General features: G+C 44.8%; 3 protein-coding genes and 2 long non-coding RNA genes across 9 annotated transcripts; 3 read left to right on the forward strand and 2 right to left on the reverse strand.

Annotated features, from left to right (window-relative positions):
* Positions 1-5,280: 5,280 nt before the first annotated feature.
* Positions 5,281-7,103, reverse strand: LOC138926405 (uncharacterized). 3 transcript variants are annotated; one of them, XR_011442917.1, is made up of 3 exons: positions 6,405-7,068; positions 5,886-6,349; positions 5,281-5,679 (listed from the first exon to the last, which is right to left on the reverse strand). It is a non-coding gene; the product is annotated as an uncharacterized lncRNA (long non-coding RNA). The 3 variants fall into 3 exon arrangements; XR_011442916.1 differs by having other exon boundaries at positions 5,281-6,059; positions 6,155-6,349; positions 6,405-7,067; XR_011442915.1 differs by having other exon boundaries at positions 5,281-6,349; positions 6,405-7,103.
* Positions 7,104-9,316: 2,213 nt separating this feature from the next.
* Positions 9,317-13,231, forward strand: LOC108121750 (IgA FC receptor-like). 2 transcript variants are annotated; one of them, XM_070281309.1, is made up of 4 exons: positions 9,317-9,547; positions 12,013-12,443; positions 12,523-12,927; positions 12,984-13,231. In XM_070281309.1, exons 1-3 carry the CDS (start codon positions 9,490-9,492, stop codon positions 12,808-12,810), a joined length of 777 nt encoding a protein of 258 aa, XP_070137410.1. In that variant the 5' UTR covers positions 9,317-9,489; the 3' UTR covers positions 12,811-12,927; positions 12,984-13,231. The 2 variants fall into 2 exon arrangements, with proteins under 2 accessions (XP_070137410.1, XP_017091530.2); XM_017236041.3 differs by lacking the exon at positions 12,523-12,927.
* A 9,893-nt stretch (positions 13,232-23,124) lies between these two features.
* On the forward strand, positions 23,125-32,179 carry LOC138926370 (uncharacterized). Of its 2 annotated transcripts, none has more exons than XR_011442855.1 (3): positions 23,125-23,152; positions 23,904-24,023; positions 32,050-32,179. It is a non-coding gene; the product is annotated as an uncharacterized lncRNA (long non-coding RNA). The 2 variants fall into 2 exon arrangements; XR_011442856.1 differs by having other exon boundaries at positions 23,131-23,508.
* A 17,114-nt stretch (positions 32,180-49,293) lies between these two features.
* On the forward strand, positions 49,294-50,061 carry LOC108121751 (uncharacterized). The gene is made up of 3 exons (XM_017236042.3): positions 49,294-49,557; positions 49,606-49,741; positions 49,797-50,061. The coding sequence occupies exons 1-3, from the start codon at positions 49,351-49,353 to the stop codon at positions 49,922-49,924; spliced, it is 471 nt and encodes a 156-aa protein (XP_017091531.1). The 5' UTR covers positions 49,294-49,350; the 3' UTR covers positions 49,925-50,061.
* Positions 49,933-50,339, reverse strand: LOC122321036 (WW domain-binding protein 11). Its single transcript, XM_043210020.2, has 2 exons — positions 50,260-50,339; positions 49,933-50,189 (listed from the first exon to the last, which is right to left on the reverse strand). The coding sequence occupies exons 1-2, from the start codon at positions 50,317-50,319 to the stop codon at positions 50,058-50,060; spliced, it is 192 nt and encodes a 63-aa protein (XP_043065955.1). The 5' UTR covers positions 50,320-50,339; the 3' UTR covers positions 49,933-50,057.
* Between the last annotated feature and the right edge of the window lie 20,856 nt (positions 50,340-71,195).

Raw genomic sequence — 71,195 nt, forward strand, 5'->3', positions numbered from 1 at the left:
CGATAATCTTGGCCCGATAAATTATAATGGCCTGGCTGACCGTTTGAACTTCGGTCCGGTTCCTCGTGACTGGTACTGGTCCTGGTACTGGGAATCCCCTGTCCAGATCCTGCTTTGGGCTTATTATTTATGTGGCAATTAGCGGTGGTGCATGCTTTTAGGCGAAGGCGAGCGATTTTAATGACCATTTGAAGCGCATTTCGTTGTTGGCACTTTATTTTTATTTATTTACGTACGAATGCGAATCGAGGACTGTGCTTGGAAGGGGGCTCGGCGGATAGGCCTTATCAAGATGTTTGGTCGCCAGTTCTAATTGATAGGGCGGTAACGCCTCCACCCGCCCCATAGCCCATAGCCCATGGTTCGATACTCGCGTGCTCATAATTTGAGCTCGAAAACGAAAACGATGGAAAGCCATGGAAAATCCACAAACACATTGTGTGCTAAATTACTAAATCAAAGGGTGGTTCGACCTGGGAATTTTTGTATTTGTGGTTTGTACGTTCAGTGGTTGGGGAGACCTGGCGGGTCAGTTCTGGGGGGACTGGTTGGTTGGGGGATTTGCACAATTTCTTGGTACTTGTGGCGTGGCGTGTCGATCGCTCATAATTCGTTTTTGGGCTATATGGCTATGACTCGTGGTGGAGTCGTGGAGCCATGGAGCAAACCGACATGCAAGCAAACAAAATCGAAAATTCAGCACGAACATTATCGATAAAATTGCCATTAAAGCACCGCCTGTACAACCTTATCGATAGTTTGCATCGCCAGCGTCGCCAAAAACAAAAAAAAAAAGGAAGGCCGAACCACCAAAAACGGAAGTCGATTTGGATGATGAATGAGCCTCCGATCAAATGGGGCAGATATCCCCGTCAGAGTTTCTGGTAGACGCCGTCAGAATAAGGGTTAACGCAAATCAGCAAATCAGCGGGAAACTTTTACCCACAAATCAAGCAAATTGTTGTTATTGAAAAACATAAATAATTCAAGAAGAAAGAAAATTCCTCTGGCAATAAATTCGTTCGTTTGATAAGTACATCCAGAAATTGAGATTAAGCTTGGAAGTCAGAGACTAAAGAACTATAATTAAATGAATTTACATGCGCCACGCATAGGCCTTTTGCTAAGCGCCTGAAAGTATGCAGGAATTCTTAAACTGAGAGCTATATAGTTCGGGAAGGGGTGTCTCTGGAATCCAGCAACTATATAAGTTCAATCATCCAAAGTGGCGCGACGAAAAAAAATCGACCGAGGGGGTTGGGGGAAAGCGTGACAAAGTACTGTGCCCGAAAATGAAGTCATTTGCATGCATGGCAATTGTTATTGCATATATATTTCAGTATATAGCGATTCGATACTGGAATCGTAGGAAGCTGCCCCAGACCCAGTACTTAGTTATCAGCATCAATTGAACTACCCTTTTCATTTCCTCGGGCCCTCGGCGACATGCCACATAAAAAACTATAAACGTCTATAAAAAATACACAAAAATGCCAGTGGCTGTTGGGCAATAAAAACGAATTGGCGGCAACGCCGGATATATGAGAATATGCTATCCATATTTATCTATATCTATGCGACAAGAGCCGGGGCATCCCCCGCCGGAAATCGCCCAAAGAGTGAGAGATTTAACAGCATTTTGTGGCTTGTCCGGATCTGGGGTTTTTTTTTTTTTTTTTTTAAAAAAAAGGACATGGAATGGGGAGTCACACATCGGAAGGGTTCTCTTCAGATCGATCTTTTGGGGGTTAGAATGAAGTCATCGCTAAGCTATTGACTAAGCTGAAGGGTTACTACTAGCAGTACTAGGGTATGTAGTTAGGGATGTCCCTCCAATTTCGAGAGCTTCAAAAGGGGGTAATCGTGTATAATAAAGCACACGCCCATAAGGTGCAGTCGATGTCAGTTGGTTTCGCTTTAGCTTTGGCTTTGGCTTTGGCTTTGACATTTGATGAATTACACGCACACTCTCTCATACAAAATCATCAACTACACATCTAATTAGACTGGGGACACACTTTTTTATTGCACACTCATTTGGTCAAGAGGGGGGGGTGGCGGGAGGGGTGGTTCTATTCTCTTTCGAGGTGTGTCTCGACGATTTTTCACACCACTTGCCAGTGGCAAGTTCTACGCTGCCGCCACTAATTAATTAATTAGCTTGATGACAAAACAAACTCGCCACTGATGAGCTGAAAACGAAAAAAAAAAAAAAAAAAACCATGGAAGTGAAAATTGAAAATGCAAATTCATGAATAAATTCCAATTAAATTTTATAGAGCTAGCAAAAATCAATATCCCCGTACAGGAAAACTCAAGGCCGTTTATCATTTGCGGCTCATAACTTTGTGCAATATGCAGAAGGCGGCAGAAGGCAGAAGGCAGTGGGTGGTGGGAGAACCCACCCCTGGGACTGAGACCCATCCAGACCCATCCTCTAGCTCCCCGCTGTGAAAACGCAAAGCTGTCAATGAGTTATGTTTGGCGCTATCATAAAATTTGACAGGCCTCCCATCCACATCGAACTCTACACTCTCGTATGCAAATGTTGCCAGCTGGAAGCCAAGGAAGAGTACATTTTAAAAAAGGTCCTTTTTAAGGATTGCAACTTCCACTCATACAATGTCTGTTCTATTGAACATTAAAGATCTAAAACAAGTTCCCCCAATAGTCCTTTTCCCCAAAATGGGTTGCTGCAATAACATCTAAAGCGGAATAGAAGAGCTCTGGATGTACTCTACATTTTCGCACTTATTTTTGAGTATTATCGGTAAAGTTTTCCCATCATCGAAACGCTCCAGCAATTGGCCAAACAGCGCACGTCTGCGTTTATATTTTGCCAGCCAGATACGTGTCTGACACACATGGCCAAAAACCTTCGGGCTGGCGAATAATTCTGCATAAAATGTTTATTGCCAATTTTGTGGTCATGCTGGAAAGTGTTTTTTGGGAAGAGAGCGCCTAGACGTGATCTGATCTGGCAGTGGGGGGAAAGTTATATTAATTAAAGGGTCTTTTCTTTGTTTGAGGGATAATATTTTTAAAGAAAGTACCCCCTTTTTAAGTTCTTTGTCGGCCCACCTGCCAATCCTGGCCAATCACTCAGCCAACTGTTCACTTTGCAGCTTTCCCCTTTCCACAGAGCTCAGAGGCGGTTTAACGCTTAAATAGCCGAAAAAATAGCCAAACCTCAGCCGGATCAGAGGACGACCCACCCCCGGAAATTGGCCACCCCAAGAATTACCTATGAAAATATTTTAAACATTTTTTCGGCTCTTGACAGCCGCAAAACTTTTGGATGAAAATGGTACAGAATTACCGGAAAAAAATATTCATTTTGCTTTTCCACTTACTGTTTTTTTTTTTTTCGCGCTGCTTTTCTGATAATTTTTTCGCTTTTTTCTCCGGTTTTCTTCTTCTTCGTTTGTTAATTTATAAAAAACGCTTGAGGCTTCCACGGGAGGAGGGGGTGGCAGCGGCAGGGGGCTGTGAGGTGAGGCCAAGTGTCGCCTGGTGGGTGGAAAAATGAAAAGTGGTCGGTGGGGGGGGCGGTGGGTCGGGCGAAGGTGCGAGACTCGATGTTCGGTGGTGGTGTTGGTGGTGGAACGGGAAGAACTTCAAACGAGATAAATACAATTTCCATTAGGCCTCGCGGAAAATCCCTCGAACCACATTCATACTTTTAAGCTGCTTCTTATTCATATATAGATCCACACTGGGAGAAATTTTCCACAAGAGATGGAGATTTTGAAGGACTGTGGTACCAGCTATGGTTTATATTGGAAGAATAGTTCTTACTATATTCCACATTATACTCCATCATATATCAGACTAATACTTCATCATTCTCCATCATACGTCATACTATATCTATCATTCATCATACTATATCATGGGTTACATAGCTCACACTGTAACATACACAATACTATATAACAGATATTTTTATATTAAAATTCACACTATATCCTAGATCATACTATCATCATACATCATACTATATCATACATGATACTATATTGAAAGGTTATATACCTCATATCATACAATACTATATCACAATATATGCTTTAACATGGCTATTCTTTCACAGATCATATATTACTAATCACCCTATATCCTAGATCATCATACATCTCACATCATACTTTATCATACATGATACTTTATTATGGAATACATAGCTCATACTGTACCATAAACAATACTATATCACAGTTGAAGCTATTGGATAAAATTACTATTCATTCATAGATCATACTATATTACAATCCACACTATATCCTAGATCATACTAGATCATACTATCATCATACATCATCATACGTCTTCAGACCACATCAAAGTAACCTTTTAAAATATGACACCTCGCATGAAACAAACTTTGATAACTATAAAACTCCCACTTTCTTGGTCCCCATTTCTCACAGTGGATAATGGGCCGACATTGTCAGTTCCTCAGACCCACGCCCACTCCATTTGAGGTTTTCCTATTGATTTTAGGGCTTTTTCACAGTTTTTTCCACCAATTTCCATTTGTTTTTTGAACCCAACCCTCGCCGGCCGGCCGGCCGCCCTCCTTTGTCTGTTCTACGTTACTTTTTAATTGTGAATATTGCCTACGGTTGAAATTTTTCATCTGGGCTCGCAGTTGTCCTCTCAACCCCCCCACCCCGCCCCGGAAAATTGACCCGCCCCGGGGCTCATAATTTCACTCCTCCCCCCAATCTTTAGACCGCCCCTGCGTTGTTTACATAATTTGTACGTTACAACGCGCACACGACTTTTTGGGCCACTTTTGCCCGAATTTTTTTTTGGCAATAGATTTACGTTCTACATTTTTCGGGCCTCTGTGGTGGACGGGCGGGACGAGGGCCAGAACACGTCCAATTAAAGTTTACACTCGGCAGGGCCCTTCGGCTTTGGAGTCAGTCAGGAGTCTTCAAGGAAGCCCATCAAAGCTCGTCCGATTCCTCCCGATTATTTTTATGTTGATTGCCGTTTTTATTGCCGGCCAGCTAATTGCAAACTATTGGATCGCACACACACGCTAGCAGGCAGGCAGGGGGCTAGGAGGCAGCCAGGCAGGGGGCAGGCAGGCAGGGGGCAGGCAGGCAGGCACCAAATGGGCCACGTTATGATACAATAAAGTAGGGTTGTGGAGCCCTATCTGACGTCTTGGGTTCGGGTATTAGAAATTATGACAGTCTTGCCATTCACTTGGCCCCCATCCCCCCCACACACTCCCCACAAATCCCAGAATTTATAGACATTATGCTGTTAGTGTGTGTGTGTCGTGTATTTCCAAGGATGCTTCAAACGTAAAAGGCTACTAAGTACAAATCAGGAATCCACGTCCAAAGGACAGCCAGAGATTCGACCAGGACATCGATGCTCGGAGGGGGGATGTGGCAGGAAGGCTCCAAGCTCGATGGGTACCTCGCCGGGCACGGGCAGCGGGAGGATCTCCTCCTGATCCCTAGTCAGAGATCGGAGTGTACCAAGATGTTATTGGCACACTTGTCATCCGGCGTGGCCTTCCCCTGAGAGACGGGGCAGGAAGGCTTCGTGCTCGATGGCCACGGACGGTGGTTAGATCCCCCTTGGAGGGGGATGTGGCAGGAAGGCTCCAAGCTCGATGGGTACCTCGCCGGGTATGGGCAGCGGGAGGATCTCCACCTGGTCCCTGGTCAGAGATCCGAGTATACCAAGATATGGCACATTCGTCATCCGGCGTGGCCTTCCCCTGAGAGACCTGGCAGGAAGGCTTCGCTCTCTATGGCCACGAACGGTGGGTAGATCCCCCTCGGAGGGGCATGTGGCAGGAAGGCTCCAAGCTTGATGGGCACCTCGCCGGGTATGGGCAGCGGGAAGATCTCCACCACCTGATCCCTGGTCAGAGATCAGAGTATACCAAGATGTTATTGGCACACTTGTCATCCGGCGAGACCTTCCCCTGGTAGACGTGGCAGGAAGGCTTTGCCCTCGATGGCCACGGACGGTGGGAAGATCCCCCTCGGAGGGACGTGTGGCAGGAAGGCTCCAAGCTTGATCGGCACCTCGCCGGGTATGGGCAGCGCTCGATGGCCACGGACGGTGGGCAGATCCCTCTCGGAGGGACATGTGGCAGGAAGGCTCTAAGCGTGATCGGCACCTCGCCGGGTATGGGCAGCGGGAAGATCTCCACCACCTGATCCCTGGTCAGAGATCAGAGTACACCAATATATTATTGGCACACTTGTCATCCGGCGTGGCCTTCCCCTGGGAGGCAGGAGAAGGAAGGAAGGCTCTGTCCTCGATGGCCACGGACGGTGGGTAGATCTGCTCTGGATCCCCTGGCTCGTCTTGTCTGCAAAGTAAGAGTCTGAGGTCAGAGTGCACCAAGATATTGTTGGCACACCTACTTATCATCCGGTGAGGCCTGTTCCTGTAGTCGGCAGTCCTCTGAAATCGTGGCTATACTTGGGATTCTCTTTTAGTCTTGATACAATTTTTTTCATTCGCCAATGTTTCCAAAAGTTGCACTAAAATTTGATTTGGGTGTGGAGCCGCCATGGTACCCTACAGTCAGGACAGGGGCGATGGCACAACAGACGGCTCCGTGGATGATTTCGTCTAGCGTCTCCTATCGATCAAAGCTCAGCCAGTTTGTCAGAATGCCTAGTAATATCCAGTAATTCCAGTAGCAATACAAGTTCAAAGTTGGGGGTTTGCGGTGTAAGTAAAAGTCTCAACTCTGCAAATCTTTTTGCAGCTTGTGTTATTTTTGTCTCCATGTTGTAGGTAGTGTAGCGTCTATATCATCTATGTTTTGTGTGTAGTATAGTGTAGATGTTTTATCCAAAACCTGGCTACAGGTATGTGTAATTTTTCACTTTATGCTTAATCCTAAAAATAACAAATAACGAAAAAAAAAAAAACTCTGGAGACTGAAAATTTGGAATTCGGATTCTCGAAATTAAATTTTAGTTTTTGAAATTATTTTTTTTTTTGTTTTTTTTTTTTTCTACAAAATTTAGTAGCAAAATATAACACAACCGTCTGATACGGATTGTGGGGAAATACTGATTTGTGTAATGAGCCTGTTGGCCTTATATAGGTTTTACATCTGACGTTTGACGAGTCATGGGTTGCTTGATCTCGGAATGGGATTTAAAGATTTGTAGTATATTTGGTGATAGTCCAAATGAATATTTAGTAAATAAATGTTTTTAATAATATTATTTAAAATTATTTACATAACTAAATATGTTTTTATACCCTTGCAGAGGGTATTATAATTTTGTCCAAAAGTGTGCAACGCAGTGAAGGAGACATCTCCGACCCTATAAAGTATATATATTCTTGATCAGGATCACCTCCTGAGTTGATATGAGCATGTCCGTCTGTCCGTCTGTCCGTCTGTCCGTCTGTCTGTCTGTCTGTCCGTTTCTACGCGAACTAGTCTCTCAGTTTTGAAGCTATCGTCTTGAAACTTTGCACACACCCTTCTTTCCTTTGCACGCAGTATATAAGTCGGAACGGCCGGGATCGGCCGACTATATCCTATAGCTGCCATATAACTGATTGATCGGAAATGGTATAACTTTGGTGTTTTTAGAGTTAGAGAGTTCAAATTTGACATGAGAGCTATTTTTGGCAAAATAATACGACATGCCAAATTTCGTAAGGATCGGCCGACTATATCCTATAGCTGCCATATAACTGAACGATCGGAAATGACCCAACTTTGACCCAACTCGTGTTTTTGAAGATAGAAAGCTGGAACTTGGTACAGATTATATATTTGGTCAGTTGATCCGACCTACCAAATTTCATTAGGATCGGCCGACTATATCCTATAGCTGCCATATAACTGAACGATCGGAAATGGTATTTGGTAGAAATATCAACTTTCGTATTTTTGAAGATAGAAGTTTGGGATTTTTTTTAGATTTTGTATTGTAATAAATTGGATTATATATTCCTATTCCCATAAGGATCGGCCAACTATATCCGATGTTTGCGATATATATCCGGTTTTAACTGCAAGGGTATATAAACTTCGGCTCCGCCCGAAGTTAGCTTTCCTTTCTTGTTATTATAGATACTTGTGGGTACTTTGAACTGGAGTATACTTTGGGATGTTAAGATTAAATCCAGGCCTTTCTCACATCACATTTCTTACTTTACTTTGAAAGCTAAACATAGTCACTAACAGATAGATCGATTTTGGTTATTAAGAGCTATGGTATAGTTACTAAGAGCTAGTCAGACTGACTATGAAGCTTCCCCCCAAAATTCTTGTATTTTATTTCAAAAATAGCTAGGACTGTTTCTTATAATTTCTTCAATATTCCTTCTTCCCTTCTTGAACTTTGCTCAATATTCTCCAATATCGGTAGACATTCAAAGGTCACGACAGTAATTGTGGGTGAAGAGGGGGCAGGGCAGCTATGAAGGGCAAAGGACAAGGGCTGATACGGAGACTAAGGCTAAGACTGTGGCTGTGGCAAGAAAGCAGCATCGTTGTCGCTTTTTGGCTAATGAAAAAGAAATAAAAGTGTCGAGTGCATTATTGCCAGTTTTGCTGAAACCCCGCCCCCCCCTTGCAGACCCCCCTCCCCCGGCAACCGCCACACATATGCTCACACCCACACATAGAGAACATATCATTTTCCTTGGTAATTGTTGAAACATTTTTAGTACTAGTCTGCGTGCTACGTGTCTGCGTGCCACTCCCCTGCTGCCATAGTCATGGCCTGGAAGGTCCAACCTCCCTCGTTCGGCCACCCCCTCGACCGCTGGCTATTATTTTGCACTTACTATAACATGCACATAAATATTGTTGCCGGCCTGGGCCCCCACAGCCCCCACGTGCCAGTGTGTGTGTGTGGCTATTTTATTGATACTACCACACATACGGGCGGATTCCCATAAAGGATATACATACATACATATATAGCACGTGTGGGCCTCTGTGTGGTATGTTTGGTTTTTCCGACTTCTTTTCATTGTCGCCTTGGCGAATCTCTGTCAAAAAGCAATAATCATCAATTCTGATTCCTTTCCTGCATTTCGGCAAGGACATTGTCGTCTGGTGGCCCGGTTTGATTTCAAATTGATTATTATTTATGTCGGGGACTGATGGTTTGTACCACCCCACCACCCACATCCCGCCCTGGCTAATTGCCGGAGGTCCTTTAAGCGCCATCGAGTGTATAAGGAAAAGTATATCGATAGAGTTTCCCAAACAATAGAAATAAGTTAGTCTGGAGATGGGAATTTCAAACAAGTAGGCCTTGAATTATATTATATTTTTTCATATGTCATGGGAGAGGCATAAACCAAACAGTCTGAATCGTATAGTCAAACTAGATTGTTGAAAGCCAGAAAAAAAAATCCAGATAGGATTTATATATTTTTAAAGCTTTCAAAATAATAATAGTTTTTTAATAATTTGGTTGTAGAATATCTAAACTAGAGACCGCAATTGAATCAACTAGAAAGATGTCTTCCTATTTACATAAGAAAATGGGCCACACCAACGAGCCCGAAGGCGATTTTGGTAAGTGACTCTTCTAGTTATACTACCTTGCTTAGGTATTAGCCTATGCTTAACTAGAGAGACTAGTCTACCAGCATTTGCTCTCTCCTACCTTCATATTTAAAAATTATTAGCAAAAGGCATTTAATTCCCGGGCCATTGATCGACCCTTTTTCCAGGCCCCCACAGCTGCCCACAGCTTGTCACACTTAATTAAAGAACATTTTGAGCACTTTAGATGTCAATTTGGAGTCCACTTTTCGCAGTGGCCCCCAATACGATGACAGCTCCGCCTCCACCTCCACCTCCTTCACAGCTCCGTCAGCTCGCGTCAGAAAGAAAGACGGGCAAAAAATTAAAAAATAAGAGCTTGAAACGAAAGCTGAAAGAGGAAGAAACGGTTTAATTAAGTCGAAACCCTTTCGTGCGTGCCAGGACCACCAGTTGGCATCAGATCCTGGCCAGCGTCCTGCTCACCCAGCATCCACCCGCGCTCTCCATTTCTTCGTTTTTCGATCCGGAGTCGAAAGGCAAGTGGCCCAGTCGAGTACTCGGGGCGTGTTAATTTCCAAGGTGTTTGCTATTCCAAGCTGTTTCCGTTCTAATATAAAAAATCAGCGTAATTAAAAATCAAATGATTTTTTCCTTGGTCCTTTGGCTGTCCTTTAAAAAAATACACCAATCCCTCTGCCCGACGACAGTGAATATCTTCATTAATTTTGCTCTTTTGCTGAGGGCCATGGGTCTGAGGGTTGGAGAGGACCTCCATCCTCCTTCAATGCTGCCTCCCAATGCTGCACAATTTTTAACTCATTAATTGGTGTGGGCAACCCTTTTTCTGCAGAGCCCTTTTTCTCCCAAGTTCGGCAATGGGATGTCCTGAAAACTGAGCCAAGTGATTTATTTGTTTAATCCTTTTCGCTTTCAACCGATTTCTTTTTATTTATTTTTCCCTTGCCCTACCCAGAGCCACTTGAAATGTTGCTGATTAGCGAGAAAGACACTGGCAGAGTCCCCAGGCTTTTCTTTGAGAGTCTTTTTTTTTCCTTTCCCATGGCCTAATTGATTCGTTATCGACCCTCTTCAGTGCCCATCAATACGGCTAAGGTGCACACTATATACACACACTCTCCTCCTTCTGTACAAAAATTCAGATCGACAGCCCTGGTTGGATCAACTTGTTCGCTGATTTTAATCCGCATTCGATACGGTAACAATTTTTGCTTCATCACTCTCATCCCGATACCAGCCAGCCAGCCGATACCATCCGACCATATTCTTGGTTAGCTCCAATCAAGTGGCCAATGCGGGGCAGGAGATGAGCTCCTGACACTCGCATAACTTCCGATTTAATCCCAGCGCGTGAACGTCGTTGTCGTCGATCCTCATTATCCACTGAGAGATATAGGGATATAGATATAACTACTATATAATACTCTGTTCATTAATAGGTAGTAGAATTTTTCTCGCAGTGCCTACCCGCCTTTTGCCCCACCATCTGCCAGAGTTATGCGCATCTGTGCGTTGTCGTATTTTGTAAGCTTTTACGCGCCGGCTACCAGCTCCAGTCCGATCCCCTCCAGTCCGGTTGGATAGTCACCGTTGAAGCGATAAAAGATCAATTTAGTTGCGCCAGAGCCGACACTGATTTAAATCCGATCATTGGGCGGCGATTTGATGCGAACTGAAACATGCACATGGAATTCGCAATTATCGGACATCAAAGGGTCTCTCTCTGGTCTGGCGGAGCAGGATAATTAACCACTTAACTGGTGGGGATGGGGATGGGGATGCATCCAAGCCGGCCACTCGACTCGACTCGCAAGACAAATGGGTTCCGGCTAAGCCCGCTGTTTTGAGAAATCAAATAGCAAAGAACTACAAATTGCACGCCAAAATTCACTTCAATACAAAGCTCTTGGGTAAACACCACCGAGGACCGACTTCCAAATTCCTAGACCAGGAGCTGGCAGGTAGACCCACCCACCACCTGTCCTTATCCACCCACCTCTTGACGATGTAAACCTTAAGGTATTTTGCGATAATTGCACTTTGCTTGCTCCTGTTTCCACTTCGTCCTTGCCAAAAAGAGTTGCCAGCAAACTTTTTCCAACACCACCCACCCCGCATTCTCGTGTGTCTGCCCCCAAGATAAACAAAAGACACTACTCCAGGGGGAGGAGGGGTGTGGTGGTGTGTGTGTGTCTACCGTGTGTGGGAGTTGTCTGGCACATGTCTTTGCTTTTTTACTCATCCCAGCCGGCAGGCCTCACTACTTTTCACTTTCCCGGCCTTTTTAATAAGTATATATTGGGGTTTCCATATCAACTCGGTTTACCGTAGCCAGTGACGACTGTACCAGCTACTTAATTAATTCAAATCTAGCTAATTGCATTTTATTTGCCTTTGCGTGGGGATTTCTTCAAGTTTTTAATTGCGGATCTCGAAATCGGATCTTAATAACTATTTTTTTTTTCCGCCCCCAGAGGGATCAATTGGTTTCCTCAACTGGATTGCGCTGAAATTTTACATGGCCAAGGACTACATCTATCCAGCAATTGAATATCAAATCAACGTATCGCCAATGGTGTTATTGCTGGAGATGGGAGCAATCATTTTCACGGTGGTGTTTGTGTACACCATTTATAAACGCGTCAGACGACTCCGGTGCTCCAAAACCATACAAACCCAGACGGAGGACGTGCCTACCGCTCAGGCGAACGACACCCCGATGGAGGGTCAGGTCCCCAAGAACCATACCGAGGATGAGCCCATGGCCGAGGATAAGCCCAAGATCGAGGGTGAGCCCATTGCCGAGGATGAGCCCATGGCCGAGGATGAGCCCAAGGTCGAGGATGAGCCCATGGTCAAGGATGCACCCATGGTCGAGGATGCACCCATGTCTATTGAAGCCGAGGTAAGTCAACCCTTAAGACTGGTCTTCGATTTGGCTTAGAATTAGCTTCATCTTTACTCCTCCTCATCGTCCTCCGCAGACGACGCCTGAGGAGCTGGAAAAAGAAAAGAAAGCTCAAATGTATGATGATCTTCTGCTGGGCGTGGACGATGACGATGACAAGGAGATGACAGCCGCGATTCGTGGGGCTACCGACCCGGAGATTTCTAGCCCTTTGATCAACAGATTCTACAACTTGGGGCGCTTGGGGATAGATGGTTTAGAGTTACCCCCGGTGATTATAGAGATGTTAAAGTTTCAGAAGACTACTCAGACTCGCCCAGTGACGGGTCTATATATTGAGAAACGCCGTCCCAAGCAGGATTAGAATAGGTTTGGGGCTTTAATGACGGTCAGAGAGAGTTGGGTCTTCTGGTGGCCATTTGGCAAGTTATTTTAGTTTGTTGGCTTAAAATCTCTAGTAATAGTTGGGAGAGAACTATAGGTAGGTTTTAATTAAAATACTCCTTTGACTAAATAATCTAATTGGTTCTCCAACAGGTCTAACAGTTGCGGCTAAATTTCAAGTTAATGTTTAAAGTTCATATTGCGATACTCTCGTATCTCCTGTCTGGTTCCCAATTCGAGTCCCTCAAGTCGGTCGCCTCATGGCGTGTCAGAAGAAGGTCATATGGATGGATAGATGCCTAGCCTGGCCAGACCGACTTTGGAATTCAATAAACATCAAGTATTGGAGCAAGAAAACTGACATGGAGTTACGATTGAGATTAAAGTTAAAGTTAAATTTATTATTTCGTCCATGGCTCTATATAGATATGGGATATGGGTAAGGGTGCTACTGCTGCTGAATCTGATGGTTTTTATGCGTTGTTCGTTTTGTAATTAAGCGACGCACTTGGCTGGACTTGGAGATGTGGAGATACATATATATATAAGGGCACTGTACATATTGGAAGCTCGTCTCCGGTCTATGAATATATATTTGGCCCTGCTGGTCATCCGCAAACACTGGCCGTAGTAGTAGTAGTGACCCGGCCATCTAGTTTGCGGTCAAAGTTGGCGTTTGACATTTATGCCGGATGTCAAGGAGTCCCAGGATCAGTGGCATGACCATACCATACCATACCAGACTAGCTTTCGGTTCATTGTCATCATCGGTCGTGACCATTTTGTGCTTGTTATTGTCACTTTTGCCGCCTTTGTGAGCGGTAACAGGAGGAAGAGGATTGGGGCGGGGGATGTATCGATATACCCGGGGTGTGGGTCACAGAGCCAACCTTTTCCGGTCTCCGAAAGACTCTGGCCCAGACTATCACTGCTACTGTTATAGTTTTCTATTCAATCGGGTCGGTCGGTTAGTTTTGTTTGGCTGGCAAATGCACCCCGGAGGGCATTTTCATTTCATTTTAATATTTGTTTTTGTTTTTTGTTGTTGTTTTTGTTTCTGTTTTCATTGCCAGCTTTTTGTGTGTATTTGACATTTGGCTCAAGTGTTGCCGACTTTTCGGTTAGTTCGTCCTCCGCCTTTCTTGGCCCCGTCCAGTGGGCCCTTTCTGTGGCTTTGTTGCCTCATTTTGTTGTCCTCTTAATTAAAGTCTGGTCAACTGTTTAATGCTCAATGAATTGGTCAGTCCAGGGTCCAGTCCACTCCCATCTCCCTTTGGTTTGTTTATTGAAACTCATAGTATGTATAGTTTCTATCTTATCCTGTCGACCTCCATCTCCCACTCCTATAGCCACCCCCCTTTTTTTAAGTACGATCTGTTTTTTTTTTTTACGAGTCCTCTGCCCCAAAAGAGCATCACGTAGCGAATCACTTAACTTGATTCCGTGCCCCGCCTCTCAGTACCATTTGGAAATTTTCCATTTTCCCCCTGATGGCACAATGGGGAATCCCAGGGCTCAGGACGAGAACAATAGAGCGGCATCGAGCGGGGAGCTACTGAGAATAATTCTCAGTTATTTGGGCCAAACACGCAAATGCGTTCAAATCAATTGTCCGATAGAGCCGATTGTTCTGATTGCCAGTTATCCTTCACAGGATGTCCTCCTTCTCCCCCCCAATATCCTCGATGTTGGCCACAAAAAATGCGTTCAAATTGAAATGAAAAGCTCAGCGTGCAACGCATCCCAAATGAGGCAGCTTCTCTTATTTTTTTTCGGCATGGGTGCGTGCCGTGCGGCTTCACTTTCACTTTCACTTGCCTCCGTGCAACTTTCACCCAACAGGCAAGCTGGATGGCAGGGGAGGCGTGGCAAGGGCTGGTCAACCGGCGGCACGTGTCCTGATTTTTTCAAGCTATCTGCTGCTGTTTTTTTTTTTTTTTTCCGGCCTATAAATAATTTGTGGCAGCCGCTCAATGAGTTTGCTTTTTGTGGGGCAGTGTCATTTGTAAATGGCATGTTATCAATTTTCGAGATGATTGAATCAAGTGATTTGTGTGCGTGTCAAACGGGTATGGGGGCGAGTCCTTGGGGGAGGGGCCAGGATGCCAGGATGCCCCACATACGTGCATATAAATGTCAATATTTGGGGAGCTACGACTCCAACTCCCACACGTGTCCGAGAGGACTTTCTTTGAAGTTCTATTTTGTTGGTTTGCCGGCGTCTTTGGCAGCGGATTGTTTGCCTCACGGCTTATTAAGAGATTATCAATTTCTTTGATGGCAGATATAAAAATGGATATAATACAAGAAAATTGAGCCGGGATAACGAGGCTAATGGCAGTCTGGCCATGGTAAGCCGTATCTGGCTGGAGGAGGAGGGAGATGGGAATGGGAGGAAAAAAGAGCTCAGAGCATCCATCATGAAGGTGTCTCATTCCGGCAGTAGTGGGCATCGACCAGCAGATGTTACCTACCCACCCACCAAGTGGCAGTGGCTCATTGGGAATGCACAAAGACAACTTTGTCCGGCAGTGCTTAACCCATCTCCCATCTCCCAGTTTGCCCCTGCATTTGCATGCCCTTTCTGCATTAAGAAATTAAAATCTGTCCTAGAAAAATCTGCACGTACAAGTGTCGAACGAACACACATGTGCTGCCAACTTCGCGAGTCCTGCGAGGTGGGTGTCCTGTGCTCCCCCAACCTCCCAGCTCCTTCTAATGTATTCGACGCTGTTTTCCAAGCGAGTGTTTTGTTATTTTTGCGGAAGTTTTGTAATTGCGGAAACGGCAACTGCTCCAGTCCCACCAGTGCTATCCTCCAGCCTCCATCTTGAATAGGCACTGTGAGTAAAGGCAAAAGGATTCTGTGTCCTCTGCTCCGATTTCAGTGTGTGTGTGTGTGTGCCTATCCTGCTCAAGTGTTCGATATACGGCCGTCGACAACTTGTTCCTTGGGGCGTCTCGGCTCGGTAGGTAAACTTGCGAAACTCGAAGTTATGGACGCGTAAATTGAAAATACACATGAGAACTGAAAACTCTGCCCCCCACCACCCCACCAGTTCACCAGCCCAACAGCCCACTCCAAAAACACCAAAAAACACCAGAAAACAGTGTACGGCGGTTCGTGGAACGCGGTCGCCACATTATTGAAACTATAAATTTCTAAAAGCAATCTTTTGCGGGCAGACAACAACGATGCGGCAGGATCGAGGATGAGGTACAAGGGGCAGGATAAAGGGCGCAGGATGCGCGATGCAGGGTTCGGATTGCAGGAGCAGGGCGCTGCAGTAGTCGCGGCAATGGCAGTGGCAGTGGCAGTGGAAGTGTGTGGGCCGCCGGCTGTTAACGCTTGCCAGCCACCGCGTCGATGTTGTGGTCGAAAAGTTTTCTCATTTTGCATGTGCCGGCACTTGTAGCCTCCTCCTCCACCTCCACCTCCAGACCCAACCTAGCCAGCCCCCCTTAGGCAGCTTCGGTTTTCACCTAGAACTTTGATAGATCCTAACCGTAAAGTTATGCCCTTATTGGCCTTGTTTGAGCCTTCCTCCTGAACCAGGCTCCAGCTTCTAGATTCCAATTTCCAATTTGCAATTAATCAAATCTTGAGTAATTTGGCATCTGGAGTCGGCAGCGATGCTATGCCATCCAAAATCAAATAATGGCAAATTTCCCATTAGTTTTAATGGAGGGGCAACCGCCACGGCCCCGGCCCCGGCCCCAGACCGGGCTATCAAAGTGCTGCAGGTGAAATGTGGCAAGCGCTTCGATAGACAATTTTCCGCGTTTCCATTATCCCAGCCACCCCCGAACATAGCCATCCGGCCCCTTCCGGCGAAATTTTCCCACCCACTATCCAAGAAGAAGATGTCTTCTCTCTGCTGGTCATTTTTATGTTTCGAGCTGCGTTTTTTTTTTTTTTTTTCTCATTTTCCATTTATTTATTTTTTATTATTATAAGGAAAACAGGAAATATCTCTGGCCGTTCATTTCTCGTGTTTTCCTTTCCTTATAAATGACAACGCCTCATCGCGCAATTTGTTTACCTTACATTTGGGTGGAGTCTTCGGTGGGTGGCGGCGAATGGGCGGCGGGGTGGCTGGTGGTGCCTGGTGTCCTGATGGCCTGATGCCGGCAGGACACCCTCACTTTTTTCATTAATTTCAAAATTGCTACATTAGTGTTGCCCACTTAACAAGTTTAAGGGGCGCCGCCGAGCTTTTCCTTTCGGTTTTTCCTTCGTTTTTATTCCACCGCTTTTCCACCGAACCACCGCCCCACTCTGTACACTCGCTCTTCGTATTAGAATTAGTGATTAATTTTTACGCCCGAAATATGCAAATGTATTGCATTGATGAATACATTCAGCGCTGGTCCAGTGCCCAGGCGGTCCATGGTCCATGGTCCACGGTGGGTCCATGGTCCACGGGTGGGCGTGGCCTTACTTCATTTTCTACTTCATTGCCAAAGTTCGACGCCTTGGGACTCGTCCTTCGGGAATTGCACGCCGGGCGCCGCTTCGCTTGTCGATTTTTACTGGCTTCTATATTTTTTTTTCTTTCTTTTTTTTGGTTTTTTAAGGGAACAATTTTTATGTCATATTTTGAGAGTTTCTTTACTGTTTTTTTTCTTTTTTTGTTGAGGGGCCCGCGGCTAAAATTGATTATGGATGAACACAGTTGCCGTGGACTGCGCGCAATTAACATTACTTTTAATTCGCCGAGCGTCGCGTACCGCCCTAATGAAGCATGCAAATGGCCAGAATCGAGAATGAAGAGCATAACCCGGGGGGGGGGGGGGGGGGGGAGGCGGTGATGGGCGAGGGCTCGGATAAGTTGCGATGTCGTCCCTAACTCGATTTGGTCTATTAGAGTCTAATTTTTGATGTATTTTCTTCAGCGGCAATTGATATGCAAATCGCGGGCTTGTTTCAAAAATTCTTGAATCTTGATAGCGCAACCTTTGGGCTCCTTTCAGTGGCCTTTATAGCCAGAGTTCCACCACTATTTAAATGGACATTGATGGCAACTTAATCTAGCATCTGATTGAGGTATCCTTCTCATGCATCACTGAAGAATTGGCTGAGATGGAGCCACCTACCCAAGAGGGTATGGGTATTCAAGAATTTCACACGGGGTCCATGGCAAAAATTGGGGAAAAAATTTAAAAAATATTGGGTATCCATATTTTGATGCAGAATGACGGATAATTGAAAAAGAAAGCTTTTGAGGTATCCCTCTCAAGGATCGGATAAGAATTGGCTGAGATACAGGCACCTTTCGGGCCACCTATAGGCTTTTGGTGTTTTTCAAGGGGGTCCATGGCAAAAATTTGGGAAAAAAATTAAAAAATATTGGGTATCCATATTTTGATGCAGAATGACGGAGAATTGGAAAAGAAAGCTTTTGAGGTACCCCTGGCAAGGATCGGTTGAGAATTGGCTGAGATACAGGCACCTTTCGGGCCACCTATAGGCTTTTGGGGGTTTTTCAAGGGGGTCCATGGCAAAAATTTGGGAAAAAAATTAAAAAATATTGGGTATCCATATTTTGATGCAGAATGACGGAGAATTGAAAAAGAAAGCTTTTGAGGCACCCCTGGCAAGGATCGGATACGAATTGGCTGAGATACAGGCACCTTTCGGGCCACGTATGGGTTTTCGTGGATTTCCAAGGGGGTCCATAGCAAAAATTTGAAAAAAAATTTAAAAAATATTGGGTATCCATATTTTGATGCAGAATGGAGGAGAATTGAAAAAGAAAGCTTTTGAGGTATCCCTCGCAAGGATCGGTTGAGAATTGGCTGAGATACAGGAACCTTTCGGGCCACCTATAGGCTTTTGGGGGTTTTCCAAGGGGGTCCATGGCAAAAAATTGGGAAAAAATTTAAAAATTATTCGGTATCCATATTTTGATGCAGAATGACGGAGAATTGAAAAAGAAAGCTTTTGAGGTATCCCTCTCAAGGATCGGATAAGAATTGGCTGAGATACAGGCACCTTTCCGGCCACCTATGGGTTTTCGTGGATTTCCAAGGGAGTCCATGGCAAAAAATTGGGAAAAAATTTAAAAAATATTTCGTATCCATATTTTGATGCAGAATGACGGAGAATTGAAAAAGAAAGCTTTTGAGGTATCCCTCTCAAGGATCGGATAAGAATTGGCTGAGATACAGGCACCTTTCCGGCCACCTATGGGTTTTCGTGGATTTCCAAGGGAGTCCATGGCAAAAAATTGGGAAAAAATTTAAAAAATATTTCGTATCCATATTTTGATGCAGAATGACGGAGAATTGAAAAAGAAAGCTTTTGAGGTATCCCTCTCAAGAATCGGATAAGAATTGGCTGAGATACAGGCACCTTTCCGGCCACCTATGGGTTTTCGTGGATTTCCAAGGGGGTCCATGGCAAAAATTTTGAAAAAAATTTAAAAAATATTTCGTATCCATATTTTGATGCAGAATGACGGAGAATTGAAAAAGAAAGCTTTTGAGGTATCCCTCTCAAGAATCGGATAAGAATTGGCTGAGATACAGGCACCTTTCCGGCCACCTATGGGTTTTCGTGGATTTCCAAGGGGGTCCATGGCAAAAATTTTGAAAAAAATGCAAAAAATATTTTGTATTCATATTTTGATGCAGAATGACGGAGAATTGAAAAAGAAAGCTTTTGAGGTATCCCTCTCAAGGATCGGATAAGAATTGGCTGAGATACAGGCACCTTTCCGGCCACCTATGGGTTTTCGTGGATTTCCAAGGGGGTCCATGGCAAAAATTTGGAAAAAAATGAAAAAATATTTTGTATCCATATTATGATGCAGAATGACGGAGAATTGAAAAAGAAAGCTTTTGGGGTATCCCTCTCAAGGATCGGATAAGAATTGGCTGAGATACAGGCACCTTTCGGGCCACCTAGGGGTTTTCGTGGATTTCCAAGGGGGTCCATGGCAAAAATTTGGAAAAAAATGCAAAAAATATTTCGTATCCATATTTTGATGCAGAATGACGGAGAATTGAAAAAGAAAGCTTTTGAGGTATCCCTCTCAAGAATCGGATAAGAATTGGCTGAGATACAGGCACCTTTCCGGCCACCTATGGGTTTTCGTGGATTTCCAAGGGGGTCCATGGCAAAAATTTTGAAAAAAATGCAAAAAATATTTTGTATTCATATTTTGATGCAGAATGACGGAGAATTGAAAAAGAAAGCTTTTGAGGTATCCCTCTCAAGGATCGGATAAGAATTGGCTGAGATACAGGCACCTTTCCGGCCACCTATGGGTTTTCGTGGATTTCCAAGGGGGTCCATGGCAAAAATTTGGAAAAAAATGAAAAAATATTTTGTATCCATATTATGATGCAGAATGACGGAGAATTGAAAAAGAAAGCTTTTGGGGTATCCCTCTCAAGGATCGGATAAGAATTGGCTGAGATACAGGCACCTTTCGGGCCACCTAGGGGTTTTCGTGGATTTCCAAGGGGGTCCATGGCAAAAATTTGGAAAAAAATGCAAAAAATATTTCGTATCCATATTTTGATGCAGAATGACGGAGAATTGAAAAAGAAAGCTTTTGAGGTATCCCTCTCAAGAATCGGATAAGAATTGGCTGAGATACAGGCACCTTTCCGGCCACCTATGGGTTTTCGTGGATTTCCAAGGGAGTCCATGGCAAAAAATTGGGAAAAAATTTAAAAAATATTTCGTATCCATATTTTGATGCAGAATGACGGAGAATTGAAAAAGAAAGCTTTTGAGGTATCCCTCTCAAGGATCGGATAAGAATTGGCTGAGATACAGGCACCTTTCGGGCCACCTAGGGGTTTTCGTGGATTTCCAAGGGGGTCCATGGCAAAAATTTGGAAAAAAATGCAAAAAATATTTCGTATCCATATTTTGATGCAGAATGACGGAGAATTGAAAAAGAAAGCTTTTGAGGTATCCCTCTCAAGAATCGGATAAGAATTGGCTGAGATACAGGCACCTTTCCGGCCACCTATGGGTTTTCGTGGATTTCCAAGGGAGTCCATGGCAAAAAATTGGGAAAAAATTTAAAAAATATTTCGTATCCATATTTTGATGCAGAATGACGGAGAATTGAAAAAGAAAGCTTTTGAGGTATCCCTCTCAAGGATCGGATAAGAATTGGCTGAGATACAGGCACCTTTCCGGCCACCTATGGGTTTTCGTGGATTTCCAAGGGGGTCCATGGCAAAAATTTTGAAAAAAATGCAAAAAATATTTTGTATTCATATTTTGATGCAGAATGACGGAGAATTGAAAAAGAAAGCTTTTGAGGTATCCCTCTCAAGGATCGGATAAGAATTGGCTGAGATACAGGCACCTTTCCGGCCACCTATGGGTTTTCGTGGATTTCCAAGGGGGTCCATGGCAAAAATTTGGAAAAAAATGCAAAAAATATTTTGTATCCATATTATGATGCAGAATGACGGAGAATTGAAAAAGAAAGCTTTTGGGGTATCCCTCTCAAGGATCGGATAAGAATTGGCTGAGATACAGGCACCTTTCCGGCCACCTATGGGTTTTCGTGGATTTCCAAGGGAGTCCATGGCAAAAAATTGGGAAAAAATTTAAAAAATATTTCGTATTCATATTTTGATGCAGAATGACGGAGAATTGAAAAAGAAAGCTTTTGAGGTATCCCTCTCAAGGATCGGATAAGAATTGGCTGAGATACAGGCACCTTTCCGGCCACCTATGGGTTTTCGTGGATTTCCAAGGGGGTCCATGGCAAAAATTTGGAAAAAAATGCAAAAAATATTTTGTATCCATATTATGATGCAGAATGACGGAGAATTGAAAAAGAAAGCTTTTGGGGTATCCCTCTCAAGGATCGGATAAGAATTGGCTGAGATACAGGCACTTTTCGGGCCACCTAGGGGTTTTCGTGGATTTCCAAGGGGGTCCATGGCAAAAATTTGGAAAAAAATGCAAAAAATATTTTGTATCCATATTATGATGCAGAATGACGGAGAATTGAAAAAGAAAGCTTTTGAGGTATCCCTCTTAAGGATCGGATAAGAATTGGCTGAGATACAGGCACCTTTCGGGCCACCTAGGGGTTTTCGTGGATTTCCAAGGGAGTCCATGGCAAAAATTTGGGAAAAAATTTAAAAAATATTCGGTATCCATATTTTGATGCAGAATGACGGAGAATTGAAAAAGAAAGCTTTTGAGGTATCCCTCTCAAGAATCGGATAAGAATTGGCTGAGATACAGGCACCTTTCCGGCCACCTATGGGTTTTCGTGGATTTCCAAGGGGGTCCATGGCAAAAATTTTGAAAAAAATGCAAAAAATATTTTGTATTCATATTTTGATGCAGAATGACGGAGAATTGAAAAAGAAAGCTTTTGAGGTATCCCTCTCAAGGATCGGATAAGAATTGGCTGAGATACAGGCACCTTTCGGGCCACCTAGGGGTTTTCGTGGATTTCCAAGGGGGTCCATGGCAAAAATTTGGAAAAAAATGCAAAAAATATTTTGTATCCATATTATGATGCAGAATGACGGAGAATTGAAAAAGAAAGCTTTTGAGGTATCCCTCTTAAGGATCGGATAAGAATTGGCTGAGATACAGGCACCTTTCGGGCCACCTAGGGGTTTTCGTGGATTTCCAAGGGAGTCCATGGCAAAAATTTGGGAAAAAATTTAAAAAATATTCGGTATCCACATTTTGATGCAGATTGACAGAGAATTGAAAAAGAAAGCTTTTGAGGTATCCCTCTCAAGGATCGGATAAGAATTGGCGGAGATACAAAAGATATAAACATTGCATTTATTTTCGAAGATGGGCCACCCTGTTGAACAGTCTCCACCCAATTCAGTAGGGAGCACCCGCTTGCGTTCTCCTTCTTGCGTACTCCCCCCCAACCCCCACTCCCCATTCTTAAGCACACTACGATCAGGTATAAAACAACGGTAAAACATCACCTCTTATCTGTTGTGGCGACTAAATTAAAAAATTATTGAAATGCGCCATTGAATTTAAAATTAAAGTTATTGGGAAGTTATTAAATTATTTGGTTTTTAAATTTAATATTTTAATATTCAAAATGCATATTTGTCAAATTAAAAAAAAAACCCACCCTTAACGTTTGTCCACCCAATTTAGGAGGGAGCGCTCTCTGGCGCTCTCCCTCCCTCGCGCCTCCATCGCTCAATAGCAACACCTCTCGCGATGCTCTTTTTTTCTCCATTTTCTTTTGGGGCTCTTCCATTTGAGAAATTATCAACGTGCAGATCGCCGCGTGGACTGGCACTGCCAGTCATTAATCAGCCTTCGAATCAATCAGTTCAGTTTTAGGAAAAGTGTTAGTGGTCACCTTTTTAATTATATAATTAATGGAAATGTGGAAAACCTTTAGTAACTCGATTCATTTGATTGAATATGACAATATATGGCGATTTCCAAGTTAAATAACCAATTATGTGGCGAAATAAGTGCCGTTTTAGTTTTTTTCATTCGTTGTTGTATGTGTGTGTGGAAGTAGCCGCAAATTGAATGACGCCATTAGTGTTTTTACGCATGCATGGACATGTATGGGTGTGCAGTTTCGCCAAGTCTGAAACTGAAAATTGATAAATGGTGGACCTAACGGTAATCATGTAAATTTTTATGCAAGAAAATTTAAACGGAATATGGAAAAAGTTATGTAAATTTTCATAAGTGAGTTTTATTCCTAAATTTTTATTTTTTAAATAAATTTAGTTAGTATATAAAATTTAAAAATCCGGCAAGTGGTTCACCTTTATGAAGCTGGTCCACCCTGATAAGTTGGGCGCACTCGTTGAAGCTCCTAAGCTCGCGTGCTCCCTTCATCCCTCTCACCCCTAAAGTCGGTGCACTCGGTACAGTTAGGAATAGACATGCTGGAAATTATCATATTACCGCTTACCTTTAAAACTAGAAACTATTGAAATGCGCAATTGAAATTAAATGAAGTTTTGTTAGAAGAGGGTAAAATTCGGCTGTTTATTTTATTAAATCTACTTAATAATTTATCTACTAATATATATAACTATTTTTTGAAAATTAATATTATTAAAATTTTGTGATTTTAGCCCCATTTACACCTGTAAAAATACATAAATGGAGAATAACGGAAATGTTGATGTCAATTACGGAAGCTTGAATGAACGTGAATTGGAATGGAAGACGTCTATCTGCATGAAATTCAATATGTGAGTACCGTTACTTCACCTATAATATTTGATATAAAAAATATGAATTATCTAAAAAAATACAACAAAATTTAAAATTAAAAATTTTTAAAGTTAAAATTTTCAAAAATTACAAAAAGCGTAAAGAAAACTTAAATAATTTAAATGTGAAGAAATAATAGCAAAAAGTTATACGAAAATAATAGTTAAATGATAAAAAAAATGAATTTTTTCTTGAATAACATTGTTTTCTACTTTTTATTAACCTTTTTTTAAATTTTATTTATTATAATATTTTAAATGTACCTGTAATTTAATATTTTAAAATCCGGCCCACCCTTTTGAAGTTTGTCCACTCTAATTAGTTAGGAGCACTCTCTGGCGCTCTAGTTTCCCCTCCCCCATGCCTCTCGCCTTGCTTACTTCGCGCTGCCCTTCTAGCGCTCCTCCAGCCCGAGAGAGCTCCTCCCGCGCTGACCTCCTCATTCATTTTCTTTTGGGGCTCTTTGCCATTTGCCAAAATGTTAATGTGCAGATCGCCGCGTGGACTGGCTACGCCAGTCATAATTTAGACTTCTATTGAAACAGTTCCACCCTGAGCACACACGGGGATTATTGATCAAATCGATCAAAAAATATTTGAGAAATATGATAATGTCTTAAAATATTAACCGAGCTAAAAATTAATACACAAACAGTTTACAAAATTTTGAGAAATTATAAGGGTTATTTTATTTTATTTATAAATTAACTGAGGAAAGTTTCATCGCACATTTTACTAATTTAAAGTATAAATATTAAAAGCACTTATATATTTATTGCCATATTTTATGGTCCCTTAAAATCCAATAAAAATATATTAACTTTGCAGAAAATTTTATAATAATTATTAAATTATAATATTAAATCTAACAAAGTTCACCCTTTTTGGCGACTGTCCACCCTAAATAGTTTTGAAACGTTCTCCGACTCTGGTCCTCTCGCGCTGCTCCTCTTGCGGGACTCCTCTGGTGGTGCTCCTCTCGTTCGCTCCCCTAGAACTTTTCTAGCTTTGGTCCTCTCGCGCCGCTCCACTAAGCACAGCTTTTCTCTCGTTGCTGCTCTCTTTTATTTTCTTCCTCTTGAAAAATTGTCAAGGTGGCGATCGCCGCAGGGACTGGCTTCGCCAGTCATAATTTAGACTTCGATTGAAACAGTTCAGCCCCCGAGAACACGCCGGGACTTAAAAATGACCTGTAATTGTTGAATATTGACATGATCAATCATGATTAAATTTGGCAAACAGTAAGAGCAGAATATTTGAGAATAATTCGAGTAGGAAAGACTCCTTTCCCTTGTGCAGGCGATGTGAATATTCAAATCACACACGCACACAGGAAGGACATGTCTTTCGCAAATAATACACATACCATTATCGCACTGAGCCAGGGATGGTATGGTATGCTGTGTGGATATTTATTATGTTATCGAAATAAATCACAAATAAACATAAATAAACAAACCAGAACCAAACATAGGCAAAGATTTGTCAAAAAAGTAGTCGACGAACGCGCACACACACGCACACTCAGTCAGACGTGCTCGAGATGCGCCGTAAAGTATGCAAAAATGTTACACAAATGAAAATACTTCATGGACCATATCCAGGACCATGCCCAGGAGTTGATGTGCTCGTCCTGACAAGAATTTATGGGCCTGATGTGCCTTCGTCGCCTGCTAGAAGATGTCAATGGCCAGCCCTCCACTCCACTCCTTCTCCTCCTTCGTCTCGGTCACATATCAAAATAAGTCTGATGATCCAATAAAGTGCTTATACCGCAACGGTGGCTTAAGGTCCCCATACCCTCTACCCCACTGTGCCCTGCCTGTCGCATTAGCGTCGCATCGCAGCTCTAACATTTTGCATAGCATACTTTTGCGGGCCTGGGCTTGTAATGAAAATAAATGCGTTACATTTCAATACTTTCGCCCCGATTCCAAGGCCCGATTTATGATTTATGCGTGTGTCTTTTTTTTCCTGTCCTGCGAGTGTGTGTGTGTGTGTGTGACACACGTGGAATATCTCGAGAGCCGGCTGGAAAAGGAACTGTAACTGTAACTACTACTGTGATGATACAACAGTCCAGACCATCTTGTTAGCTACGTTTTTGGGCTAAAAGTTATTCCAGTGGTGAAGAAGTCTTGTCCTGCCCTGGGGTGTACCATCATCCCCACATCGCGCATCTGAAGATGGCAAAAAGGAAAAATGATTTATTTGTGGCATTCCAGGACTTCTGGCAAGGACTCGCAGCTGCTTTTAATACATTTTTCCTCTTTTCGGCATATTTGGGACTCCATGCATGACAAATTGTTAAGAAAGCGCATTGGAAAACCCAGTCCCCCACCTCCTTCCCCCTCCTCCATATGTACTCGAGGAAATTCCACAAATGCCGCGATGCTAGACCCCCCTTCAAGGGTTGAAACTGGGATGGGGAGGGGGGAGGGGGCCGTACATGCATGCATGAGCAGTTCATTGAGTTGACATTGAGTGCTTGTGATTTATGTTGGATTTTTGCCACTTTCTGCTGCCAAGAGCATAGCGGGAGGGGGGTGAGGGTTGCCAAATTGCGGGGGGAGCTTCTTAGAAGGGTTTCAGATCGCCTTCTCGACAATGCTGGGTGTGGGTATGGGTGTATCCTACCTGAGGCGTTGAGTAATAGCCTTTGACATAGTCACCACCCTCCTCCCACCTCCCACCTCCTTCTTCTTCTTCTTCTGGTTTTTAAAACCCGAATTGCGTTTACGTCATCAACAGTCGTCCTCCGGACGAGGCATCTCCTCCATTCCGATGCTGCTCCTCTGCCATATATTCTAACTAAATGTGTCACGTCCAAACAACAAAAATTTCATTTATATTCCTACACACGAGGAGGGCGGGATGAGGGAATGGGCGTGGCTACCCTTTGGTTTATTTTAAATTTGAAGCAATTTGAAGCTCACCCCTCCCTAGTTCTGAGGGGGGGTGGTGCGAAATGGTTACAAATTATGTGCAGCAGCATAAGCTGACGCTGCTGCTTCCTTGCCACTCGCTGGCTTTAAGCGTCCACTTCCTGCACCACCCCCCAGCCACCTATCCCTACCAGCTAGCAGCCACCCATCCCTACCAGCAGCCACAAATCAACGGAAGCGGAAGTGGCAATGGAAATGGAAATGGCGAAAAGGTGTGAAAAGAAAGCAGAGAAGAGGAGGAGAAGAGCAGAAGAAAATAATGCAGGCAGATGAAGATGGACGCAGAGGAAGAAGCATCTACACCGAAGCATCTACACCCTGTACTCCCACTTCTAGAGGCTCTAACTCCCAAACCTCCCAGCTCAGTGATATGCCTTGAGGAAGGGTATTTGAGATAGAGTGCTTGAGAGATACTTCATTCGTGGAACAGGATTCTGGCCGAAATATAGTTTACAGTTGGAATTTTTTTCGAAAAAACCCAAGCTAGTAGCTACCTTGATTTATGCTGATTTGAACAAGTGAAGCACATGATCTGAGCTTTCCGCTTTGGTCCACCACCTCCTCATTCCACTCCTCTTCCAGGAGGACTAGGCTTTCTAGAAACATATCCCCTCCCCCCCAAAGCAGATCTATTGACATCCCAAGGGTCGAGGTATATGTATGCAGATAAGGTCAAGGAGGGCAAATCGGATTTGCTCATATCATTTTCTTGAGCCTGATTTGTTTGCATAACTTGGCCAGCCGAAGGACATGCCATGGCATCATGGCATGGCATGGAATTCCGAAGGACATGCGTGCAAGTCCATCAGGCAGGAAAATTCCCAAAAAAAGGGAAACTCTCTTCAGGCCCCGAGGGGGCGGTAGACTGTTTTCCTTCGGTAGACCGCAGAGTTTGGCCTTAAAGTGTGTCATTTTAAGGGCAGCGCCCGCTCACCACCCACCATACAGCCACCCACTCACCACCCACACACCCACCCACCTCTTACTCTCTGGTCTTCGAACCCGTTGTTGCCTTGCTGGATTCTGTTTTTCTTTTTTTTTGTTTTTTTTTTTTTGGCAAAAATGTAAAATTTTTATTGTTCGTGTTTGGCTTTTATTGCCAGCAGGCGCCGCGCATCTTCCGCCGTTCATGCCACACCTCCCCCCTGCAACACACTCCCACCCCACCCCTCTCCCTGCCCTGCCCTGCCTGCTGGAAAAGGTATCTCCTTTCTTCCATAGTCCCGCTTGATTTTCGATCTGACTTTTCGCCTTTTCCCACATGTCGTATCAGTGGCTATGCCGCGGGAGGACTTTGTCCTGGTCGTAGTCCTGGTCGCGGTCCTGGTCCTGGGCCGTCTCACACCCCCCCTCCACCCTCCCTTGCCTCGTTCTTTGTGCTTTTCCCTTTTTTTTTTCGCTCGCTTTTCGGGCGATTTTTGCAGCGATTTTCAACGCATGGCCCGCAGGGGTTCTTTTGCCACGCCCCCCCTCTCACCCCCCGCGCTCTCTGGGCTACGTATTATTTCGTATTTAAAAATAGATTTGCATTTGTGTGTTTGCCTTGGGTTTGTCTGTATGTGTGTCCAATTGATTTATGGTTTTTTGTAAAAAAAAAAAAAGAAAAACCTTTCAAAGGTTGCGCCACGGGGCGGTGGGTGGTGGGTGGATGGTGGGAGAAAGGGGCAGCAAAAGGGTAAAGTTGAATATACTAGTAATGTAAGCTCTCCGCTGCGGCGTTTGTTTACTTTTGCGGTTATTTTGTGGTCTCGCTTTTCGGCGCTAGACCTCCCCCCCCCCCCTCTCTATTGACTTTTCAACTGATCCTTTGGGTGTAATTGTTGTTATTGTTTGCATCCTTAATTCAAGGATGGCAAGGATCTAGCTCCTTGGCAAGTGACGATCCTATTGGAGCTCTCACAAAACACAATTAAGTGGCTTTTGCCAGCAAGGCCTCCTCCTTCCCCACTCCCCTCCCCTCCTCAGGACAACATTGTCACCAAAAAAGAAATGAAAAACCAGAGGGTGGTCCTGAGGGCGGGCCCGGGGGGTAGTAAACACAACAATACGCAAATAAATTGATGTCATTTTCGTTTTCGTTACGTCTCAAATGGAATTAGTGGCATCCTTACCCAAAAAAAAAAAACGAATAAACGAAGGAGAAATATCCTTCGCATCCTTCGTATCCTTGGCATCTCCACAGCAAGGACAAATCCAAACAAAGCTCTGACGACTAAGGGGGGGAAGCAACTCAGATAAACATATTCGCGAATTTGTTATTATCAGAAAAATATTGCCCAAGTAAGCCCCCACGGGAGGAGGAGGAGGGGTGCTGGTCTGGAATTCCCCAGTGACTGCATGTGACGTGGCGTTTTGCATGCGGTTTGAACGCGTTTTCCAAGCGATTGGCACACACGAGCGAGGGCCACACACTAGGGGTGGGTGGTGCGTGGTGGGGTGGTGGGGTGGTGTTGCAAATTAGTTAAAAAGCCAAGTCAGACAATCAAAGATTCAAACTTTTTGAAAGGCAATACCGTTTTTAAAGGATGGGCATGTGTGTGTGTGGCATGTGTGTGTGGCATGTGTGGCATGTGCGTCTTGATACCTCCCTCTTCACCAGCAGGAATCCTCAACTATCTCATCACAACGGATAACCATTAGGGATAATCCCAATCCGATCCGATCTATCTCTACCATCCTGTCCTATTACCTTCCACTTAAGGAAACCAGAGAGTAGCCTTTTTCCACTCGAATATGCTACCACCCCCCCACCACCTCGTGCATCCTCCCCCCCGATATGCAAAATGGCGATTATTCATAAATCATTAAACACCATTTGGCATTCGTAGGCTTGTGGGGGGGCTGGACTCTTGTAGTAGTCGTCTGCCTTAAAATTTTTATCGCTTTTCCAACAAAAAAAAATTGAGCCCTAATGAGCCAAGGGCCCCTCCCAACAACAAAAAAAAAATAACATAAAAATTTTTCCGTAAAAAAAGTTAAAAAAGTTCGGAAAAAATCAAAGGACGCGTTGGCTAGCCAAGAGGGCTGGAGGGGGGAAAAGGGGGTGGCTTCTGGGAGAAGACACCAAACGAGACTCGGACGAAGACATTAAAAATTTTGTTTGATACTTTGGTCGCGCCCCCACCATCATACACTGACAAACAATTTAGATACCCAAGATTAACATTCAAAATTATAACAATATATTTAAACATTTATTTATAATAATATTTTAATATTTTTTCATTTTTTTATATCTAGACATATTTTTTTCCTGTGTATTTTCCTCGCGATTGCCGCTGCTTATACATCACTTCAAATTCAAGTTTCGCTTCGGCCGCTGTTCTGGTCGTTTGATTTCCGCTTCCGTTTGCCGTTGAGATTAAAAACATTTTCGTGCGTTTTTCCCTTATTTCCCAATGCTTTCCATTGCTCTTTCCATCTTCGTCCTACGTCCTACGTCCGTATCTTTTGCGTTTCGCGGACCAGCGACCACGGATACGGATATAGCTTTGGCCACGGCTGCGTCTCGTCTCTTCTATCTGCGAAGCACATTAAATTAAAAATTCATCTTTAATCAAAAATTATTGTTGCTATGTCTAGGTAAAATTAAGCACTACAGCACTACCAGGGAGGAATAATATCGCTAGAGGTTAGAGTACAGGATTTTGCCTCTTTTTAGGTCCGATATATAATACCTGTTTTCTAATATAAGCTTTATTGAAACTCCCAATACTCCCAATACCCCCACAAAACACGGGAGCCTCACTAAACAGCCACCAAACAGTAGCCACTACAAGCCCATGCATCCCCAAAACCCCAAAGCACCCTGCACCCCTGCACTACAAAACCCCTGAAAACCAGTGCATCCTAAACCTCTGCATAACATGGCCCCTGAAAACTACTGCCTCTAGACCCGTCCACTACAAACCCCATGAAACCCACTGTAACCAGTGCATCCAAATCCCCTGCACTATGTAGCCCATAAAGTACACTGCTGCCCCCCGAAACTAGTGCCCCAGAAGACCCCTGGAACTATTGCAAACCCATGCAGAAACAAAATCCCTGGCTACCGCGAAACCATCCTATTGGAGATCTGCCTCTTTGATCCCTGAAAAATCGAACTCAAAACCCCTGCTTACCCCCTTGAACCTCCTTGCCCCTGAAACTCGTTTGACCCCCTTGTCCCCTAAATGCATATTTCAATGCATTTAATGTGTAAAATTGTAAAGGGCCCGGACGCTATTTTTTTTGTTTTTGAGGAAAATACGGTCATACTTTTTTGTTATGAGGACCTGGTCACACTAATTTTTAATCGGAAAATTAGTGTGACCAGGTTCTCGTAACAAAAAAGTATGACCGTATAACAAAAAAGTGTGACCAGACGAACAAAAAAAAATTAGTGTGACCAGGTCCTCATAACAAAAAAGTATGACCGTATAACAAAAAAGTGTGACCAGACGAACAAAAAAAATTAGTGTGACCAGGTCCTCATAACAAAAAAGTATGACCGTATATCAAAAAAGTGTGACCAGACGAACAAAAAATTAGTGTGACCAGGTCCTCATAACAAAAAAGTATGACCGTATAACAAAAAAGTTCGACCAGACGAACAAAAAAAATTAGTGTGACCAGGCTCTCATAACAAAAAAGTATGACCGTATAACAAAAAAAGTGACCAGACGAACAAAAAAATTAGTGTGACCAGGTCCTCATAACAAAAAAGTATGACCGTATAACAAAAAATAGTTAGCAGGCGAACAAAAAATTAGTGTGACCAGGCTCTCATAACAAAAAAGTATGACCGTATATCAACAAAATTTACGATGCGCACGAAAAATTAGTGTGACCAGGCTCTCATAACAAAAAAGTGTGACCGTATTTTCTGCAACCACATTTTAAAACAAAAAAAATAGCGTCCGGTCCCTTTCCAATTTTTTTAGGCTTACCTGTAAACAAAATACAATAAATCTTACAACTACAAAACTTATTCCACCGATGTCGACACTAATTTAGAAATATATTTAACTAAATTTATAGTTTTTATGAAATTTACTAATGTTGATTTTTTTTATTACAGGATAGTGTGTGAAGAGGACATGAGAGGACCTTGTCAAAAAGAAAACCTTGACCAAGTGAACAAGTCACGTGGAATAAAAATGTTTTTAAAATTAAATATAAAAATTGTAAATATTGAACTAAATTTTGCGTAATAAATATTAATGTAAAAAAAGAATGTTTTATTCGAAGATTTAATGCTTGATAGCTAAGACAGAAAAGGGAAAAGTTAATGAACAAATTGAAAAAATATTTCGGAGCCATATTTTGATGCAGAATGACGGAGAATTGAAAAAGAAAGCTTTTGAGGTATCCCTCTTAAGGATCGGTTGAGAATTGGCTGAGATATAGGCACCTTTCGGGCCACCTATGGGTTTTCGATAAGAAATAAATCGATAGGAACATTTTTATTTGAAAATGATGACTTTTCAGCGTGAAAAATGGCTGGCTAACCGCTAAGCCATCATTTCCGGCAATACCTGGCAAGCCAATCCAAAAGAACGAGAAGCCCTATCGCAAGGATTACCTGCGAATAAGTTGGCTGATTGTTTAACCAGCGCCCTAACCGCCAAAAACCTCAGCCAACAATTTCAACTTAATTAAATGCTTCTTTAATACTTTTGGCTGGCAAACACCGAGGGAGATGATGCCTGGCGAAAGGAAGCAAGGAGCGTCGCATTTATATTAACGTTCATATGTGTTTGCTTGGCCAAGAAAAAATATGCCAACAAACTTTTGGAAGGGAGAAGGGAGTGGAGTGTGTGCGTGTGTGTCGTTTGGGCTAAAATAAAGTTGATTAAAATTTGAAAGATTTTTGACAGTTATTATGCGCCAGCGGCTGGATAAACTGAAGTGAAAGCAAACAAACTTTTGTCAGGATGTGTCAATATTGAAATGAGGCGTCGTATAGAAGAGTTGTGTAAAAAAAAAGAGTCTTTAGCTCCCTTAAAGGATATAAGAACCGTAGACGAAAACCAATATAAAATAACATTTTATAGCTCTTGGGGAGGTAGGACAGTGGCCAACTAGCCATTGGAGAGAGCGGTTCAATTTAATGAGCAGACGTCACAACTTTCCGCTACGTTGGGCGCGTTAAACTAATCAACGTAGAAAAAGCCACCCAGCCAGGCAGGCAGCCACCCAGGGGGTGGATCCACCACGTCCCGCCCCTCACCCACCCACGGCAACAGTTGTTTGTTTGTCTGCTCAATTGCTTGTTAACATTTGGTGCAATTTGCGAAAAAAAGGGGGGGGGGGGAGTCCAAAACTACCTGTAAACATGGAAAAAACCAGAAACCAATTGAGCGTGAGTGCGTCAATATGTGTGTGTGTGCCAGGAGGGGGTCTGGGTCTGGGTCTAGAGAGTCTAGAGCTTGTAGAAAGTCATAAAATGTAATAGTTCGAAGCCGGCCGTGTGTGTTATGGCTGTGAACTAATCGCCGCAGCTTCGGTTTCGGTTTCGGTGCGCCTTGTGAGCCAAGTTAATGAAATGTTCATGTCTGGACGGTATGCTGGGCAATTAAAGGTCAACAGTAAAGGCCAATTTCCTCAAGAGATGTTCTGGTTCAATTTCTTATTGGGCTTAAAGGGCCAACTTTAGTGTATTAAGTGGCAGAAGGCCATAAAAAGAATTACAATTGCTTCGTTTGATTCTTTTTTTCCCAATTTTCTGATTGCTTCCCCCCCTGCATAACTCCTTCAGAACAATCAAGAAATCAAATCATACAAATCGGTCCACCATCGCCGTGGCAGCTCGCCTTTGGCAACCGAACCAAAGGCCGTCGTAATATATGCCATGACATAAACAACCCCAACCCCTCAGCCCTGGGAGCATAACTCACGCTTATGACTTTTAAGGGCACATCAAGACCCTTTCCTTACATCCTTACATCATGGATGTTCCCCAAAAGAACACTATAACCAATAAACATTGTTGCCGGATTGCTTGTTTTTTTTGCAGCTAATAAAATCATAAAAAATAAGTGGCCGGCCGGGCCGGGGGGAGGTGGGCGGTGGGCAATGGCGGCAATGACAAGTTTTATCTCTGGCCTCGGTGAAAGGCGCCGGCCTCTATTGCCCCCAAAAAACGAAATGGATGTATGGATGAATGGGCTCTCGAATGGGATGGGATGGAGTGCACTGAAGAAAAGAAAGGCTATGCTTCTCAGTGTCCTCTCAGCGGAGAAGGGGGTGGATGAATGGGCCCGAATGGCATCACAATCCATGCAAATTGTAACAAGGATAATGGCAAACCCTCGAAAGACCACCGCAAATAAGACGACAAGAAGCCAAGAGATGGCAGGGCGGCGAGTAGCACGCGCCGGGTAGCCCAAAAAAATGAGACGCACACGCTTTAGTGCCACTTGACAAATTGGTCAAGTGATTTTGCAAAAAAAAAAAACCAGTGAACCCCAGGATGTGGGTGGCCAGGATGCTATCAGGTCAAGCCATTATAAAGAATGAGGCTTCCCCTGGGGGGGCTGGCCAACTGAGTTTTGAATATCCTTCATAGAATCAGTGGCTTTATTCCACTGATTTGGCAATCGATTTCCGGTTGATGCCTGATCTGGAAAGGAGGTAATCCTACCAAGCTGCTGGAGGAATGTACTCCTGATGGGCCATACAATTTTGATTGAATTCACTTATTGGCCAACCCCTTTTATCCACCAGGAGGGGGGCGGGTGGTGATTTTTTTTTTTTGGACTTTCGTTCGTTTGTCGGTTTTAGTGATTTGCAATAAGTTGCCACCACCCCCCCTTCATATGCGAAAAATGCTGTTGTCATGGTTTGTTTATTTAGTGCGGATGTCCTTCGCCAGCCCATCCCCTTTAACCCCTTTGACCCCTTAACCAGTCCAGCTCTCAAGCAGCCAGCCCAAAGGGTTCGTCCTTTCGTCTTTATCTGGCCAAGTAGATTAAGTGATTTTCAAGTCATGTCCTTTTTGGCGTCCTGATGGACTGCTGCCTGCCTGCCTGCCTGCCTGATGCCAACAAGAAAGCCGTGTCATGTTTGGGGTGGTGGTGTTGGCCAACTTGTATTTTTGTGGGTGCGTGTGTGCGTGCGGCACACTCTGTTTGTATTACAAGGGTTATTGAGCAAATCACCGGGGGCATGGGGCATGTGGCATGAGGCAAACGAATCTAGTTTGTTAGCATAATTTGTTTGATTTTTATTAGATAGACAATATATATGTATGTATATGTGAGCATGGCGACCGGACTTTTTGGCAACCCTTTTTCTATTATTATTATTCTTTTTTTTGTGCCAAGTCATATTAGTGGAGGCTCACATCAGCTTTTTTAGACCCGACACGTTTTCGTTATTAATTTTTATTATAGAGTCCAAGCCAAGGCAATGCGTTTACCTTTTACTCCTCTGACCCCACCCTAGTTGGTAATTGAATTTATTAACACACGCTAACCAAAAAGAAACAAAAGGACTAACAAGGCCATTACTGCAGGGCCCCTTTTTTTGATGGAAGAACAGATACATAGATGTATCGAGCCGGTCTCCGAGGACCTTTCATACCAAAAGACGCATAAATATCAAAGTACTCGTAAATATCTCGTAAGTGCCATTAATTTCTTGACATTCATGCATCCCTCCCCCTCAAAACATTTTTTTAATATCAAACAATTTGTAAATAAATAAATGGCGAGGGCTGCCAGCCAAATGCCAGCCAACCACGAAGGATAAGTCAAGGACTTTGAGGGGATCTACCATTCAGATTGATGGAAAATCGACTAGTGCTGTAGGTATTAGTGTCATCTTCTTAAGAGGACTGCCACCTCTACTTCCTGCTTGGAATCTGCCATATTGTTGCTTCAATTTCGAAAATTGCAACAATCACAATGCAACATTGCTGACAATACCCCAACACACACACATACTAACAGGGGGTGGGGGTTTGTCTACATGACAAGTAGGCAATATTTGCATACTCAATTGCATTGTAAATTTTTCTATGCGCACTCATACAGAGGCAGGGATACGCCCACACAGTCTCAGAAAAGTCGCGCCTAAGTGTATGCAACACAAACAGATGCAGGATATAAAAAAAAAAAAATAGGGGGGGTGGTGGAAAAGAAAGCAAAAGAAATAGAAACAGAAACAGAAACAGAAGAACTGAGAAACAGAAGAAACTGAGAGAAAAAAAAAGGAAAAAAGCTAAACAAAGCAATCAGAGCAAGTGTATCTGTGTATCTGTGTATCCATGAGATACATACGTGTGCTGTTGATGATGACTCTGACGACAAAGAATCCGAGAATCCGAGAACGATGACGATGACGACAACGTATGTACAGTTTTCATTTGAATGACAAAAAGTCAGGTGGGCCACCACTTGAGCGTCCCCCCCTCCTTTTGCAGTGTGTGGGTGTGGCCTGACTTTATATAAATATGCGGTGCAATGGGCGCCCATACCCACCACCCACCTTAACACTTAACATATTCTAATTATTCATGCTTATTTTGTATTGTGTTTGGGCGCTGTGCTGCCTTGTCGGTTGGTTGGTTGTCCTCGCAGGACCCTGGCAGGTCCTTATTAAAAATTACAAATAGGGACATGGAACATGGGGGCAGGTAGTGGGTCATAAACCAAACCATATGAAGGCAAATCGAATGGAGAATTGAGTCTAAAATAGCAAATTAATGATAGATTTATAGCTTTTTATATTTATTTATTTTCTTATATTTACAGAAGGTCCTGGTAGGTCCTTTTTTCGCCTTATTTTTTTTGCATTAAAACCAGTGGCACGCACTTGCAAACTGAACAAAACTGAAGCGCTTTGCACCAATTCTTGCGAGGATGTCAACAGCAACATCTAAAACAACCAGAAGCAGAACACACAACTAAACCACTCACCACACATACACCCATACCCAACCACCCCCTACAACCCCTACATTGTAGAATATATATATATATATATATATATATATGTAGGTAGCACCCCCCATACGAAGGCACACTAATGTTGATGACAATGTTATGGGCGTCATGACAGCCATAAGCGCACTCGACAGTCCGAACTGGGCGTGACACCTGCACCACGGCACCACGTTCGCTGACGTAGTGGAGCCAACCCAGATCCTCCTCCCCCCCTAGAAAGGTATAGCATCTCTGATATTTCTAGAGCTCTGGTCACACTTTTATCGAAAGAAAGACTTGGTCTCATTTGTTTCTTGGATTTCCAACTGCCCTCAAAAATATGCAACGCCAAATGCAGACCAGCCAGCACACCTGGAAGGAGGAGGGAGGGAGGACCTCTCCAGGAGGTGGCTTTACCATTCTGGCCATGAAGACATGTATGTGTGTGTGCAAGAGATTTGCAAACTAAAGCCTCATCACAATGTCCTCAAAATTCAAATAGCAACAACAGCGGGAGTAGTTGGGCCACGAAAGGACCTACCCCCCCCCCGCCCCCCCTAAACAGGTCCTGCTGCCAAGTCGGCAAGCACAGTCTGAAGTCTAAAGGCTCGGCAATTGTCACACGACGCTACTTTTGAAAATTATTTTTTTTTTTTTTCAACTGCGAGTGTGTGTGCGCCTGTCTCCTGTATATGAATTGCAAATAACCCGGACCCGGCCCCGGCCACGGCCCACCCAGCCAGCCAGCCAGTACCAACCTTTTTAGGCTTTTAGGGTCTAAGTACACTGAGAAAAATACCTAAAAAAAATACTATAAATATCCTTTCTTTCAGATACTTCAAGCTATTCAAAGATACAAGCTTTTCTTGCAGTGCCTGACGAGTGCTTCTTAACAAGCGGCACCTGTGAGCTGGCACCTAGCCTACACCCACCACCCCCACCACCACCCCACGCCTCACTCGCCCCACTCGCCCCCCTGCTAAGGCCCACCTTCTCATGTATGTATCTGTGTGTGTGCAAGTGGAATATGTTTTATTTAGCATTTTTAAGTGTTTGCTGGCTCTGCTTAGTAAGCCCCGCCCCTTGCCGAGGGTGTTCTGATTGTCGGGCTGCCTGCCTGCCAGCCTGCCTGCCACCTGCCACCCAGCCATGCCCCTTCTTGCCACCCAGCCACCCAGACCCTCTGCCAGGCTGATGCTTGAAGCAAAATAATAATTATTGTTATAGAAAGGACAAAGTATAATTTCAGATATGTGTAGTAGCGCCTCCCTTCAGCGCCTACCAGGGTGTGGGAGGGTCGGTCCTTAAAAAAAGAGGTTGGAGCCCCAGCCAGGGGGCAGGGCAGGGCAGGCCGGGCTCGTTGCACTCTTAGGGCCCAGAACAAACAGAAATAGAAATTAATGAGTTGATACAAGGTGCTGTTGCAGATGCAGATACAAATACAGATGCAGATACAGGCAGAAGTGGGGCTTGAATGGGGCAAGTCCTTAAAGAAAATGCCCAGAACAGAGCCCTCGATAGCTGACCTCCAAGTCGCACGTCATCCAAAAACGATGTCTTCATCGGCCATCCCCTTCCCCCTTCCCCGCAGGACGTTACTAATTAAGGTCCTGGGAGTAGGGCTGGGCCTGACAAATGGTCCAGCTGTCAGCCATGACGTTTGGCTGTCAAAATATCAGCCAATCACCAGAGGAGGGGTACTCCTCCTCCTCCTTGTCCTTCGAAGGAGGAAGTAGCGTTTAAATTAAAATATTATTTTCCAGTATCCATGTGTGCACCCCCACAGGACAAGAGGACAAGAGGACGAGAGGACGAGAGGACTTCGGTGACTCAAGTGTCAAGCTGTCAAAGTTGCCATTTTTCATGGCTCCGGAAGCTTAAACGTGGCGCCTCCACTGTGAGAAACTATTGCCACAAAGGATAATGCAGCTGGGAGTCTCACATGTGTGTGTTTCTTGCAGTGTCCATAGGCCTGCCAAATATTGAAAAATGCCTAGGAGCTTAGTCCCCGCCACATGTGTGTGTGTCAGCCACCCACCCCTTTCCCCTGCGGCACTTAAGCCTTCCCTGGCTGCGGCATGGTCTTCGTTTCATCATTTCGGCTAAATCATAAAAATGATGACACAACCGCGCTGATGAGTTCCAGTTATCAGTGGGACTACTTCCCAGCTGCAGCAGCTACTACCCAGCTACTTTAAATTCCATGTGTGGCGTTGGATCATTTGTCATTGGACTTTGTGGACTTTTTGGAACTGAGACAGCCGTATCGGAATCGGAATCACAATCAGAGGGTCTATGGTGAGGGGTTGAGTCTCAATTCAGGTCTCTCATCTCATTACTAATGATGATGATGATGATGATGATGGTTTGGGTTTGGTGACCACTGGCCGAGTCCCTTAATAATCCACCCCTTTCTTCCAGGTCCCAGGTCCAGACCCTGTAGAGGTGAGCTTAGAGAATGGCTTTTTGAACTGTACTACTACCATAGACCAGACCCACGAGCTCTTAAAACCATTTACAGTCGAAAATTAAATTTCCAACTCAAACAAATCAGCCAAAATACCTTTCAATATCTCCGCCTGGGGTTGTTGTCCCGGCCTGTCGTCAAAGGTGCTCAGCTCAGCCCTTAGACCTTACCAAGCCATAAAACCTCCATTGAAGGTAATGCCCTGCGGGTACCAAGAAACAAATGTACAGCCTCCCTAAACCCACTTCCATATCCTCGTCCTCATCGTATACAAGGCGACTGGGGTAACATTTTTTAAGCTTGGTAATAAATTTTTAATAAGCTTGCTTGTTGTTTTGTCGCTGCCTCAGTCGCTGTTTCTGTCGCTGCCGTGCCGTGCCAAAGATATTTTTAATAAATCGTTTTCGAGTACATCGAGAAATGCCAAGACGCCGCCACCACTCCACGACCATCCACATCCACATCCATTTCCATATGAAATATACATGCTAGAGATATAATGAATGAAGGATGAATGGATGACTGAATGGATGACTGAATGACTGGATGGGTGGATAAAGGTTACCCCTGTGTGACATCATCTGAGGGTGTCTTTCGATTGAGAACCAGTTACGGATGGGGTTGGAGGTCGGCCACCTACTCATTAGCAGGAGGAGGCCTGAACATCCCAAAAGATGTCGACTAAACCTTGAATATCAACTCCCTGGTCCATCCATCCCTCCACGGTCTTTGTTTCTCGACAGGCACTCTCTCAGGCATCAATAATATTGAAATGATATACCTGACGGGGGTGACAGGAGGCGTATTTTTCAATTTTAAATATTGACAAACGGCCGGGGGGCGGAAACAGTGGATGGAGGTGGAGATGGAGGTGGGATGGTGGGTTGGGATGCCTGCTCAAGGTAATTTGACAAGTTGTCGAAGCTTTAGCAGTGTCACGATGTCAGGGTTTCAGGGTTTCAGGGTTCCAGGGTTCCGGGGTGCAAGCTGACAGAATACATCCTCTCCTCGGATTCAGGGATTGCCCGACAGAATGAGGTCTAAACAGTGAGGTGGGGCGGGGGAGGAGGCCTGATGTCTCACTTGGGCAACGCCAAGATTTTCCGGCTGGCCCCGGAGGCGGGAATCGTGTTGCCGGGCGTCACTGGATGCACTTTGATAGGAGTCACGATGTCAGTCAAATGGATGGAAGACCCCCCTCCTCCCCCTCCTATTCTCTCCTGGAAAATGCGAATGTCAACATTCCAATTACGCGAACATTTTCCGCACACCAATAATATGCCCTGACAGCTGGACAGGCGGGCTGGGGTAGGAGAGCTACCTGGGAGCTGGAAGATGGGAGGCGACAACAATGGGACAACAACGAGGCAAAGGTGAGCCAAGTCCAACAATGCCAGGACTAGCACTGCACTGGCAAAAAGGACACACTCGCCGAATTAGCATAGAAACGTTAACCGGAAAAGTCCTCCAACTTAGAGGTTCAGGTGATCCTGTTTCAGCTATCCTGCTATCCTGGCAGCTATTCTGGGAAACAGCTCAACCCCAACCCCGCTCCTTCTCTCAGTGTATCCGATCTGCAAACGCAAACAGAAGATGCCAGCGAATGGGAACGAGGCCAGGATGACGTTGATAATGGCGTAAAATGGTTGAAGGCAGACAGAACAGCCCGGACACGTAGAACAACGCCAGAAAAATACGAGTCGAAGGTACACTGGGGCTATGGGGTGTATGTGTGAGTGTGGGGCTACCCCCACAGGAGGAGGAGGAGAAGCAGTAGCTCGAAACGAAATAAAAAGCCAGAAGACCAGGTACGAACAAACAAATTGGATGCGAATGCAAATAAACGAAAATTATAAATAACAGCAGCAACGACCAACGACCGACCGGCAATGGAAAATGAAAACTACGACGATGGGGCAGGAGCAAGGACTAGGGGCAGGAGCAGAGACTGGAGGCAGGAGCAGGGACTGGAGGCAGGAGCAGGGTCTGGAGGCTGGGTGGCAGCCGAAAGATGATGAGCCGCAGTAACAAACAACAAAATGCAAGTCGAGCTGGAACTGAGAACCAGCCCAGAATCAGAACCAGAATCCGAATCCAGGTGCCAAGGGAGGCTTCAGGGAGGCTCCAGGGATGATGACTTTATATACAATATACCCATCCGGCATGTACCTAACCTCCCTGTTTGTAGAAAGAAACAGGTGCAGTCTGTAGACAGAGCCACCTGATTGAAGTTGCAATGAATAGAAATTGCCAGCCAAATGGTCCGCAACAAAGGAACTAGAATGACCGAGGAAGTCCTGTTTCTCTAGGAGGCATCCTCCAGGCTCTAGTCTATTGGTTCCTCCATCGGGAAGTCCTAGATGCCAATTAAAGCTACTTTCAGGTCGTCAATGGATTCGCATATGATTACCATCAGAAGCAGCAGGATCAACAGCAGCCACCAAAGCCCGAAATTAGACCCATAGAATGGATTAGAATGGGTGGATGCTATGAAGGATGCTATGAAGGATGCTACGAAGGATGCTTCGCTGCCTAGAGACAAAAGCCCTGAAATGCAAATGACGAGGACGGTGTGCGAATTGATTAAAATTCGATTGTTTCTTTTATTCCGCAAGAGGGTTGCTCCTTGGATGGTGTTGGGATTCTTGATGTCTGATGGTTGGGGGGGGGAGGACAAAAAAAAAAGGGTTGCTGTATCCCGCATCCCGTATCCTGTTCATCGACTCGTCCTGTTGTTGTTCCTCCTAATGCTATTTATTGGCCGTGCCTGCCTTGGCATTTATTACACGGCACTGCGAGTTTTAATTACACCGCCACCGCCACCGCCGACGTTGTCGTCGTCGTTATTTTTTTCCCTGCAGCGCTGCCTAATCAGCGGCGGCATATCAGGAAGAAGCCACCCAAGCCACGCAAGTCACCCACCTCCCCCCCACCATCTAAACCTGTTCCAACCCCTTTTCCGGGTGCTGTGGTGTGTGTTTTTTTCCACCTTTGTCGTCCTTTGGCTGTTGTCGCTGCCTTTTGATTTTTAATTTTTTAATTCGTTATCCTTGCGCCTATCCTTTTTCCCCAGTGCACTGCGAGAACTTCCCAAAGACGATGTCCTTGTCCTCCATTAAACGCCGCATCAGATAATGGGTGGGACAATTGAGTAGCGACGTCGTGGCGGGTGGCGGATCAAGAAAAAAGGGTTAACTTACTGCATATACTATACTATATATATTGACTCGAGAAAGGGTCGTCCTACTAGACAAACTTCGATTACATTATCCGATTAAGCCAAAAGCCAACAGAAAAAAAGAGAAAAATTTTAATTTTAAATTATTACCATTGGGTTTCCATCGCCCACCGCCCACCGCCCACCGCCCACCGTCTCCTGGCTAACCGCACCGGAAAATATGCAACATAAAATAGCGGTATCGCCTCGGAAAAACAAAAGCAAAAGGCTGCAACCCCAGCATCAGGATCAGGACGAGGACCACGGACCACGGACCACCTGACCAAAATAATGAGAAAAACGCGCCAAGTAAATAAAAACGCGTGAGACAAAGCGGAAGCGACTGGCGACCTTTTTTTCCACCCAACAACCTCCCCACCCCAACTCCCTCCTCCCCCTTGTGTTTGCTTGGACCGGGCCGGGAAATTAACGCAAGTAACTGGCTGGAAAATATGCCGTGTCCTTCTACCTCGAGAGAGAGTTCGATTAGATTAGCCGAATGGACGTGGTGGTCCTTTTTTTTTAGGTGGGTGGAGGTGGTCCTTAGATCGATGGAAGGACATCTCCAATAGAAGAAAGTAAATGCTTTCTAATGGAAAGTCAACTTGAAAGTTTTCCAAGTAACTGAGGATGAGCCTCTAGACTCCTCTCCCGCAGGAGACTCCTTCAAGGACAGTGCTCACTTTTCGGGTTTGGTTTTGTGCATTTTTAATTATTGGCTTCTTTTTCTTCTTAGACGCTTTAATTGTATTTGCTTAGCATTTTGGCCCAAAGACCAGACACACACACACACACAGAGAGAGAGGGGGGAGTGGTGGGGGTGGGGAGAAAAGGGCAGACCACGCCCTTGCCATTGGCAGGACTCGCATTTAAATTGCATGGAATTTGCAAACTGAAATTAAAATAGTTAATGATTTTTTGGTCAGGCGACTTAAGTGGCGACTCAATTGGCCTTCAAGGGGGTGGAGGAGGGAGGTGGAGGAGGGAGGTGGAGGGGTGGTCCAACTACAGACCTGAGTAATTGAAAAACCATCGTCTGCAGAGGAGTTGGTGGGGTGGAGTGGGGTGGTGATGGAGCTCCAAAGACAAATAGAGAGCGCAACAGCAGTGCAAACTTTTGCGGCGACAACCCTGGACGGGGCATCGTGGCACCACCCCCCTCATTCCACACCCCCCTCCCCCTGGACTGGACTACCCGCCTTGCATGTAAATGTTGTAAAAGTTTTTACGATTTGCCAAACTATAAAAGGGGGGGTGGGGATGGAGTAAGGTGGTCCGGAGTGGGTGGTCCACTCGGATGCCCGCAATATAATAAACAAAGTAATTATACGTGTGTATGTGTGTGTTGGTGTGCGTGTGAGCTAGTGGGCGTTTTAGGCTAGTGGGCGTGGCAGCCACTATTTCAATTCGGCCATAAAACCAAGGGCGAGTGCAAAAAGTGCGCCCGAATTACCGTGTCATGTGAGCAGGTCCACCCTGGCCCCCTGCCTCCTGCCTCCTGTCCCCCTGCCTCCCCCCCTGGCAACTGCCTTTCACTTTTTATGACAATTTCACTTTCACTGCGGAGGGGTGGTGGGGGGTGGCAGGCCCGTCATTTGTCATTAGGCCAGCAGAGGGACACTTACGATCCAACCCAGAACGACCCTAAAGCCTCCCAGGACCAGGTTCTGTAGCCTCAGATATAGATTTTGGGGAAAGTGTTAGTTAAGCGGGGGTGAGGTGTGCTGATTAGAGAGAGTTACTAAACTAGACTAGTCGGTGTTGATATTTTTAGTTATCTAGTTGCGATTTTTAAAGGTTTATCCTATGAACTCTATATCAGAACTCGTAGAAGTCTCCGTAGGTTCAAGCCTATGGTAGCCTCTATTTTGTACTTTGTAGTACCCTTTGAAGGAGTATCCTCCTCTTAAACTCTCAGATAGTCAACTCTATATATCCTAGTAGTCCTCTTAGCTAATCCTTTAATGGGAGCAATAGGGATTCAAATAGTGGGCTTGTTAGATAAAGCTACCTACCTGTAGTACTCCATCTTCCACTCCCTAGAAGCATTTCTTGGTAATGTCAGTGTCTCCAAAACCCTCAGATAGTAGTAGTCTTGAAAAGTGGTCCCCTTTCCTAATCCCTAAATGGAAACTATAGAGATCCTAGTGGGATAGTTTTGGTTTGGTGGACTACCAACCTCTAGTTCTCTACCTTGCCCTACCTAGAAGCATCCTATCCTTCCTTTCCAGCAGAGTCTACCTCCAAAACCCTCAGTTAGTAGTCCTGCCTAGTAGTCCCCTCCTACATAAGTGGGATAATATCTATTTGGTAGACTAGTTAGATATAGTTACGGATCTATAGTACTCCATCTCGCCCTCTGTAGAAGCATTTCCCAGCAGAATCTACCCCCAAAGCCCTCACTAAGAAGTCCTCCTGCCTAGTAGTCCCCTTTCATAATCCCTCAATAGAAACAATAGAGATCCAAGTGGGTTAGAGATCCAATATCGGTTTGGTGGATTAGGTAGATAGAGCTAGTCTTAAGGGGGGTTTCTTAAAGGTTTAACCCCATATAGGTAGACACCATAGGTTCAAGTGAAGCTACCAACCTATAGTACCTATAGTACCAACCCATCCTGCACCCCCTAGAAGCATTTCCCATCAGAGTCTACCCCCAAAAACCCTCCGATAGAGTTATCCCCTTTTGCTAATCAAATGGAAACAATAGAGATCCAAATATGAATAAGAGGATATATATATATATCAGAGATTCTTGATTCTCTTAGAGGGGCAGGCGGCCATAGCCCAATATTCTTCATTGCGGGCATATTTCGTTCTAATGACACTTTGAACAGCTGCTAGATTTCTCTGTTCGCTTCGGCGGTGCCATAAAAAATCAGCTTGTTGCGGGTGAGGGGGAGGTGGAAGGCCTCTTGCCTCCTGCCTCTGCCTCGCACATATTTGAAGACATAAATAAATGTCAAAAAATGCAGATTACTTATTAACCCCTGTGGCGTGCCACAAAACTCCGCACAACGCGCTCTCTGCCTTAGCCGCGATATTATTCATTAATACAAGCCGGAGCCAAAACGAAAGGGAGCGATAGAGACAGCGATATACACCCACCCACCCATCACCCACCACCCACCCAGGCCCCCCATGCGGCGTTCTTGCCACCTTTTTTTTTTTTTGGTGGAAAAGCCCAGGGACCAGGAGGGGGGGCACAGGAGTATAGAAAGTATAGCCCGAATGGATGGAGAAAATTATTAGCTCTTTGGTAATATTTTCTTGCATAAATTTTTGAATAATTTTTTTTTTCTCTATCTCTGTCTTTGTCTCTTTCTCTAGTGTTGTCTCTGTCTTTGGTATCTTTAACGCTTTATTTTCAATTTAACCCTCATTGTTGTTGTTGGGTTTCCAGTGCTCACCTTTCCGGCCCTGGCCCTTGCCTCGCGTGTGGCATAAAAATTGAATCCTAATCCATGAATATAGATGATTATTATATGCCCCATACTCCTCATTATCCTCGCAGTCGCCCCCCTCCCCCCCCTGCCCCTCGGAAATCGTATCCTCCACAGGAAGCAGCGGGATGGCGGCCATTTGAATACGTCTTTTTCCTTTTGGGTCTCCACATTTTGTAATTTTCCTTTTGTTTTGCATTTTGCATCAGTCCAGTGCCACCCAGAACACCCCCTACATCCAACCCACCAACCCCACCTACCGCCCACCACCCCACCAAAAGTTGTCGTAAAATTTTGTTATGACTTTTTTTTTTTTTTCTTATTGCCAGTATTTGGAATGTGGCTCTGGGGGGGAGCACCAGGCATCTCAAAATGTTGTAAAAATTGATGGTTATTTCTAGGAAGACCCAGGCATCCTGCTAACATAGTCCAAGAAGGAGGAGCTACTACCACCGAATACCACCGGATAAATGCATAAATAAATTATTAGAAATTAACCGTATTTGCAATTAAAACTACAAACTAAATTACAAATGCATTGGATGCAACGCGAGGGCGGCTAACAAGCAAATAATAATGACCGCAGCATTTGTAATAACAATAATGAAAAGCCATTTGGCCATTTGGCCCTTTTTGGTCTCATTCGGCCATTTGGGCATTTGGTCAGTTTGCAACTCTCCCAACCAACCGGGCAACCAACCGGGCAACAACACACGGCCATAACAATTAATTAACAAATAAAATGTCAATTAATTCCACAAACATTGCAGCGGCGGAAAAAAAAAAGAAAATATACGCCAAAATAAATACATACACATAACAATAAAATTTACAGCGAATGCAAATCGCCAGCATCACACTCGCCGCCACACACTCGCCACCCACTGCACGGTGGGGCATATGGCCACTTCAAGTGGCAAATTAGTTTTGAAACTATTGTGAATGCATCAAGGTTATAGTTATAGGTAGTTAGAGGGCTGAAAAAAAACTCTTTTGAATTTTCTACAGAGTTTTTTGAAGAAACTGTATGTATAAACCTATTATAGAATCTTTTAACTCTATTTTAAGACTAGGATCTAGTAACAGTATTTATTTGTAAAAGAGTTATAGCCGAATTTCAAAGAGCTCTTTGGAAAAAAGACGTTTTGAAGTGACCACTATATCTTGGAAATAAATCATCAAAAATAAAAAAAACCAAACAGATTTAGTTCTCTTCTGAAATATTATACATATATACTTAAGAAGATCGTTTTGAAATTTAAGACTAATTTAAGAAACTTTCTGTATGTATTCTGAAATATATGTACAGTGGTGGAAAAAATAATAGAAACAAGATTCTTCTCTGCACATTTAACCCAACTATTAAGTATGTACAACGGACACAAAAATCTTTTTTCAATTATTTTTTCCACCACTATATGCACATTGAAAATAAAATAAAACACAAATAAATAGATTTTATTTTAAATTCTAACTGTAGAACTTTTTTCTTGTCTTTTTTAACTTAAGAAAACATCAAACTATGATGCTTTAATCCCAAAATCCCAGCTGTTGCAATTGAGAGATCTTGGGCTTAGGTTGAAATACTTTTGAAGTGCCCTTACCTTAATTATATATTTTTTAATGGAAGCCATAATGGAAGTAATTTTTCTGTCTTGCATTATTTGTTCATATTGTGAGTTTCTATTTTAAAATGTTTTCATTTAATGAAAGTCTAGCTGGATTTTTTAGCAAAATATGATAGATTTTTGGACCATGTTTTTAAATAAAGTTTCGCATTTTTTGGATATTATTCCAAATATATGTTGTAGCTTGTACAATACTGAAACCATATCATTTAGTCTCATTCTGCATTTTCCCGCAGTTTAGTTTCAAAGTTTAGATTAATTTGATTACAAACAGAATCGCGTGTTGTTAATAATATTTGATAAGTCTAGCTTTGATAATGCCAGTAATATTAAATATATTATTATTATTTTTTTATTATTTGTATAATAGTTTCCTATAGCCGCTTTCCAAAACCTCCTATACCCTAGTTATATTTAATGCCACAAAAAATGACCATTAAGCCCATAGTCCACTGGCCCACTCGCACACATTACGCATACGCCACCGAACATAAGCAGGCCGACCAACCAACCAAGCCCCGCCCCTCACCCCAACCCCTTGAATTTTCTCATTTATTTATGATTTCAATATTAAAGGTGAGTGGACGGGGGCGGTTACAGGGGGAGAGGGCGGGAATTAAACAAGTGGATGGCGGCGAAAGCATTTTTTGGTGTTTTAAATATTTAATTGAATGATAAATAAATTCAAGCCTTCCCATACGCGGTGCCGACAATTGATGCACACAATCATCGAGTCGCGGCACAGTGGTTGGTGGGTTGTGAGTTACGAGATGGGTTTTGGTCCAGAATCAGGAGTCTGGATAGGAAAAAATATTATCCATATACCAGGGGGGGAGGTTCTTTAGAGATCTGGGTTCTATAGGATTTAGGCCTTATATCACAAAGATCCATTAGAGATAGTCAGGAACAAGAGAGAACTATCCTCTAGGAAGTATAGCAGTGCAGTAGTTTTCCAGGATACCCTGCCATTCCATACCATCCGCCCAGGACCCTCTGGCCGCCATTTTGTTTGTCCGCAGACGCAAAATGCAATTTAATTATTACATTTGGACTTTTTGGGCCTCCCCCCAGCTCACACATATTTATTTACTTATTTATTTAAACATTTATTTATAGTATTTGCGTGCGTTTCATTTGCCATTCGGTCAGGCGGTCAGGGGAGTGGATCCAGTCCCCTCCTGGGGCTGAGGAGGAGCTGGGTAGGTACTATAGAAGCACCATGACCATTTCGGAATGGCAATCATCGGAATGAAACTTTCCATTCGGATGAAAATTTACATTTCAACTTCATCTGCATCTCGGCGAGGTTGTTTGTTGCATGTTTTCTTTTATTACTTTTATTATATTCTTGCCACTGCCACTGGTACAACATCCCCCTTGTTCCACCCCCCACCACCCACCACCCCACCACCCACCGCAAAACTAATAAAAGTTTATCTTTTTTAAAATCGACTGGTGGGTGCTTAGGTGGTAATATTTCAGAGAGTTCAGAGTACCACTGCCAACTAGGAAACTTCAAAAAAAAAAAAAAAAAATATGCAAAATAGATGAGCTGCCAAGAGCTGGGGAATACTGGGCCTCTGAGGAGCCATTTTCCTGCCCCCCCCCCCCCCCCCCCCCACCAGATTCAGATTTTGAGAAATGTGCCTTGCCAGACCTGTCTCGCCTTCGAAATCCCCAATAGAGCCCACTGTACTGCAATGGAAAGGTGCTGCCACTGCATCCCCCTATGGCTGGGCTGTCTGATCAGCTCCCTGGTCCTGTTCGCGGTCGACCTGCTGGAGCGTCCCCTGCCCTACGACATGCCCTGCTGCCAGACCCTCGAGGGTATCCTCTTTGTGATGATCAGGATCTGCAACATTCTGCATATCACCGGCTGCTTCGCCCTGTTTGTCGCCTCCTTTGTGGTGAGTCTGAGAGTGGGAGACCTCCTTGTCAACATCCTTTCTTTACAGGGCCAGGGCTTCCTGGTGAAGGTCTTCCTCGGCACGACTGCCCTGCACTTTGTCATGCAACCGGTCCACCTGCTGACCAAGTTCCTGATCCTGCCCATCTTCTGGGTGGACATGACCCTCATCGTACTTGGCTTTGGTGGGTATCAGCTGACTATTGGGAACCTCATCTCTCTCACTGTCCTTTCTTGCAGTGTTCTGCGTGTACATCTGGATTGTGGCCCATGCCTACCTCCGCGAGTGCCGGGAGGACGTGTACCTGGAGAACGAGACGCGCTTCTCCCGCTACAAGATCAGCACAGTGTCCACGGTGACGATTTAAAGGCCCTCTTGCAGTTATACACACATATCTTTATTTTCTAGAGAGACACGTAAAAAAAAAAAGGATGAGCTTAGCCGAAAGGATTTCCAGAGTCTGGGACGGGAGGAGGGGGTTCGTATCCAGGGCGACTGTCCTAACCCGTGGACTTGGCGGTGGTCGAGGGTGGAGGGCCACAAGGGCCGCCCGGCGGACGACCCGATGGCGGGGGTCCCGAAGGCGGTGTGCCGCTGGGCGGTGGGCCGCATGGTCCCTGCGGGAAGGCACCCTAGGAGGGAGGAAGCCACTTTCTGTTAGTTGGGAGGCCTGGAAGCTTTATACAAGTTTGGAATACCCACCACCAGGGCGCTGCAGAGGAGGACGAGCAGTCCGACGAGAAAATGAAGCTTCAGTTGCATCTTGGCCAGGTCCGTGTGGTCAGAAGAATGAGTGTCGGTCTGGTCCGGCAGCTGGGGCTTATATACCGAGCCACCAATCAGGCCTCCAGCGGAGCGTGTCGCGTTGACATTATAGAATCGGGCAATTAATCGCGAATTGAGTTTTTAGTCATGGGTGTGAATTGGAAAATAGGGGGTACCGTGTTCCGTGTTCCGGCCGGGGTATTAAATCATTTCCAGATCAATTTCTGAATGCCGCCAGATTGGCGTATTAGTGAAGCTCCCATAACCCAACTAAGTGAAGCAACTGGTCCGATAAGTGGAGGCTGGTGTGTGGAGGCGGAAAACTTTTCAGCAGGCATGTCTGGAATTTCACCAAGAACCCTCCAAGAACCTTCACATGCCTCGTGCCCCTAATTGTTGCCTCTGTTCAATGGCTTACAACTTTTTAGGATTTTTGGGAGGTGGCAGGTGGACTCGGTCGAGTGGAGGAAGAGAGTGCACTTTGGCTCGGATTGCATAGTCATGTTGCTCCATGTACCATGTCTGAGAGTTAAGCTCACCGCGTTGTTCCCGACTCCTGGCCGTAAAACTAAAATAATAGCCGCATAACATTTTATCTACCGCAGTAATAAATATTCAGTTAATTATAGTAGCCAGCGTGCAGGGGAAGAGGGAAGGTCCGCGCGGGTATGCAAATGTTTACTAAAATGTGTAATAAAACACCGAAAACCTGCTACTTGGCTGGCAATCTAATACCAAAACGGGGATACAGGATATACAGGATAAACAGGATATACAGGATATAGAACAAAGCCCGTTGAGAGACTAATGGCGGCATGGTTCATCCGCCCACTGGTCGAACTTGAACTCGGCATTGCTCCTCGAGATCTGGCTCACTTCCGGGTCAGGTGGATGGTGCCCACGACAATGACGAGCAGGATGAGCAGGGCGATGAGAATGTAGAAGCACACGCACATGGCTTTGGGTCCCGGGGATCTTCTCGATCCAGGATACGGTGCTGGGGCAGCTGTTTCGGGTCCAGGTCCAGGTCCAGGTCCAGGTCCAGGCCTTGTCTAATGGCCACCCACAACAGTCGTCTGACAGTCAAGGCAAGGCCACCCCCCTTTGAAATTCCTGCGGAGAGCCATCTTGTTGGGAATTACCGCAAATAGTTTCGTATCCCAAGGATGCAGCCCAATGAGAAGGTCCACCCCTTTTTTGCGCCGTGGCATAACCGTTAAAATTTGTGTTTTGCGGCACTTGCAAATGGTCTCCCCCCCCCCACTACACCCCCTGGCTGTTATAATAATTAAAATGAGCAAAATAATTTTGGTTGAAAGCATCGATGAAAGGCTAAAATGCTCAATAAATGAGCCTCCACCTCCCCCTCTCCCACCCCCCCGGCCTGTTGACAGAACAGTATTTCAGCGCTTGTTCCAAGCCCCCCACCCCACCCCCTCTCATGGCCATTGCCGTTCAAATCCCCCCTTTGGGGGCAATTAAAATACACAAAAAAAACACAAGCCAAGAAAAAGTTGCCGAAAGTTTTCCCATCGATGACTTGCCAAGACAAAGGGGTGCCAGTAGGGGGTGGGGGGGGAGTGGCCTTGAAAGAAAGAGTGGGAGGAGTGGCTGGAGGGGGCCACCACAGTTGGCAATGCGTAAAAGTGTTAACCGAAAGTAGTTAAAATTACAAAAGGCAGAGTGCCATGGCAATGCCATGAAAGCAAAGGGGTGCCCCTTGAAACAAGGTCGTGGTGGGGGTGGGTTGGGCGCCAAGTGGGTGGGTAAGGTGGGTGGCAGTGGCGTACAATGTCGTTGGCTCTTTGAAAAATTAACACCTAATATCCGCAAAATCGCATCAAAGTATTGTTCAAGTTGGGCCCCCACCCCCCAACACCCCCCCAAATGGTTGGCTTTTGTTACGAAAACTTTGCATTTTCTTAAAAGTGTCGCTCGAGCATGGCGCCCCCTTCCATGGCCCGACACCCCTGTGACCTCCCCCCGCCTAGCTGCCTGCCCTGTAGGCGTTATTAGCAGCTCCAGCAGGACAAAAGGATCTGGTGGGTGGATGGGGTGCTGGCTCGTCCAATATCATCCATTGTTTGTGCTTTTCATCGTAAATTGACACCGCAGCGAGTTAATCAGGAGGACCACCACCCAGGACTCACATGTGGGAAGAAGAACAAGGAGACCAAAGGGTTCCAAGGTAAAAAAAAATCAATAGATTTTTTTTTTGGTTTCCAAGAAGGCCTACCTACCTACACAACCCAAGCTCAACCCCCTTGGCTTGAAACCATGAAACCTGTTCATGGCAAAAGCATTATCTCTCCAAGGGCCGTAAATAGAAAAACTTGCTCTATAAAATCTGCATATTATATAGCCCTGGGTGTGTGTGTGTGTGTATATATCGCACATATGCAGATATCGCAGAGCACATACACGGTTCTGTAAATATTTTTAATTATTTTCATTTCATGTCTTTTAATTAACATGCCTAATAAAACACATGCCCAAAAAATGATGCCCAAATCGAGCAGCAGCAGGGTTGGCTTCTACACGAAATCATAAAAAGATATTGTCAGTCAGTTAGTCTGCCAGTCTGCCAGTCAGTCAGTCATGCAGTCATTCATTAAATACCATCCCTAACACACACACACACTCTCGAGGACTCGAGAAGACTCGACTTTCCCTGGCTCGAAGGAAAAGTGCCTTTGACTGCCTAAAAATCCCCAAACATAAATAATTAAAAAAGAAAATGTTGCTGGCAAATCAAGCGAGCATAATTACATAGCCTCATATATATGAATATATATATATATGTATGTATATAGGATATATCAGTATATGCCACCCCTGGGTTGGAAAACTCTTTTGCGGTTTCTGGTTCTCCGTTCTGGTTCTCTGTTTCAAATGCATAATGTTGATTATGGCAATAATTTTATGGAATTTATGTAAACAGACCCCGTCAGCCGCCAAGGTGGGCATTACGATAAGAGCTCTACTCCCTCCTCCCCTCAACCCTCTTGCTCAACCCTTCTCTCTCGCTCAAGACTCTCGAGGCCTCTAAGGCTTAAGCTCTCTTCCAAAAAAAATCTTCGAGCTACCTCCGAGGATAAGTTCCCTTTCGTTAATTAAGCAGCCCTTCCTGGCGATTGAGTCCAGAACACATACTCGGACACCCCCACACCCCTAACACCCCACACCTCATGGGTGGGCTCCCCTTAATTTACCGTTCAATTCTGCATTCGTTTCGGTATTGAATTTTTAATCACGGACACGCTTGACCCCAAAGCTCCTGGCAGGACAATCACGGTGGGGCCAGGTCATGGGCTGGTTGGGGGGTGGGGGAGCTTCAATATGCAAGCCAAGCGGCCGAAAACTATGCAGTAGAAGTGCCAACTATACAGGCCACACAAGAGCACTGAGAGAATCCCAGGTCCAGCCTCCAAAAAGGACCTTCCAGGACTTGCCATTCGCCCCCCCCCATCACCCTTTATCTTCGACCATGTCCAATTCTCAAAGTGTAGCTCATTAAATAATATCCTTTTTGGCAACCAACGGACGAACCTACTCCCCATGTCCTGTGTCCTGTTGAGGCAGTTACTTTTTTATTTCCTCCCCCCTCCCTACCTCACCCCCCCTTTTCCAGTTTCAGGACTTATCAAAATGTTGCCGCTGCCTGTCGAACCGGGTTGGGGCTCTTTGGGTCTGGGTCGACTTTTGGGACACAACCAGAAAGGGGAGAGGCTGGAGTCGATGCGTTTGCCCTCTGAACTGGGAGGTCCAGGACCAGGTCCAGGTCCAGTCCAGGTCCAGTCCAGGTCCAGTCTGGCTGTCTCCCTTGCTCCCTCGACCAACTTTACCCTTCTGGCGGGGACACATTTTTGAAAACGCTTTTAAATATTAAAATCCATGACGATTTCCAACGAGCATTCTCGCCATATAATTCGGGCCAGTAGTTGGCCGAGGACTCCCCAGCCTCGAAGGACGATGAGAATGAGGAGGAGGAGGTGGGTGGAGGTCCAAATGTGGGACTCCTTTTGGGTGGCTTTTGGCTGCCCGTTGCGCATATTGAATTTATTTAATTAAGGGTTCCATGCAGCACACATACAGGGTTCCTCCTCCTCACCCAGCCCACACTCTCCCTCTTCCCCCTGGCACTTTCTCGGCCAATACCCCCTCGCTGCTCCCCCCCTCCAGATGACTTCATTTTTCGGCAAAGTACACAATGGCTTCTCTCGTTTCCCACTCTTGAATATTTCACAATAATTTGCACGAGTGGACAGTCAACACCCCAGCCGACGACCAGTACGGGATGGCCGACGACGCGTCACGGACGTGTCCATAACTGGGCTGTGGGGCCAGCTCCTCAGATGGAATGTTTCCCGAAAGCCGAAACTAGTCGGCGTTTTTCAAATAATTTCTTCCAATTTGTGGCGCAGTGCACTTTTGAATTGGGGTTTGGGGGATGGGGTTATGGGGGATGGGTCTGGGGTTACAATCTGGGGTTTGGTTCTGGATGGTAGACCATCGGGTTCTTCCTTTCTCTCCGCAGGTGGTTTTAAATTATAATGAGATAGGAGATGTATGTATATAGATCCTTATGATAGGTTATGTCATGTGTATTATATTATATAGATATAGGTATTATAGATATTATAGATATTATAGATATTATAGATATTATAGATATTATAGATATTATAGATATTATAGATATTATAGATAGATATATAGATATACAGGGTCTATCTATATAGACCTAGGGACCTAATACAAACTAGGGATGTATGGATATGAATACTATGGATGATGAAGGCCTATGGATAGAGTAGTGGAGTGGTCTACTCTTTGTGTTTCATTTTTAAAGGCATCTACTTCGATATTATATTAGTCTTTATTAGTGACTAGTATTAGTTTAGTTACCAAATACTAATTGCTGGTGGTTTATAGACCGATTTCAGTTTGGGTTTAAGATATTTTTGGAGAAAGAAACAAATATTTACCCTCAAATGTTGCAAGTTAAAAGGATGTGTTGTATTATAGAGTGTATTATAGAGTATTATAGCGTATTATAGTGTATTAAAGTGTCTTATAGTGCATTATTATAGTGTATTGTAGAGCATTATAGTGTATTATAGTGTATTATAGTCCATTACATATCCAAAAATTAATCTAAGAAAGCGTAATCCTCTCAAAAATACCCAAAAATCAGAGTTCTTCCCTGCAAGGATCGACCTAAAGAAGAGAAAGGTCCTCCAAGAAATCAAAAACAAAGGCCTAACCCTTAACTATCGCTCCTAGAAGTCTCCTAAATCTCTCCACTCTTGATGGTTGATGTTAGTCCTCACAACCTCACTAGTCCCCCCCCACCCCTCCCTTATCCTTCTATAGTATCCTTAACCACCATAGTTTGATGGTGTTAGTCCCAGGACCTCTTAAGACATTGATTAGCAGAGATCTTGGCTCAACCATGCAGCCGGACCACCCATGCCGGCCCACTCCACCACTCAGCCCACTCGGCCCACTCGGCCACTTCCCCTCACTGGCACTCTCTCTCTCTCTGACTCTATCTGACTTTCTCTCTGTCGCTCCCGCAGCATGGCCACATGTGCGCCCTCTCTTTCTCTGAGTGAAAGTCGTTTTCGAAAAGGGGAAGTCCAAGCAGTTCGAAAGCTCTCCTGCTGCTCTGCTGCCATTTCGCTCAATTGTGGCTCAAAGAGGGGAAGCTGTGAGAGCCACGGTGGTGAGTGGCTTGAGACTGAGAGGGCCAAGAGAGAGACCTCAATGAGTGGCAATTGTGGTTACCAAACAAGTCAATTTTTTTACTCCAAAAGGCTACTAAGTCTTCTGAGGCTTCTTCTGAGATATCTATGGTTCTGGAAGAATGTCCACCCCTCCCCCCCTCTTTCTGGGCACGCGAACTTTGGCCCACGACAAGTGGCGCCTTATCGATGTTGCCAAAATTGCGTTCAATCCGCAACTGGTTGGGGGTCCATTGTATGCAAATAAGGCTCTCATCCAAGGGGGGAGGAGTGCAGGTGGAGTGCAGGGGCTCTTGGTGCGTGCCCCAAACAAAAGATGTAATGCCCCCTCCCAACCCCAAAACCCCAACGATTATCAATTTGTCATAAATGGCAAATTATGCCTCTGGTAGCTGATAGATGTTACCTCGCCACCGGCGACCTCAGGATGCAGTGAAAGAAATCCTCCATTAGGATGATGGCCATCTATACCAGAGGATGGTGGCTCTGGCAACGAGTTTTCTCCCGGTCTAAAGATCATAGAGACCTGACCAAAAACGGACCATCGCGGAACCGCGATAGGCAACCCAAAACAATGCCCCCAAAACGGCAAAAGGTTGAGAGTGGAAGCCCAAAAATGGGTCATCGCGCGCCGCAGACTAGATGGGTTGGATGGGTAGGTTGGGTACCAGGGTAATCATCGCTTGTAGATGACAATCGCATTTGATTTAAATACAACTTTGGTTAATTTATGTTGTTTACTGTCAGCGCTGCGCTTACTTCCTGTCGCCCTGCTATCTCGCTCGTATCCCCTATATGGTGGCAGCTCCACTCCACGGCAGAGGTTAGGCAGAGGTTACTTCGCCTCCAGAGACGAGCCTTTCCCAAAAACGGGAGACAGGTGAATGCTCGTCGATACATCGGTTTAGATATCAGGGTATATCCGAGTCCTAATCATCAAAGGATGTATGGTATAGCCCCGGGGGCATATATCCCAAATCTGGATCCAATCCCACGCCCCAGAAGAAGGCAACCAGATGCAATCGTGTTCACGTTAATTAAGCATCGCTATCGCCGTATAAACAGCCGCAAATATGCCGAAAACAATAAATTGCCAAGGACCTTAGACAAACAGCGCACACATCCTTGCCAGGCACATCCTCTGGGCGCGACGCACTCACTCGAAATGGCCGCCTGTCTGATTCCAATTCCAATTCCTATTCCAATTCCGACTCTGATGCGGATGTGGATGTGGATGCGGATCATGGGTGTGGGCGTTTGCCGCGACTCGCACTCTATTATTATCCTTTTAATAACAACAAAAATAGAGGCAGTCAGAGTTCCAGATGGATGCCAGGTTCTGGATAGCAGAGGTAGTCGATTTTTGGATGCTCTATACGGAATATCGATAAATGATCGATTTTTATCTGTAGAAGGTGCTTTGAAGTCCACTATTATGGACAGTGTTAAACAGGACTCTAATATTATCCTTTTAATATCAACGTAGAGGAGGAATACCATATAAGCAGTCAGAATTCCAGAAGCCAGGTTCTAGACAGCAGAGGTAGTCGTTTTCTGAATGCCTTTTTCTGAATATCGATAAATAATCGATTATAATCGGTAGAAGGTGCTAAGAAATCTACTATTTTTGACAACATAGAGGAGGAAAATAGTGGCAATCTGAGTTCCAGAAGAATGCCAGAGTTCCAGCCAACAGAGGTAGTCGATTTCTGAATGCTCTTTCCAAAATATCGATTAAAATCGATTAAAATTGATAGGAGGTACTTTAAAGTCCACTATTATAGACAGATTTAAAAACGGCTTATATATTTCCTATAATTTTGAAGGCATCGGATATGCGGTTGAGTCCTAGTCTTCAGAAAGGTCCATGTCCTTAGACACCACCCTATCCACCCTCTCCTCCCTCTAACCTCTTCAATTAATCGCACCTTTTCCTTAAACTAACCCTTACCCTTCCCTTCCCTATGCTTTACCAAATCAAAACTGGCTGGGAACAAGTCGAAAAATCCCCAGGATGTCCTCAGTTGATTTCGCAGCCAAATTTATTTATTGAAGCATAATTTTCTATTTGTTGTTTTGCGGGCGGGGATGGATCTGTAGAGCTATGGGGAGCTCTATGGGAATGTGGAGCTATGGGGATGTGGAGCTCTGGCTATGGCCCTGACTCTGTCGAAAGGGTTGGAAACTATCAAATGCATTTGACAGCTGCTTTTAATTTTTGCCAGCAGCAGTGCCTTGTTGTGTGTGGATTTGAATGGGCGACTCTGTGCGGATTCTGGATTCCAGGATCGGATTGAATGGAGGACCTCTGGAGGAGTGGGAGGAGTGGTTTCATGGTATCGGGTCTGTTTTTTGGGGCGGGGCAAGAACAATGGAAATAATTAAAGACGTCGTGTGTGTGTGGTGTGGAGAGTGTGTTATTTCAAGACTTGGGTTTTGAAAATCAAAGTCGCTAAAGGAACTACTAAAGGATTAGGATACTCTCCTGACTGTCCTGTACCTCGTCCGGCACGAAATCAGACCGGGGCTTTTTTGTCAAGTGCCGCCACTCACTTATAGACAGTCGCCGCTTCGCAAAAAGGCCCTGTAATCCCATTCGGCATTACATTTGTGTGGTTGTTTGGCTACAGGGAGGGGTAGGGGAGCCGCCTGGTTAAGAGCTCGAGGAGGGACCTGCTCTGAGCCTAAAAGTATGCACCACACGTTTGACAGACAGATGGACGGAATTCCAAAAGAGACGCTCGAAAAAAAAGCGCAGCAAAAAGGACACGGCCAGGATACGGATACGGGGGCCAGGTGGCATCGCCACAAGGATGCACACACGTAGGACGCAGCTCATTGTCGTTCCTGACCGGAAAACAAAAAACGGTACCTCTGCCTGCCAACAGCAAAAGCACAAAAAAAAAAGGTGTCCTGCACAAGGATGCAGGATATAGGGCTAATGTTATTTTTATATTAGCAGCAGGGACCACGACCAGGACCAGGACGAGGACCCAGGGCTGGGGCTACTTAGCGAATACCTTTGTTTTTGGCCATGCATGTGTTTAATTTTAATGAAATTAACGCGTGTAATGGCAGGCCACGCCCCCTCAGCCACTGTCCTAATCTGTCTTTTGATGTACTGTGGCATTTATATATATATATATATATATTATATATATTTTTTTTTTGGGGAGGACACAAACGTGTTAAATGTTAATTAAAAAGCCGGAGCCGGAGCAGCAGACAAGAACTGACGGGGGAATGTGGCTTAGAAGATTTTGGCCAAGACACGGCAGCTTAGTACAAGTGCATCCCTTTTTTTTTTTTAAACAAATAAACATAAACACTCTTAATTAAGAGACACAGAGGCCCTACTAGTACAACTGCGAATGGCCGAGTCGAGTCTTGGGCTAATTGGCCGCCTTTTCTTTTTGGCCAGACAACCGGGCAAACAAAGGAACTCAGGCCCAGTTAACAGTTGCAAAAGGCTCCACGCACGGAGGAACCGCAGCTGCCGACCACCCCACCTATCCGCCATATAAATGTCATCTTAAATATAATTTTCGCGTATTTTTCTTTTGGGCCAACAACGTGCCCTTTTGCTGGCTGGATGGCTGAAAAGATTTGCAAGCGGTCGCACATGTGAGCCTTCTTGCAGCCTGCATCTGTCACAGGAGAACTCCCCCCATCCCCCACCTAGTTGGAGGTACATATACCCAGGATATACCCTTCTGCTCCTGGCCACCGCCAGATAAACGCATAAATGACGAGCTGAAATCTTCTTTATGTTGTGTCTGTATTTGGCGTGTGTTTTGGCCACCAAAAGCATTTCTTTTCGGAAAAAATTTGTTAAAAAGCATTTTTTTGCCTAAGAAGAGTTACTTTGTGTGTAGGAGGGGGGGCTGCTGTAAAAATTATAAGAATTCTCACTCAAGTTCCTTACAGATTTTTTTTCACATTCGTTGCGAGTCCTGGATGGTGATCCTTTTTTTTTTGTTACTTTGCATATTTCTTGTTTGTGGGCTTTTGTGCCGCGTATTTATTTCGCTAAGAATGTGTAAATTTTTACTTTATGGAAGAGATTCTGTGGTCGCGACTTCTTCTTGGAAAAAAAAATATTCCTTTGATGGGCGGAAGAATTCTTAAAGGCAGCCAAAAGCCCGAGAGTTAAAGGCAATGACAAATTTTATTGCAACCCATAGCCTTACTCCCTACATACCATATATGCGAGGAGGAGGAGGGTAAATCCCATGCCTGAGCCATTAATCGCATTGGTGTTTATTTAGCTTGTAATTACATTCATTTATTTACTTATTGGACTCCCCGAAAAATAACTAACAATATTCCAAGGATACACCCCCACCCCGACCACTACCCTGACCTCTGGTTAGCCACAAGGCTGGCTGGATGGCTGACTGGATGGCTGGGAAGCCACCCCCATTAAAAGCCAATATCTTTGAGCTCCCGAGTCCCGAAGTCCCGGAGTCCTGGTCCAAATAAGAAAAAATGTCTTTGAATGACTGACAATCAATTTTGTCCTGGCTTTTCCACAGATACCAGAGGGGGGAGAGAGGGCAGAGGGGGCAGTGGGAGGGGTCTGGAAGGAGTTCTGGCAGGACTCGTGTCGCCTTAACGAACGTTGAAAATTACTTTGACATAAGTTAATTAATCTTTGGCGCGCAGAGTTCGTGTTTGAAATATTGCACAGAGCAGAGAAAAACCAAGACTGCCCCCAAAAAAGGATAACAATCCGAGTCCTTTGGCTCATCACTTCAAGGATTTCTCTCAGTGTGGCAGTAGAAGAGAATGAAATATTTGTCAATGAGTATTGCTAATTTACAAGTTTGATTTGTTCAGCGTGCACGACTGAAGCTACCTCCCACCCTACCAAGGATGAATCCTTGGCGGCCAGCCACTTCCTTTTCCGCCAAGTCCGGATTCCTTCCTTTTGAGAGAGAAATTACCGAAGCATTCTTTTGGCCAGCCGAACATAAATAAAAGCCAAGGTGTCCTTGTTTGGACGAAAATAAGGAAATTCCGAATGGATTCCATCGGTGATTGAGTGATTTAGTGGCTCAGGATGGATCAGGATTAGTGCTCTGTCGTATGTGGCCTGTAGCCTGTAGCCTTGACGAGAGTCCTTTACAGTCATTTCTTATACAATTGCCACTGTCATTTCGCAAGCAACTTGTAATGGACTTTAATCAATTAATTTGAAAACGCTTTTCATTTGGCAATCGTTAGGAGGGGGCAGCGGGGAAAACATCCGAGACAATGGCAAAGTAAAGTGTCTGCCTGGTTCTCCCCAAAAAAAAAAAAAAAAAAGGGACGGAAATACATGGCAAGCCGATGCCAAAAATTCTAGATGTGGATGTGGATGTGGATGTGGATGGGCAAGAAAAAGAATAAATAAACAACTGAACGAACGAACGAACGAAACGAACCAAACCTCCAGGATGAAGGAAGGTGGACTCCAAGCAAAGGACTCGGCAGGACAACAAACGCACTTAAAACACAATGATGCTCATTGTGTCTGACAGGCAGACGACCGGACTGGGGATGCAGATGCTGATCCACCTCAGAAGACGACTACGACTACCAACGACGATGTGGCGTCGTCTGGTTTCGTCCTTTCGTCCTCGTCCTGGTCCTGCAGTCAAAGAAAATACATCCTTGCGGGAGAACTCTTATAAGAGAAGAACAAAAAAGGTCCATCAATAATTTCAAGTGTAATATTAGCGCGTTTTTTGGAGCTCGGAGGAGATGGAGGATGGCCATTCGACCACTTTGATTACGCATTGGCTTTGTCCTGGCTCAGACTTTTCCCGGAGACAGTGTCCTTTCCTTTTGTGCCGCTTGCCGGTTTGGCACTTCAAACCAACTCCGTTCCTCTCCGGCCTCTCCGGGATTTGGTTTGCCTTTTCCTGCTCCGGTGTCCTGCTCTCCGGTCAGGCTGGCACTCTTGCCCGCCCTTGAGCGGCTCATTTTGCACTTTATTGAGGACAAATTAGTGTCGATGAAGTGGACAGGAGTTCAAGGGTTATATTCTGAGACGATATGCGGGGGTTCTAGGGTCAGTTCTTTCAAGAGATGAGGAGACCGCGTGACAACCGATTTGCAGTCACGATGTCACTGGTACTGGACACTGCAAGTGGCAAGAAATCAACGTCAGACCAAGGGGTTGGAGGATGGGTTGGGGGAGGGGTAGACCGGGGCAGAAGCCAAACGAAAGGCAGCTAAAAAAGAATTAAATCAAGAACTCATTAAGGCGCCGGATGCAATCACACTTTGCGCCATTCAGCGCGCCACTCTATCTCTACTATCCCCCCAGTCCTGCCTCCCATTGCCTCCTGGGAGATTACCCCCTCACTATAGCTCTCTCTTTCTTCCAGACACACACACACACACACATACGCAAGCTGCAGAGTTGTCGCCGTTTGCCGCAAAAGTGCGCACAATTATTCATTAACTTTGCACCGGAAAAGCAGAGAAATTAAAAACTGCCAACGCCAGGATAAATAGGGACAAAGTGCAGAAATTAAAAATATGAGAAATACTGCAGAAGCAGATATAGAGGGGGGAGGGGGAGGGGGAGGGTACTCCCTCCCAGGGTCCAACACAAAAAAAAAAAATGAGTTGGTTAAGTAAGAAGCCCCGCGAGGTGGTGGTTGGTGGGTGGCGGGGCCTCGTTAGGCGACATTGTCGGGGGCCAGTGGAAGGGATGAGCCAGGGGGGAGGGGGGAGGGGGGAGGGGGCAGGGGTCACAACTAATAAAACAAAAGTCAAAAGTCCTTAAGCGCAATGAAGAAGCTAAAAATGCAACGCGGCAGCGGCAGCGGCAGCTTAAAAAAAAAAAAACTATGAGGGATAAGTCAAAGGAGCGCAGGACGAGGAGGATAAGAGGGTGGTAGGGTGGTAAGGTGGTAGGGTGGTGGGGTGGTAGGATGGTAGGTGGGTCCTGGTCGGAAAAGAGTTGAGGCTGATGAGTCTGACTTGCCCTGGCCACCAACACAAATGCTAGGTGCACTTGGAAAAAGGTACCATAGATGATGGTATCCCATCCTAGTTATGGGAGGAAGTCAGTATCCTTTCTTTCAGTGCACCCACATTTCTTCAGTGGCAGCAGCGGCAGCAGCGGCAGCAGCCAGTAATGAGGCGGCCAACGCTGCGGGCAACCATAAAAATCTCAGAGACCCCAAAAAACCATCCCAGATCCCTGCCACCTTCTGCCTCCTGAATCCTGAATCCGTTTTGGTGGCCATTTGCCTGCCTGCCGAGGAGCATTTGGCGCAGTGGCGCCTGAAAGCATGCAGCACTTATTGTTTTATTCGCTGAAACCAAGTGGCAGGAGGAGAAGGTGGCAGGAGGTGGTGGAAGAGGTGGAGGAGACGACTGCTGGCCCAGCATATCCGCTCCACGTCACTTGTGATAATTGCGTGCAACCGGTCGCGCCTTGTGATTGTGACATCGCCCCCCCCTGCCCCGCACCACCCCTTTTCATTTCTAAGAAAAACATGAAAAATCTGGCAACCCTATACAACAATAACTCGAAGCCCCCACCACCCACACACATCTGAGTCCCGAGTCCCTTTGTGAATATCAGGCAACCGGATCAGGCAGTGCCGCCACATAGAGGACCAAAAAAAAAATGAGAGAAAAAGGACAACAGCGAAATAGGAGAGACGAGAAGGAGGAGGAGAAGATGAAAAAAAAAAAAGGACCAAAAGGAGGAGCTGGGCACTAGCCCCAGAAATAAAAATTCATAATTACGTTTACGCCGGTAATTAAAAATTATTGTAATACACACGCAATGCCCAGCAGTTTGTGGACACTCTTTGCTCCAGCCACGCCCCCTCAGTCACGCCCCCACATCCACAGCTGTCATGGCGGCTGAACAAATCAGGGTCCATACTGGGCAGAAGGGACTAGACCGGTGGCGAGGTACTCTTCTTTCTGGGGACTGGACTCTATCCTGTCCTAGGGACTGGAACTAGAGATCGGATCTAGGATCTGGTACATCATCATCATGGCCAGAGATACCCTACAAATCAGAGACCATACTGGGCAGAAGGGTCTAAACCTCTTCTTCCTGGGGACTGAACTTTATAGGAACTAGATATGGGATCTAGGATCTGGTACATCATCATCATGGCCTGAAATACCCTACAAATCCAGGTCCATACTCTCAGATACTAGTCCCTAGACCTCTTCTTCCTTGGGACTGGACCTTATAGAAACTAGAGATCATATCTAGGATCTGGTACATCATCATCTGGGTCTTGGTCATACCCCACCATAGCCAGGATACCCAGGCATAACCGGATGCGTCTGCTGGATGACGATGGCGGTAATTACAAGATAAAAACTATTTAAGTGGTTAACCAAGGACATTTTCAAGGAGGTGGTGGAGGAGGGGGTGTGGTGTCGGTTTCAAAACCAAAAAAAGAGTCCTGAACTCTGGCTGACACTTTTCCTGACAGAAGAGGATGAGGCATCTGTCTCGCGGTAGGATTTCTCCCTCCGACCCCCCAACTCTCCTGCATCCTGCATCCTGCCATCTGAGCAGTCCTGCAATTAAAATGCTTTAATCAAATTAATTTAATCATATTTCCGATTGATGCCACAAACGATTGCACAGCAAGTCGGTTGCGAAAAGTCGAATGTGGAAACATTGCCGCCTATCAAAGGCCTGCCTGACTGGCAGCATCAAAGGAAGCCATGAAAGGAGCTGGAGCAGGAGTGGGGGGCAGGAGCCGCCCTTGATTTTTGATACCCCTCCCCCCCCCCCCCCCCCCGTTTTGCAAAAAGCCAGCCTGCAGCGGCACTTAAATTACGCACACATCGTTAAGCGCGCGTTTGAAAATTGAACAATATTTGAAAAATTACGCGAAAAAATGGTGCAAGTGGTAAGGGTGGGGGCATCCATCCATCCATATTTTTTTTTTTTTATTATTAATGTTGCCCCAGCAGCTCGTTAGCAACTTAAGTCGAGCTGTTGACGACACGCCGCCTCTGGATCCTGCATCTTGATCCGGAACTGGAGCCGAATCCGCATCAGAATCTGAATCCAAAAGCCCTCGATGTGGCAAACAAAAGGCAAACGTCAATGCGCCACAGAAATTGGCAACATATTTGCGAAAAGCCTGCGGCATATGCGAAAAAAAACAGCAACACTCGAGGGAGGTAAGGGAATCGACTACAGAGATACCCTATACTCTGAGAATCTACCAAATAACTAAAAAGGATGGTGATTATTATAATGAGAGTCTTATAGAGAAGGTTTTCTAGCTAAATCCTTTCCAGAAGTATCCCTAAGAGTATCCTGGCCATGGTGGCCACTAAGGAGTACCTCTCCGTCTAAACGCAGGTCCAGAGCCAGGCATCAACGTTGACGACGGCACGCCAAAGCCAAGGCTACGGCTACGGAACCCACCAAGGCTAAGGATGAGGATGAGGATGAGCCACCCCCTTTTTTTTTTTGGCCAACAGGGCGGACCGCGTGTTTGATTACCACGCGCGGTAACACGCAAAACAACGCAACTTTCGGCATGCATGGGTCGCATGGAGACCCCCACCCCCACCCACACGAACCACCACCCCCAGAGTGGGTGGGTGGCGAGGTCGCTGTTCGATACCGGGGGTCGCGCTCGCTTTACAAGAAAAATCGCACAAAATCCCACTTGACAGGCGTAGTTAGCGGCATCATGCAAATATCAGTCATGTTGCCAGCAACTGGCGAGGGTGGCTATGAAAGTTGTCGAGAATTGAAGAAGGAGTACAAGGATCTTTGAACTATACTTACAACCCTCGCTATAGCCATGGCTCTTTTTTTTAAATTTCTTGTGATATATTGAACATTGGCGACCCCCCCGCCACAAGGACTATAAGGACCAAGAAGGCTAGAAGCCAGAAGACAGGAGTAAGGGGGGTGGAGGAGGACGACTGGCGCCCCTCGGCTTGGCTGCGGTTAATGGCTTATTTAAAATTGCACAACTCGGCGCAGTATTTTTTTTTTTTCAAAATTTTTTGAAAAATTGGCAAACCGCCGGCGAAATTGATACACACAGCCTTTGCCAGTGGGTGGAGAGGTGGGTGGGTGGGTGGCATTGCGGCTCCGCGGCTTTAAATCATAATCAGTAAAATGGAAAAAATATAAATAATGAAAATTACGCCAGAGTGAAATTGAAAGTAGAGCTCTGAGGGTTGTCCAAAAAAAAAAGGAAAATCGAAAATCTGGCAGGGAGGGACGAAGACAGAGGCGGTGGCAAAAATTTGCATAACCCAAAAAAAAAAGGCAAGAGAGGGTGAGGGGAAGACAGGGGTGTTGTTTTTGTTGGAATCAACAGGATGATTACGGCGAACGAAAGTCGAACAACTCTCGGTCGAATTAAATTAATCTAATAAAGGGGAAGGGGGCAGGGGGCTGGGGTGCGGGGTATCCTCTTGTTTTTTTTTTTTTTGGCCCTGTTCAGACCAAGTCAATTTTACAAACCATTGATGCAGAAGATCAAACTTCCGCCAAATGTTGTTAATGAAATATTAATGCGAAAAGGATATGCAATTGACAATTGTCCTTCCTCCCACCGCCCTCTTTGTCTTTTCCATCATCTTGTGTCCTTTCCCCCAGGAATTGTTCCACTTAGTCTGGAGTTAGCTTAAGTCCCACAGCCCGCCACTCAATTTGCATAGACATCTAAATTTTCGGGAATATATATACATATATATATATATATATTCGTAAATTAAATTACAATTTCAACTACCACAGATAATGCGAAAAAATAACGACCATTAATCATGACTAGCTCGACGGAATAGACTTGGCTCCTCAATTGACATTTTCCATTTGCCGCCCCGAGGAGGCCGCCTCGTATGCAAATGTGGGGGCGGGGCGGGGGCAGATGAATCATAACGCCCAGAGTAGATCTAAGCTGCAGGAGTTTATATCCTTTGAAAGGATCTAAGGCATGGGCAGGGGCATTACTTTACTTATAGTCTATAATTGTTTGTAATTTTAGGATTTTAATGTAATTGTATGGATATGACGTCATGCTTCAAGAAAATATTCCAGATTTAAGAAAAAAAGGATGAAGAAGACTCACCTTAATTGGAACTTATTCGCACTCACATATTTCCATTCGTGCTTTCTATTCAAGCTTTCCATTTGCTTTTTCCGTTCATTTATGCACAGCATTAAGGGTGGACTTTGTCCGGTCACCTCGCACCTTCACTGGTCTGGGTGGACCATGAAATACAAAAAAAGGAAATTGAAAATTAATTATTTTAAAAATTTTATTATAAAATTTCAACAAGAATATGGTGAGTTTGAGGTAATAATTTAATAATTTTCAAAAAAATTAAAAATAAAACAATTGAAAAAAAACTTACAGTTATGAGAAGTCTACTTTCTCATTCACGATTTCCATTCAGGCATGTAGAGTACATATCTACATATGAATGTATGTATGTAAGTAGAGCTCCGCTATAATTACATACTTATGTATGTCACTTGCCCTTGAAATAGTTTGCAAATAAATATAAATTTAACAATAATAAAAATTTAAAATAATAATTAAATATATTAGTTTTAAGAATAAGCTTGAATATTAATCATTTTAATTGAAAATAAAAAAATTTAACACGAATATGGCTACTCACCGTTATCAGAAGCTTATTCCCACGTCATTGGTGCTTTCAAAGGTAAGCTCTGGCTCCTCTCCCCCCCCGCATCTACCAATGCATATCACACACATACACAGGTAGGCGAGACAGAAAAACGTGGCTGTGGATTTCATTAAAATTAGTTAATTAATTAAATAATTCACTTTTGAACCAGATAATATTCCAATAAGGAAGTCAATTAACAAGTTTTCTATGATTTCCACCATTTTCCAGGCAGAAAATAGCGGCTTAAAAGAGACTGAAAACTTTTTCACACTCACACACATGCAGGCAAGCCGCGGGTATTTGGAAATGCCTTTCGATTACTTTTTAAACTATCAATTAACACAATTTAACTTTATAACTGAATTTAGGTTTTAAAACTAACAATAAACTTAATATTCCGTGTTAAATATTGCCTTTTAATTTAAAATATTCGCACCACTTATGAACTGCATGCGTGCACTTGAAACGTTGGTCGGGGATGAAGAAGAAGAACAGTGGAGTGAGAGAACAAGATCAGTTACTCTCTGAAGGGCAGCTTCCAGTGAGCATCCTGGATGGAGCCAATGACAGGCGACAGAACCGGTGGAAACCATTTCTCCATACAAAATGTCGACTTCCAAAACATCTCCCACAGCCTGAACTCCATTCCTATTGTGGACTAAGGGCAGGCGACAAAAGTTTCAAATAATATTTCTAGAAGAAGCAAGAAAACTATGTTTGTAAACAAACCTCTTACACTTAGAGACTAATTAAATAACTGGCATATGTTTTTGGAGAGGCATGCTTCTATTAGACCCAATATTAGTCTGACGGATGATTAATTCACGGCTTAAAACACACATTTTGCCAGGGAATGGGCTTTAATAACTCCCAGCCCATGCACATGGCCATTCGAACCCAACCGGATGCAACAGTTCTCGGCTATTTGGAGCCAGCCCGCCCAACTGCCGGCGGGCGACCACACAATCCTGTGGCACCGAGCTGGAAAGTGGCAAGTGGGTGGCTAAAGGGGGGTACTGGCTGAAGTGGCTTCGATTGCCGGAGTGAACTAAGCAAACTGTCAATATTTGATGTATGTTAACACCCAGGAACAGAAACAGCAGCGCAAGGACGAACAGGAGAGGCCATGTGTCAACAGAGCTTGGATGGTTAGATGGTTGGATGGTTGGATGGATGGATGGATGGATGAATTTTGGCATATTTTTGCATGTGCACCATTTGGCAGCTGAATGCCAAAATGCCAGCCACAAACATGTGCGCTGGTGGCGCCACAAAGCAGGGATGGGCTTTGGATTCCTGAATCCTGATGCCTGCCTGCCTGGTGCCTGCCTGCCTGCGTCCTGGGGCCTGGTGTTTGGTGCCTGGCTCCTGATTTCTGCCAGACGTCTGTCATGTTGTCTGGCCTGCCCGCCACATTTCACTGCTATTCAATATGTCAAAATCGTGTCGATAACGTTCAAACAAGCCAAAACTTTGGAGCCAAAGTTCAAGGATAGGGTTGACAGGATTGCGGCTCAGCGGTACGGGGGCAAGAGGGTAGCTGCCGGAATGTGGCAGGCTGGCGAGGCCGCCATTTGTGGCTGCAAAATGCGGTTGACGCCTGCCAGAAAAGGAAGCCAGGATGTTCGCCAGGAACGCACACACGCAAAGTGCTCCAATGCTGGGAGCAAACTTCCACAGAAATTTCAATATTATTAGCTTAAATATTTGGCAATTTGGCAGTTGCCGGTTTCAAAATTAAAGCCCATATATTCAACGATTAAGGCCAGGACACCTTTTGAATTAAATCCAAAGTTTCAAAAGGAAAAGCAATTTCCCCGAGTGTGGGGGACTTAATTAATCAATTTCAAATCAATTACCACAAATTTGTTACCAATATGCAAGGACATGAATCACCTAGACGGAGACGGGGGGCGGGGGTCGCAGGGGAAACTGCCCGATAAGGATATCTGCCAGACGGAGGCTGGGGCAGGCTGGGCATCCTGCTGGGGGCATAAACAAATCTTAGCTGTCAAAAGTGCTCAAAGCCATTGTGCTAATCTCAGAGACAGAGGATATGACCAAAGGCAACTGGCAACTGGCAACAATGCAATTGCAGTTGCACCACCAACAGAAATGGCCACAACAACAACAACAATAATAACAACAACAATAGCAAGAGAAACGACAACTCTAACGGCATTCAATAAATCACTAAACACTTGAATGACGCTGCCAATGCAACTTGCAACACATTGCACAGAGGCGGCAGCAACACCCACCACATCAGCCTTGAGGGGGGGTGGGAGGAGGAAAGGACTAACAGGAACAGAAACAGAAGGAGGTTGGGGACTGAGAAAGGGGCATGGCAGCTACGGAAACGGATGCCAGGATGCAAAAGGCAAGGCAGCCTCATAATTCAAAATTGAAATTGCAACAATCAATTGCAACAACACACAACAAATCGCTTGTAGCCTGGTATCCTAATCACTGCACGAACAGAGGCATAAGTCCCAGGCTTTCAGGGGGGGGGCAAGCAAGGCAAGGCGTCCCATCCACCCAACAGACGACATCCAAACATCAGCTGGAGTAGCTGGTGGCAAAGACGATGTCTGCAGAGACTGTGTGAGCCACTTCTGGGTGGATGGGTGCATGGACTATCTAGGGAGTAGTCTGAGGAGGCAGCTGGGGTCACAGTTCAATTGTTCGAACATGGATGCCCAGTATCAGGGCAGTGGAGTCTCAGGAGCTGCGGCTAAAATGAGCTCGTCAAATACCCTACACTAAGGTTCACTTGATACTTTCTATATTATGATAAAGAATCGATCTAGGAATTATTTGAGGGATTTTTTTTAAGAATTGGATGGGTTTTGCCCGAGATATAGCTTCAGCAGTGGGCCATATGTCCACTTTCGGCGGCCTTCCCTATTTTCGAAGAGGGTCCCCTAGAAAAATTGGAAAAAAAGTGATCGAAAATAAAGTTTCTAGGTTTTGATGCAGTTTTATTCATAATCGATCTAGAAATCGTTTGATGCATTCCGCTTAAGAATCCGACAAATATTGGCCGAGATATAGCTTCCTCAGTGGGCCACTATGTTTTCAAGGCCCTGAAATAGGAAAAGTGAATATTAAATCGAGGTAGTAGAATAAAGGAAGAAAAGCATTCATTGGAACACAAATATATGCAAAAAGAAAAACTGCCTTCCAGCAATTCTTGAATTTATTTTATTTAATTTTTACCTTTATAACATGTGGCACTGGCCCTTTATTTAGGAAAATGGAGCAATTAAGTCAGTCAGAATTTGCATATTTTTGAGTCAAAGAGACCAAGGGGAGTCCCCAAGGAGGACTGGAGGAATCGAAGTGCCGGACCGATGAGCCGTAGGGTGTAATTAAAGCTGCTCTTGGCTGCTAATCTATGATTTTCCAAATTGTTTCACAAGTGTCATAAATCAATGAAATACCAATAAGTCGTCGCCGTTGTCGTTGTCGTTGTCC

Source organism: Drosophila bipectinata, chromosome XL (genome assembly GCF_030179905.1).
Source record: "Drosophila bipectinata strain 14024-0381.07 chromosome XL, DbipHiC1v2, whole genome shotgun sequence".
Taxonomy (NCBI): Eukaryota; Metazoa; Arthropoda; class Insecta; order Diptera; family Drosophilidae; genus Drosophila; species Drosophila bipectinata.

Coding starts and splice junctions, on each gene's coding strand:
- LOC108121750 (XM_070281309.1), top strand. CDS start 9,490: ATGTCTTCCTATTTACATAAGAAAATGGGCCACACCAACGAGCCCGAA. Junction 9,548..12,012: donor CGAGCCCGAAGGCGATTTTG/GTAAGTGACTCT, acceptor TTCCGCCCCCAG/AGGGATCAATTGGTTTCCTC. Junction 12,444..12,522: donor CCATGTCTATTGAAGCCGAG/GTAAGTCAACCC, acceptor CGTCCTCCGCAG/ACGACGCCTGAGGAGCTGGA.
- LOC108121751 (XM_017236042.3), top strand. CDS start 49,351: ATGGAAAGGTGCTGCCACTGCATCCCCCTATGGCTGGGCTGTCTGATC. Junction 49,558..49,605: donor TGTTTGTCGCCTCCTTTGTG/GTGAGTCTGAGA, acceptor CTTTCTTTACAG/GGCCAGGGCTTCCTGGTGAA. Junction 49,742..49,796: donor CCTCATCGTACTTGGCTTTG/GTGGGTATCAGC, acceptor CCTTTCTTGCAG/TGTTCTGCGTGTACATCTGG.
- LOC122321036 (XM_043210020.2), bottom strand. CDS start 50,319: ATGCAACTGAAGCTTCATTTTCTCGTCGGACTGCTCGTCCTCCTCTGC. Junction 50,190..50,259: donor TCCTCTGCAGCGCCCTGGTG/GTGGGTATTCCA, acceptor CCTCCCTCCTAG/GGTGCCTTCCCGCAGGGACC.